This window comes from Gossypium arboreum, chromosome 4 (assembly GCF_025698485.1).
Source record: "Gossypium arboreum isolate Shixiya-1 chromosome 4, ASM2569848v2, whole genome shotgun sequence".
In the NCBI taxonomy this organism is placed as follows: domain Eukaryota; kingdom Viridiplantae; phylum Streptophyta; class Magnoliopsida; order Malvales; family Malvaceae; genus Gossypium; species Gossypium arboreum.
The window spans coordinates 81,037,604-81,109,692 of record NC_069073.1 but is presented as its reverse complement, the minus strand read 5'-3'; the positions used below and the strand labels follow the sequence as shown (position 1 = coordinate 81,109,692).

The 72,089-nt window shown below is 34.2% G+C and overlaps 3 protein-coding genes and 1 long non-coding RNA gene across 6 annotated transcripts; 1 reads left to right on the top strand and 3 right to left on the bottom strand.

Moving 5' to 3' along the window:
* Positions 1 to 27,110: 27,110 nt before the first annotated feature.
* On the bottom strand, positions 27,111 to 27,924 carry LOC128291890 (uncharacterized). Its single transcript, XR_008281867.1, has 2 exons — positions 27,801 to 27,924; positions 27,111 to 27,393 (listed from the first exon to the last, which is right to left on the bottom strand). It is a non-coding gene; the product is annotated as an uncharacterized LOC128291890 (long non-coding RNA).
* Positions 27,925 to 34,533: 6,609 nt separating this feature from the next.
* LOC108461010 (uncharacterized protein At5g03900, chloroplastic) lies at positions 34,534 to 41,254 on the top strand. Its single transcript, XM_017760761.2, has 14 exons — positions 34,534 to 35,081; positions 35,676 to 35,783; positions 35,892 to 35,992; positions 36,093 to 36,176; positions 36,571 to 36,646; positions 36,740 to 36,805; positions 36,940 to 37,029; positions 37,912 to 37,977; positions 38,562 to 38,704; positions 38,823 to 38,909; positions 38,995 to 39,058; positions 39,744 to 39,887; positions 40,452 to 40,624; positions 40,793 to 41,254. Exons 1-13 carry the CDS (start codon positions 34,695 to 34,697, stop codon positions 40,593 to 40,595), a joined length of 1,560 nt encoding a protein of 519 aa, XP_017616250.1. The 5' UTR covers positions 34,534 to 34,694; the 3' UTR covers positions 40,596 to 40,624; positions 40,793 to 41,254.
* A 1,023-nt stretch (positions 41,255 to 42,277) lies between these two features.
* Positions 42,278 to 50,158, bottom strand: LOC108460077 (uncharacterized). 3 transcript variants are annotated; one of them, XM_017759454.2, is made up of 3 exons: positions 49,404 to 50,158; positions 48,905 to 49,103; positions 42,278 to 42,739 (listed from the first exon to the last, which is right to left on the bottom strand). In XM_017759454.2, the coding sequence occupies exons 1-3, from the start codon at positions 49,755 to 49,757 to the stop codon at positions 42,714 to 42,716; spliced, it is 579 nt and encodes a 192-aa protein (XP_017614943.2). In that variant the 5' UTR covers positions 49,758 to 50,158; the 3' UTR covers positions 42,278 to 42,713. The 3 variants fall into 3 exon arrangements, with proteins under 3 accessions (XP_017614943.2, XP_052883098.1, XP_052883099.1); XM_053027138.1 differs by having other exon boundaries at positions 42,278 to 42,689; XM_053027139.1 differs by lacking the exon at positions 42,278 to 42,739 and having other exon boundaries at positions 48,132 to 49,103.
* LOC128279232 (uncharacterized) lies at positions 49,760 to 50,591 on the bottom strand. The gene is made up of 3 exons (XM_053026772.1): positions 50,515 to 50,591; positions 50,201 to 50,342; positions 49,760 to 50,116 (listed from the first exon to the last, which is right to left on the bottom strand). The coding sequence occupies exons 1-3, from the start codon at positions 50,589 to 50,591 to the stop codon at positions 49,760 to 49,762; spliced, it is 576 nt and encodes a 191-aa protein (XP_052882732.1).
* Positions 50,592 to 72,089: the final 21,498 nt, after the last annotated feature.

Sequence of the window (72,089 nt, the reverse complement as noted above, 5' to 3'; positions counted from 1 at the left end):
TTGATGAATCGGATCTTCGCACCATATTTGGATCGGTTCAGTAGTTGTGTTCATTGACGACATCCTGGTCTATTCAAGAGATGAGACCGAACATGCGAGCACCGAGATTAGTGTTGCAAATATTACGGATAAGCGGTTATATGCTAAGTTCAAGCAAGTGTGAGTTCGGTTAAGAGAGGTTAGCTTCTTGGGTCATGTGGTATCTCAGATCGGTATTCGAGTCGACCGAGCAAAATTTCAGCCATACTTAATCGAAAGCCTCCGAGAAACATTACCGAGGTTCGAGCTTTTTGGGACTTGTGTTTACTACCGACGGTTTGTAAAAGGATTCTCGATGATAGCCACACCCATGACGAAACTACTTCGTAAAGATGTCAAGTTTGAATGGACGGAAAAGTGTCGAAAAGTTTCGATCAATTGAAAACTCAATTGACTAAGCTCCAAGACTAGTACAAACCCGAATCTCGCAAAGAGTTTGTCATCTATAGTGATGCCTCCCTACTTGGGTTAGGTTGCGATTGATGCAAGAAGGTCGAGTTGTGGCCTATGCGCCGAGACAATTAAAGCCACATGAGAAAAATTATCCCACCCATGATCTCGAATTGGTCGCCATCGATTCGCTTTAAAGATATGGCGACATTACTTATTTGGTGAGAAGTGCCATGTATTCGGATCACAAAAGTCTCAAATATTTGATGACTCAAAGAGACTTAAATCTGCGACAAAGACGTTGGCTCGAGTGTTAAAAGATTATGAGCTTGTCATTGATTATCACCCGAAAGGCTAATGTGGTTGCAGACGCCTTAAGTCGAAAATCACTATTTTCTTTACGAGCTATGAATGTACACTTGTCTATCCTACCCGACAATGTGTTAATAGCCAAATTAAAGGCCAAACCATTATTGACTCATCAAATTCGCGAAACTCGTAAAGTTGACGATGAGTTGGTTGCAAACGAAGTGAGTGTGTTCCAACAAGGAATCGGAGTTTCAAATTGATGATGACGATTGTTTGAGGTTCGAAATCGCTTGTGTGTTCCAAGAAATTCGAACTCATTTCGATGATTCTCGAACGAAGCTCATTGTAGCCGAATGTCAATTCACCCGGAGTACGAAGATGTACAACGATTTGAAATGTTGGTTTTGGTGGCATGGTATGAAACGAGACATCTCCGACTTTGTTTCGAGATGTTTAATATGTCAACAAGTGAAAGCGGAACATCAAGTGCCTTCAGGGTTACTTCAACCGATCATGATACCCGAGTGGAAATGGGATCGAGTCACAATGGACTTTGTGTCCGGACTGCCATTGTCAGCGAGCAAGAAGGATGCGATTTGGGTTGTTGTTGATAGACTGACTAAGTCGGCTCACTTTATCCCCGTATGCATACAGATTTTTCATTGGATAAACTAGCTGAATTGTACGCTTCTCGATTGTGAGATTACACGGGTACCGATTGCCATTGTGTCGGATAGAGATCCGAGATTCACCTCGCGATTTTGGAAGAAATTGCAAGAAGCTTTGGGTACCAAGCTGCATTTTAGCACCGCTTTTCATCCACAAACCGATGGTCAATCCGGCGGATAATTCAGATACTTGAGGATATGTTGAGATGTTGCGCCCTCGAGTTCGGTGGTTCATGGGAACAGTATTTACCTTTGATTGAATTCGCCACAACAATAGTTTTCAATCAAGTATTAAGATGGCACCTTACGAGGCCTTGTACGGGCGTAAATGCCGTACACCATTGTTTTGGACCGAGCTCGCGAAAGCAAAATTTTCGACCGGATTTGATTAAAGATGCTGAATGTAAAGTAAAGGTAATCCGTGAAAGTCCAAGGCGCCACGATCGTCGTAAATCGACGCGGATTTGAAGCGAAAAGACATTGAGTATCGTGGGAGATAAAGTGTTTCTTAAAGTTTTGCCTTGGAAAAGATACTCGATTTGGTCAGAAGGCAAATTGAGTCCGAGGTTCATCGGGCCATATGAGATATTCGAACGAGTCATCCGGTTGTGTATCGCTTGATTTTGCCCCGAACTTGAAAAGATTCACGACGCCTTTCATGTTTCGATGCTTCGACGCTATAGATCCGATCCATCGCATGTAATTAGTCCATCGAGGTTGAAATTCAAGCCAATATGAGCTATGAAGAAGAACCGATTCGTATCCTAGCTCGTGAAGTGAAGGAGTTGCGAAACAAAAGGGTTCCACCGGTGAAAGTGTTATGGCTCAAACACGGATAGAAGAAGCTACTTGGGAACCCGAGAACTCTATGAAAGAGCGATACCCAAATCTATTTACGGTAAGATTTTCGGGACGAAAATTTCTTAAGTGGGGAGAGTTGTGACAGCCCAAAATTGACCCTAGTCTGAATGTGGTTTCGGGATCAGAAAACCGAGGCATAAAAATAATTTAATGCTCATTTTGATGCTTATGATATGTGTTAATTCAAAAGGGCATTTTGATGTTTGATTTAGAGTTATAAATGTGAATTTCACTAGAAAGGACCTAGTAGAAAACTTTGAAAGTATGATGGGGAAATGTGTGATGACTAATTAAAGCATGCATGCAAAACAATGGCCTTGCATGTCAAATATCCTCTTTTTATAGGAGGTGGCCGCCATGACAAGGAGTATGGGCTAAACATGTCATGAAACATGTTTTGTTGGTGCATTAAGGAGAAACAATAAACAAATAAGTATGGGTAATAAAGAAAGAAAAAAAATGTGTGAGTGAACCCCCCCCCCGCAGTGCATTGAAGAAAAGAAAAGAAAAAATTTTGCTCATCCATTTCATTCTCTCTTGACCGAAAATACCAAAGAGGAAGGAAGGAATTTTTGCTTCATGTTTGGTTTGGAAGGGATTAGGAAGAGATTTGGCTATACTTGCATCAAGATTAAGGTATGTTTGAGGTTGTGCCATGAGATTCATGCATGTTTTAGTTGCTAGCTTGATGTTCTTATTAGCCCATGGTTCAAATCTTTGTTATATCATGGGGATGGTATTTGGCCAAGGTGGATTTTGTGTTAATGCCATTGCATGTTAAATATGAAGCTTGCTAATGGTATATGTGATGGTGGATTGATGGCTCTTGGACTTTCTTTTAGTATTTTGAGTAAGACATTAAGTTCTTTGCTTAATCATGACCAAAATTATGGTGTTGTGATGTATTCGGTCATGGTATATCCATAAGTATGGTTCATGCATGTTGCATGGTAGGTAAGATTTGAGCTTTGGATATGTGTTTATATTTGGATATAAACAACTTGAGATTCGGCCCTTGCACCTACATGAATATATGTTTGCACATGATGTATTGGTATGACATATATACTATTTTAAGGTGTATATTTGCTTGTGATGTTGTTTCGGTTATGAAGTAAACGAGAGATGTGTATTGAGCTACAATATGTAATGCGTTAGTTAGTAAAATGTATGCTGTTTTTTTGTGTAGTATTAGTGTAAAATTGGCCTCAACATAGACATGCATATTCGCCAAATGAAGTAGATTGGTGTGCATATATTCGGTTAGAGGCAACCATATTGAAGCCTTATCTTGGCTTAGATTATTGACTAAATGGGTAATAAGTGAGGATGGTTGCCGAATATACAAACATACATATGCATGTGTAATTGAATTATGAATGTTTAGCAAGATGGTTAAACTAGTTGATTTATTGATTAAGCTCAAGGAGTTAAAGAAGGAGAATCAAGCAAGGGAAAGACGAAGGTCATCGAGTAGCCGACTTGGACTATTTTACCCAACACAAGGTAAGTCACTAAGCATATATTTTGTATTGATTTGAATAGACATAATGTCTATATAATTATGCCGAAAGGAATGATGAATTTATATACATGTATGTATGTGGTGATGGAAGTATTGAATGAAAGGAAAAGAGGTGAGATGTATTGAATTGTTGATTTCAAGCACTAAGTGTACGGGTATAAACATTTGTGATCATGAGAATGGCACTAAGTGTGCGGGTTTAAAACTTGTACAGCACTAAGTGTGCGTAGTTTGATCATATAGCACTAAGTGTGCGAGTTGATTATATAGCACTAAGTGTGCGGACTCACTATATGCTTTTGAATCACTATTGACACCGAGTGTGCGACACTATTGAGTTGATCACGACAGCGGATCGGGTAAGTACCTTGAGTTCATGGCTAATAGGCGCTATGTTTATATTTGGGGTTGAGCTTGGTAAGTTTGAACCTATGTGACAATGTAAATTGAAGTCACGTACATAAGAATTATCGTGGAATGAGTGAAAGGTCATGTAGATGTATGATTGTGACGAAAACAAAATGGTGTATAGAAATGCTTCTAATATCCTATTGATTAGTATATGGAATGTGAATGTGTAACTTGGTATGTGGTTGAATCGAATGGTCTAAGGAACTATGGTATAGTTCGGTTTGAATGGAGTAATTAGCCTCGCTCCATTTTGTTTCCTTTTGCGATAATGTTATTAATGGTTGGTAGTGCATTGCTTATGACTTCATCGAGTTATATACTCATTTGGTGTTTGCTTGTCACCTATTTTAGGTTTCTTGGACTCGACTTTTTATGTATTCGGGACCGTCATCGAAGTCATCACACCGACTAGCGACTTTTTGGTATCTTCTTCTTAGATGGTCTAAGAGAACATTTCGGCATGTATAGGCTTTTATGTTTTGTTTGAACTTGGTATGTAAAATTTTGAATAGCCATGCGAAAATGGCTTATAAATGTTTTGAGCATAATGTTATAATCATTTGGTATGTATATGCTCATTAAGAGGCACGGAAATGTTTGGCAATGACCAGCAATTAGAATGGGTCATCATGATTATATTTTGGACTATATATGAAAAAGGGGTGGTTGAATCATAGAAACTATGTGTTAGAGAAAGTCTACCCTAGAAATAGATGCTGGCAGCAACAGTGATGTGGATGTGAAAAATCACTAAAAATAGTAGGAATGAAATTAAATAGTGAATAAATTATGTAAATGAACCTTGATGAATCTATATTCATATGGAAGAAACGAAACGGCCATATGAGTTGTATGTTAAGAGATATTTGGGTTTTCGTGAAACAGGGCCAGAACGGTTTCTGGATTCCCTGTTCCGACTTTGAAAATTCATTATAAATTAACCCGAGACATTTAGAAATCATGCCATATATGTATAGATTCCTTTTTGAGTCTATTTTCTATAGAAACAAACGGCATCAGTATTGAAGCCCTGCACAGGGATTTATTCGAGTTGCAACACACGAAAGTCAGTGTAGTCGACCCCTGTAACATGGGAGACTTTAACTAATAAACTGTACTAATTGGCTTGACCAAAAATTCTAGAAACAAATCTGTAGATGGACATATGAGTCTAGTTTCAGGGAAAAATTACGAAACTGATTTTCGAGTTGTAGAACTCAAGTTATGATTTTTGAAGCGACTAGTACACAGATTGGCAGCTTGTCTGGGAAATTATCAATAAGTGGTTTGAAGTTTGTTAACACCTCGTGTTCGACTCCGGCGACGGTCTCGGGTTAGGGGTGTTACAACATACCTCATTGCTAGGATTTTATGAGCATATTAATTGAAACTATTACAGCAAGGTCGCTCATTCCCAAGCCAAGTACCTTCGGGATTTAACCGGATATAGCTACTCGCTCAATGCCTTCGGGACATAGCCCGGATATAGTAACTCGCACCAATGCCTTCGGGACTTAGCCCGGATATAGTAACTCACACCAATGCCTTCGGGACTTATCCCGGATATAGTAACTCGCACAAATGCCTTTGGGACTTAGCCCGGATGTAATAACTCGCACAAATGCCTTCGGGACTTAGCCCGTAACTAGTCACTAAGCGCAAATGCCTTCGGGACTTAGCCCGGTTATCATCCAAATATTCATGCACATATCAATAAATCATGACACATCTATATTTCATTTTCATAATTAGAGTTCAAACACAAGTCACGATATAATCCCATTTTCGCTCACTAGCCACATACAAACAAGATGGGTTAGTTTGCTTTATGACACGATCTCTATGCACATACGGCTACCGTCATACGATAGACTAATTAACTCAACATATAATTCAAGTAGAATCATCATATTACCGTATATTTGTTATGCTCATACGTCATGACTTAATCAAATCGTAAACTAAGTCTCGTTACTCGAAAACTTACCTCGGATGTTGTCGAACGATTTCGACGGCTATTCGATCACTTTTTCCTTTCCCTTATCCAACTTTGGTCCTCTAAGCTCTTGAGCTGATTCAAACAAATTTAACTTATTAAAGTCTCATTATGCTAGCTTATGGCCGAATATGACAATGAATTTGATAGGTCATATGGCCACCTTTAGCTCAAATACAAAATGGTCATACGCATTTTTAATCACATTAAGCAATTTAATACCATTAATCTAACATTTCCTCATGTGCAACTTTATGACCGAATACACATATCATTAACTCAATATCAATTAACTAAGCACTTAAACAAATTCTCTTTAACTATACACACATTCGCAATGACAAAGACAATTTAGCAAACCTTAAATTCAACTTATAACAATATATATATATTCAATATTCAAAGCATTTAACATCACTCCACCATAATTTTTACATCATGGCGAATGTTCCTTTGAACCATTTACCCTTACAAGGCATAAATTTCACCATCAAAACTAACAAGCTTATAATCCCATGACCAAACCTCTAACAACACCAATTGAGAATACTTCATGGGTTTGAGGTAAAACCAAGAAAGAAACTCATAAATATCGAGATATAAGCACTAATATTGTTCATCTAGATTTAGCATGAAACAACATCCATCACCCTTATAATTACCATAGCCGAAAACCTTACTCATTCCAAAATCCTAATCTCAACTTGGGTCACAAAAATAACTTGATATCTCATCAACACAACATCGACACCAAGCAAGAATGATGCATCCATGGTCGAGTGTCATCTCCATCATATAGCAAGATTTAGACCATGGGCTAGGTAGAACTCAAGCTAACAACTAAAACATGCATGCATCTCATGGAACATCATCAAACATACCTTAGTCTAGCAAACCACCATAGCCGATTTCCTCAAAGCTCTTTTTCCTTCTTTTTCTTTCTTCTATTCGGCCAAGAACAACATGAGAGCTTTTTTTTTCTTCTTTTTCTTTCTTCTATTCGACCAAGAACAACATGAGAGCTTTTTTTTTCTTTCTTTTTCTTTTTTCATCATCATTTACCTTCCCATTATTATTTTATTGCCCATACTCCTTATTTTATTTTTCCTAACATAAATCATTAACCCAACATGTTCATGACATGTTTTTTTAGCCATAACATTTTGTCCACCCTCATGCTCATGGCCGGCCACTACTAATTAGGGGGGAAAATTGACATGCAAGTCCACCCTTTTGATTACATGCACTAATAGATCCTTATAGATTAACCTATCACATTTCAAAAGTGTCACACATAAGTCCTATTGACTAAATTCACATGCAATTTACTAAATCGAAGCTTAAAACTTTCACACATTCATATTCACATATTTTAGACAATAAATATCATATTCAAATAATTTGGTGACTCGGTTTAGCGGTCCCGAAACCGCTTTCCGACTAGGGTCACTTTAGAGCTGTCACAAAGAAAATTTCTAAGTTAATGCCTCACACGCCCGTGTAGAGGCAATGCACACGCCCATGTGATTTGGGACACACCCGTGTCCCTAACCCATGTGAAATTAATTGAATTTTATTTTCTATTTTGAACCTACAAGGGTTTTCACACGGCCAAGCACATGCCCATGTCCCTGGCCCATATCCTTCACACTGCCTAGACATGCCCGTGTGGTCGCCCGTGTCCAAAAACTCAAGCATTCTGTTTATGACGTCGGCATGTATTTAGGGGCACACGGCTAAGACAAACGCCCTTGTGTTAAGTTGTGCCCTCCACACGGTTGAGACACACGGCCGTGTCTCTACCCATGTGTTTACTACCATGCATTCTGACTTCAAAATTTTAGGTGCAGGGGACACATGGCAAAACCACACGCCTATGGGACGATCCGTGTGTCACACACGGCCTAGACACACACCCGTTTGTCTACCAGTGTCGACCCTGTTAGGCTATTTTCCAAGCCTTTGGTCACCCTCTATCATCCACTGGCACTTATATGTTCCATAATACCTAAGAAGACCTGATTGTACACTTGCAAATGACCTCAATAAACCTCATTGCATGTAAACCTCATTTCATCACTTTTACACATGCTAGGTTATTTCCCTTGTAATAAGGATTTATATGCCATATGATACTTTTAAGATTGGCTTATTATTATAACTCATTGCCTATTATGACCAAACCATCCCATGTAGTTTGGTCACATTCCATGGGTTTAAATGTGATATACCACATTTCATCCTCACTAGCACAACTAAACATAAGCATGCATAAACTTGTAGGTTTTAACCTACATCAAAATGAGCCAATTTCCATGGCCATATATAAATGAATGTGTATACCTTCACATGCTTTCATTTTAGCGGATCAATGACACATGTAACAAAATAAGCAAAAGCCTTATACATGCCATTGAACAAAATGAAAGTGTCTATATACCAAAGCTGGACTAGTTGATAGTGTGTTGATTCTCTGATCGTCTTCCAATATTTACGAGTCCTCGAGCTCTGTAAGATAGGAAAAAGAGAGGAGTAAGCATTTACATGCTTAGTAAGCCCGAATAACTGGAAAGTAAACTTACCGATTAATTAGCATACAACCATATTAGGCAATAAAACCAACAAGCATGGAATGGTTTCCCTATCACATGCACTCAATCAAAAAGTTAGTCACATAACAATGCACTGTGACAGCCCAAAATTGACCCTAGTCGGAAGGTGGTCTCGGGACCACAAAACCGAGGCATAAAAATAATTAAAAATTTATTTTGATGCCTATAATATGTGTGTGCTCATGTATGACATTTTATGATGATTGATTTAGTGTTATAAGGGTGAATTCCACAAGAAAGGACTTAGTAATGAACTTTGAAAGTATGATAGGAAATGTGTGATGACTAATTAAAGCATGCATGCAAAATAATGGACTTGCATGTCAAATTCCCCCTTTGTAGGTGGTGGCGGCCATGACAAGGAGGATGGGCTAAACATGTCATGAAACATGTTTTGTTGGTGCATTAGGGTGAAATAATAAACAAAGGTGTATGGGTGATAAAAAATGAAAAAAAAATGTGTGTGAGTGTGGTAATCCCCCCATTGCCGTGAGTTGTAGAGAAGGAAAGAAAAAATTTTGTTCATCCTTTCTTTGAGCCAAAACTAAGGAAGAAGGAGGATTTTGCTTCATGCTTGGTTTGGAAGAGATCTAGAAGGAGATTTGGCCAAGTTTGCATCAAGATTAAGGTATGTATGAGGTTGTGTTAGGAGTTTCATGCATGTTTTGGTTGCTAACTTGATGTGCATGTTAGCCATGGCTCAAATCTTTGTTAAGCCATGGAAATGGTATTTGGCCAAAGTTGTTATGGTGATAAAGCCATTGCATGCTAAGTGTGAAGCTTGATGATGATGCATGCAATGATGGATTGTCTACTCTTGAGCAAGATTTGAGCCTTCTTTTTGATTTATCATGATTGAAGTTGAAAAGGAGCATGATTGTCATATTCGGCCATTCATGAGCATGGTTCATGCTTCTTGCATGTTAGTTAAAATTTGTATTTTTGGATGGCTATGGACACCTTGAAAATTCGGCCATGCTCATATTGTATATATATGTTTGCACATGATGTTTTGGCTATGAAATAAGTGATGAATAAGTTGGTTTAAAGAAGAAGATGTTGAAGAATAATTGTGAAATTTCAAGCACAATTCGGCCTAGCACACATATAAGTGCTTGATGCTATATTATAAGTTTTGAGCCACAATATGCAAAGCATTAACTAGTAAAATGCATGCTGTTTTTGTGAGGTATTAAGTGCATAATTGGCCTCAACATGTACATGAATATTCGGCCTTGGGTAGCCTATTGAAGGCCTTAGCATTTCCTTGATGCTCAAATAAATTGTATTGAATTGCTTGATGTAGTATAAAATGTGCATGACCATTGTGTATTCAAGCTAAAGAGTGGCCATATGACCATTTAAAATCCTTGTCATATTCGCCATAAGCAAGCACAATGAGGTTTTAATAAATTGAATTTGTTTGAATTAGCTCAAGAGCTAAGAGGGCCACAATTGGACAAGGGGAAGGAAAAGGTGATCGAATAGCCGAAAAAGCCGTTCGACAACATCCGAGGTAAGTCCTCAAGAAGTGATCTTACTTGAATTATGTAAGATGAAACATGGATGTGTATGATTATTGATCATGTGTGTATGAGTATTTGAATTCCACCGGGCTAAGTCCCGAAGGCGAATATGCTAATGATTATAATTGTGTTTGAGCCTTAGTAACGAAAATGAAATATGTATGTCCAATGATTATTGATGTATGTGTGCATGAGAAATTGAATGATATCCTGCTAAGCCCCAAGACAATTATGCTGAAATTTATATCCGGTTAAGACCAAGGCAATTGTGCTAGTAGCTATATCCGGGCTAAGACCAAGGCATTCGTGCAAGTTGTTAAATCCGGGCTAAGACCAAGGCATTTGTGCAAATCGTGATATCCGGGTAAAGTCCGTTGGCCTTGGTGCGGGTTACCATAACGGGCTATGTCCCGGCGATTGAACGAGTACCGACATCCGGATAAACTCCGAAGGTATGTGATTTGAAAATTATGAGCTTGCTGGAAAATTTCAGCTAATGCACTTGTGAAATTTCCCAATGATAAGGTAAGTGCGGTGTGTGCTGCGCTAGGAGTAAGAGCGATGAATATCCGCTCCTATGATGGAGCGAGTTATCGGCCTTAATGAAGCCGTTATTTGTGTATGAACATAAGAGTTGGGATGGTAAAGTAAGTATGATTATGTGAATGCGCATTAATGAAATGATGCATTTAACTATGTGAATGTATTGCTGTAATTAGAGTTGATTATATTCCTTGAGACTTACTAAGCATAAAATGCTTACTCCGCCGCTTTGGCTCTCGGTTTTCTAGATTTCGCCGATAGCAATCGGATTCGGGATCGTTGAAGTCGAAGTCATCCACACTATCAAGCCCCCATTTTGGTATAAATTCTTGGTTGAACTTGAAATGGCATGTATAGGACTACCCTTGTTTGTTAAATATGTGGTGATGTAAGTATGTACGGCCATGCGAAAATGGCTCTCAAAAGGAACATGAACTTAGAATAATTGTGGTTTGTATGTATATATCTGGTGTCATGATGTGGCTATGGCTTGGAAATGGGAATGTTGGTCATATGATCAGCCATTGGCATGGTTAAAATGATCATATATGAACCTATGTATGGCAAAGACTAGTTGGTTCATGGAGACTACCAAATAGGTAAGACCTACCTTAAAAACAGATGCTGCCAGCTGCAGTGACGTGAATGTGAAAAATCACCAAAATTTGTAGGAATGGTATTAAATAGTGAATCAGCTATGTAAATGAACATTGATGAGTCTATTTTCATATGGAAGAAACGAAATGGTCATAGGAGTTACATGTTAAGAGATATTAAAGCTATTGTAAGACAGGGCCAGAACGGTTTCTGGGTTCCCTGTCGCAACTTTAAAAATTTACTATAAATTATCCAGAAATAATTAGGAGACATACCTTATATGTACAGATTCCATTTTGAGTCTAGTTTCATTAGAAACAAACGGCACCAGCATTAAAGCCCTGTACAGAGAGATATTCAAGTTATACCGCGCGAAGGTCAGAGCAGTCGATCCCTGTAACATGGGTGACTTTAACTAATAAACTGTACCAATTGGCCTGACCAAAATTCTAGAAATAAATCCATGGATGGATATATGAGTCTAAATTCAGGAAAATTTACGAAACCAGTTTCCGAGTTTTGAAACTCGAGATATGATTTTTAAGGCGACGGTGATGCAGTCTTCCAGCCTGACTGGAAATGTCAAATTGGTGGGCAAACCATGTGAACTTGGCTTGTTAACCCTCGTGTCCGACAACCGCAATGGTCTCGGGTTCGGGTGTTACAATTTTATGGTATCGAGCCACGGTTTAGTCGATTCTAGGACTACCGTGAGGTGTTTGGGGTCTAGCTATACATGCCATTAAATGATGAATCGATAGTGTGGTGATTTTCGACAATTTGACTTTGAGTTTGTTTATAGCAATGGGTCCCGATCCCAACCGAGCAATAGCTGATGATGTGGAGAGTGTGGCGCTGCTCAAGACAAGGGACAGCGCGGCGGACTCTCAACCTATGGCCAGCAATCCGAATGATGAGGCTAGGCAAGCCTTTTATAGTGTGATGAGCGAATGGTTTAATCAATACATTCGAACTAACACTACTGTCCCACGACCTCCATTCCCGACAAATGCAACCCCGCACCTACAATACCTCCCATGGCCCGACCAAATAAGGTCAAGTAAGCCCCCATCGATAGGATTCAAAACATGGGGCCACTGAATTTAAAGCTACGGATGATGATGATGCGAACGAGCTGAATTTCGGTTGGACAACACTATCCGGTGCTCGATGAGCTATCTTGTACACCGATGAATGCTTAAAGTGTACCATCTCCTGCTCGTGATTCCACCTACTATTGGTGGAGTACTCGACTGTGGTACCTAGAGAGCAAGTGACTTGGGAATTTCTTGATCTTAAGCAAGGTTCTATGTCGGTTACCGACTATGAACGAAAATTTGTGAGGCTTAGCCGATACACGCGAGAATGCATTTCGTCCAAGCTATTATGTGTAAATGCTTCGAGGATGGGCTGAATGATGATATAAGGATGTTCGTTGGCATTCTCGAAATACGAGAGATCGTAGTACTTGTTGAGCAAGCTTGTAAAGTCGAAGAGCTTAGAAAGGAGAAACAAAAAGTCGATGTGGGAACCGGAGAATTTCGAAAGAGGTCCTCGGAAAGTCTCTTCAACAGCAATCAAGAGATTTCGAGATGATGTGAACCGGTCTAGAGGCGCTTTGGGCTTTTAGACGAGGACGCGATCGACCCCTGTGACCACACGAGTCACTTGATCGCCATGGTGGAAATGATCGCCGAGAGAGGGCGAGTGTCAACATTGTGGCAAATGGCATTCGGGAGCTGTTGGTTTCGTGATCACTCCTCGCTATAAGTGTGGATCGGCCGACCACTTTAGGAAGGATTGCCCGAGGAAGCTTGAAGAATGTGAGTCGAGTGGAAACTCGGGTGCTACCATCGCCGAGGTAGGCCACCTAGAAATATGGGCAATGTCGGTGGCGGTCGAGAGGATCTAGAGATGCTACCATCGATCCGAGGCTCGTGCTCTGCGAGGACTTATGCCATACGCGCACGCCGAGGATGCCGCCTCTCCGGATGTCATTACGGTGCTTTCACCCTTTTCAATACTAAAGTGATTGCGTTGATTGACCCCGGTTCTACTCAATCTTATATATGTGAAACCTTAGCATCCAAAGAAGACTTTGCCTATTGAGTCTCATCGAGTTTGTAATTCGGTGTCAAACCCTTGGGTCATTACGTGCTTGTCAACAAAGTGTGCAAGAAAAGTCTCCTAGTGTTCCGAGGTTCTTGTTTCCGGCGGACTTGATGCTTTTGCCGTTCGATGAATTCGACGTTATTCTTGGTTTGGATGGGTTGACCATGCACGATGCGGTCGTAAATTGCAAAAGCAAGACTATCGATTTGAGGTGCGCGAATAACGAGATAATTCGGGTTAAGTCTACGGACTTAAAGGGTTGCCACCGTAATATCGCAATGTTGGCCCGAAAATATGTAAGAAAAGAGTGCGAAGCGTACACTGGCGTCGTGCTCGATGACAAGGAATCGAAAAGAAACCCGAATCTGTGCCGTGGTTTGTGAATACCGGATGTTTTCCCGAAGAATTGCGGGTTTACCACTGTTCGGAAATAGAATTTGGCATCGAATTGGTACCGGTACCACTCCAATTTCGATAGCTCCGTATCGTATGGCACCAACGGAATTAAAGGAGTTGGAAGCTCGATTGCAAGAATTGGTGGATAGAGGTTTTGCTCGCCCGAGTTTTTCGCCTTAGGGTGCGCCGGTGTTGTTCGTGAAAAGAAGGATGGAACCATGCGGTACGTGCAGATCGACTATCGTCGACTTAATAAAGCGACGATAAAGAACAAATATCCGTTGCCACGTATTGACGACTTGTTCGATCAAGCTGAAGGGAGCCTCGGTGTTCTCGAAAATAGATTTGAGATCGGGCTACTATCAATTGCGAATCCGAGATTCGGACGTGCCCAAGACCGCCTTGAGCGAGATATGGTCACTATGAGTTCCTAGTGATGCCGCTTGGGCTCACTAATGCCCTGCGGTATTTATGGATTTGATGAATCGGATCTTTAGACCATATTTGGATCGATTAGTAGTCGTGTTCATTGATGACATCTTGGTCTATTCAAGAAATGAGACCGAACATCTTTGAACACCTACGGTTAGTGCTTTGCAAATTTTACGGACAAGCAATTATATGCTAAGTTCAACAAGTGTGAGTTACGGTTAAGAGAGGTTAGCTTCTTGGGTCATGTGGTATTCGATCGGGTATTCGAGTCGACCGAATAAAATTTCAGCCATACTTAATTGGAAGCCTCAGAAATATTACCGAGGTTCGAGTTTTTGGGGGGCTTGGTTATTACCGACGATTTGTAAAGGCTTCTCAACGATAGCCACGCCGATGACGGTTACTCCAAAAGGACGTTAAGTTCGAATGGATGAGAAATGCCAAAAGGTTTCGATCAACTGAAAACTTATTTGGTGAAGCCCCAATTCTAGTGCAACCCGAGTCCAAGCAAGGAGTTTGTCATCTATAGCGACGCCTCTCTACTTGGGTTAGGTTGCGTATTAATGCAAGAAGGTCGAGTTGTGGCCTATCGTCGAGGCAATTAAAGCCACATGAGAAAAATTATCCGACTCATGATCTCGAGTGGCCGCCATCGTATTCGCCTTAAAGATTTGGCGACATTACTTATTTGGTGAAAGGTGCCATGTATACTCGGATCACAAAAGTCTCAAATATTTGATGACCCAAAGAGACTTAAATCTGCGACAAAGACGTTGGCTCGGTGTTAAAGGATTATGAGTGATCATTGACTATCACCGGGAAAGGCGAATATGGTTGCGGATGCCTTGAGTCGTAAATCGTTATTCACTTTACGAGCGATGAATGTGCACTTGTCCGTCCGATCCGACAAAGTGTGTTAGTGGCTGAATTGAAAGCCAAACCATTATTGACACACCAAATTCGAGAAGCTCGAAAGTCGACGACGAGTTGGTTGCAAAACGGGTGCGTGTGTTCGAACAAGGACTCGGAGTTTCAAATCGACGATGACGATTGTTTGAGGTTCAAAAGTCGTCGGTGTGTCCCAAAGAATTGAACTCATTTCGATAATTCGAATGAAGCCCATTGTAGCCGAATGGCAATCCACCCGGGAGTACGAAGATGTACAATGATTTGAAACGCGTCGGTTTTGGTGGCATGGTATGAAGCGAGACATCTCCGACTTTGTTTCAAGATGTTTAATATGTCAACAAGTGAAAGCGGAACATCGGTGCCTTCAGATTACTTCACCAATCACAATACCCGAGTGGAAATGGGATCGAGTCACAATGGACTTTGTATCCGACCGCCATTGTCGCAAGTAAGAAGGATGCGGTTTGGGTCGTGGTAGATCGATTGACTAAGTCGGCCCACTTTGTCCCCGTCGCACGGATTTTTCAATGGACAAATTAGCGGAATTGTACGTTTCTCAGATTGTGGGATTACATGGGGTGCCTATTTCCATCGTGTCGATAGAGATCCGAGATTTACCTCGCGATTTTGGAAAAAGTTGCAAGAAGCTTTGGGTACCAAGTTGCATTTCAAGACCGCCTTTCACCCTCAAACCGATGGTTAATCCGAGCGGATAATTCGAGATACTTGAGGATATGTTAAGATGTTGCGTCCTCGAGTTTAGTGGTTCATGGGAGCGGTATTTGCCGTTGATTGAATTCGCCACAACAATGACTTTCAATCAAGTATTAAAATGGCACCTACGAGGCCTTGTACGATTCGTAAATGCCGTACACCATTGTTTTGGACCGAGCTCGGTGAAAGCAAGATTTTCGGTGGATTTGATTAGGGATGCTGAGCAGAAGTGAAAGTAATCCGTGAAAGTCTGAAGATAACCTCCGATCGTCGAAGTCGACGCGGATCAAGCGTAAGAATATCGAGTATCGTGGGTGATAAAGTGTTCCTCAAGGTATCGCCTTGGAAAAGATACTCGATTCTACCGTAAGGGCAAGTTGAGCCCGAGGTTTGTTGGGCCATATGAGATATCCGGCGAGTCGATCCGGTGGCATATCGTTTGACTTTGCCCCCGAACTCGAAAAGGTTCACGATGTCTTTCACGTTCGATGCTTCGACGCTATAGATCCGATCCATCGCACGTGATTAGTCCATCGAAATTGAAATTCAAGCTAATATGAGTTATGAGGAAGAACCGATTCGTATCCTATCACGAGAAGTGAAAGAGTTGTGAAACAAGCGGGTTCCGCTAGTAAAAGTGTTATGGCTCAAGCACGGGATAGAATAAGCTACTTGGGAGACCGAGAACTCTATGAAAGAGCGATATCCAAACCTATTTATCGGTAAGATTTTCGGGACGAAAATTTCTTAAGTGGGGAGAGTTGTGACAGCCCAAAATTGACCCTAGTCGGAAGGTGGTCTCGGGACCACAAAACCGAGGCATAAAAATAATTAAAATTTATTTTGATGCCTATAATATGTGTGTGCTCATGTATGACATTTTATGATGATTGATTTAGTGTTATAAGGGTGAATTCCACAAGAAAGGACTTAGTAATGAACTTTGAAAGTATGATAGGAAATGTGTGATGACTAATTAAAGCATGCATGCAAAATAATGGACTTGCATGTCAAATTCCCCTTTTGTAGGTGGTGGCGGCCATGACAAGGAGGATGGGCTAAACATGTCATGAAACATGTTTTGTTGGTGCATTAGGGTGAAATAATAAACAAAGGTGTATGGGTGATAAAAAATGAAAAAAAAATGTGTGTGAGTGTGGTAATCCCCCATTGCCGTGAGTTGTAGAGAAGGAAAGAAAAAATTTTGTTCATCCTTTCTTTGAGCCAAAACTAAGGAAGAAGGAGGATTTTTGCTTCATGCTTGGTTTGGAAGAGATCTAGAAGGAGATTTGGCCAAGTTTGCATCAAGATTAAGGTATGTATGAGGTTGTGTTAGGAGTTTCATGCATGTTTTGGTTGCTAACTTGATGTGCATGTTAGCCATGGCTCAAATCTTTGTTAAGCCATGGAAATGGTATTTGGCCAAAGTTGTTATGGTGATAAAGCCATTGCATGCTAAGTGTGAAGCTTGATGATGATGCATGCAATGATGGATTGTCTACTCTTGAGCAAGATTTGAGCCTTCTTTTGATTTATCATGATTGAAGTTGAAAAGGAGCATGATTGTCATATTCGGCCATTCATGAGCATGGTTCATGCTTCTTGCATGTTAGTTAAAATTTGTATTTTGGATGGCTATGGACACCTTGAAAATTCGCCATGCTCATATTGTATATATATGTTTGCACATGATGTTTTGGCTATGAAATAAGTGATGAATAAGTTGGTTTAAAGAAGAAGATGTTGAAGAATAATTGTGAAATTTCAAGCACAATTCGCCTAGCACACATATAAGTGCTTGATGCTATATTATAAGTTTTGAGCCACAATATGCAAAGCATTAACTAGTAAAATGCATGCTGTTTTTGTGAGGTATTAAGTGCATAATTGGCCTCAACATGTACATGAATATTCGGCCTTGGGTAGCCTATTGAAGGCCTTAGCATTTCCTTGATGCTCAAATAAATTGTATTGAATTGCTTGATGTAGTATAAAATGTGCATGACCATTGTGTATTCAAGCTAAAGAGTGGCCATATGACCATTTAAAATCCTTGTCATATTCGCCATAAGCAAGCACAATGAGGTTTTAATAAATTGAATTTGTTTGAATTAGCTCAAGAGCTAAGAGGGCCACAATTGGACAAGGGAAGGAAAAGGTGATCGAATAGCGAAAAAGCCGTTCGACAACATCCGAGGTAAGTCCTCAAGAAGTGATCTTACTTGAATTATGTAAGATGAAACATGGATGTGTATGATTATTGATCATGTGTGTATGAGTATTTGAATTCCACCGGGCTAAGTCCGAAGGCGAATATGCTAATGATTATAATTGTGTTTGAGCCTTTAATGTGAAAATGAAATATGTATGTCCAATGATTATTGATGTATGTGTGCATGAGAAATTGAATGATATCCGGGCTAAGCCCAAGACAATTATGCTGAAATTTATATCCGGGTTAAGACCCGAAGGCAATTGTGCTAGTAGCTATATCCGGGCTAAGACCCGAAGGCATTCGTGCAAGTTGTTAAATCCGGGCTAAGACCCGAAGGCATTTGTGCAAATCGTGATATCCGGGTAAAGTCCCGTTGGCCTTGGTGCGGGTTACCATAACCGGGCTATGTCCCGGCGATTGAACGAAAACCGACATCCGGATAAACTCGAAGGTATGTGATTTGAAAATTATGAGCTTGCTGGAAAATTTCAGCTAATGCACTTGTGAAATTTCCCAATGATAAGGTAAGTGCGGTGTGTGCTTTTGCGCTAGGAGTAAGAGCGTATGAATATCCGCTCCTATGATGGAGCGAGTTATCGGCCTTAATGAAGCCGTTATTTGTGTATGAACATAAGAGTTGGGATGGTAAAGTAAGTATGATTATGTGAATGCGCATTAATGAAATGATGCATTTAACTATGTGAATGTATTGCTGTAATTAGAGTTGATTATATTCCTTGAGACTTACTAAGCATAAAATGCTTACTCATTGCTTTGGCTCTCAGTTTTCTAGATTTCGCTCGATAGCAATCGGATTCGGGATCGTTGAAGTCGAAGTCATCCACACTATCAAGCCCCCCATTTTGGTATAAATTCTTGGTTGAACTTGAAATGGCATGTATAGGACTACCCCTTGTTTGTTAAATATGTGGTGATGTAAGTATGTACGGCCATGCGAAAATGGCTCGAAAAGGGAACATGAACTTAGAATAATTGTGGTTTGTATGTATATATCTGGTGTCATGATGTGGCTATGGCTTGGAAATGGGAATGTTGGTCATATGATCAGCCATTGGCATGGTTAAAATGATCATATATGAACCTATGTATGGCAAAGACTAGTTGGTTCATGGAGACTACCAAATAGGTAAGACCTACCTTAAAAACAGATGCTGCCAGCTGCAGTGACGTGAATGTGAAAAATCACCAAAATTTGTAGGAATGGTATTAAATAGTGAATCAGCTATGTAAATGAACATTGATGAGTCTATTTTCATATGGAAGAAACGAAATGGTCATAGGAGTTACATGTTAAGAGATATTAAAGCTATTGTAAGACAGGGCCAGAACGGTTTCTGGGTTCCCTGTCGCAACTTTAAAAATTTACTATAAATTATCCAGAAATAATTAGGAGACATACCTTATATGTACAGATTCCATTTTGAGTCTAGTTTCATTAGAAACAAACGGCACCAACATTAAAGCCCTGTACAGAGAGATATTCAAGTTATACCGCGCGAAGGTCAGAGCAGTCGATCCCTGTAACATGGGTGACTTTAACTAATAAACTGTACCAATTGGCCTGACCAAAAATTCTAGAAATAAATCCATGGATGGATATATGAGTCTAAATTCAGGGAAAATTTACGAAACCAGTTTCCGAGTTTTGAAACTCGAGATATGATTTTTAAGGCGACGGTGATGCAGTCTTCCAGCCTGACTGGAAATGTCAAATTGGTGGGCAAACCATGTGAACTTGGCTTGTTAACCCCTCGTGTCCGACACCGGCAATGGTCTCGGGTTCGGGGTGTTACATGCACCATGTAATTTATCTTAGATGAGCTCATCATTCAACATTTCCATTTATATATCTCATAATAATCCCGTTGAGTTTCTCAAAAATTTCGATGGATTATCCATTTACCGTCAAGTTATAAGAGCAATCATTTCATGTATGCACTCCCGCAAACCTCACATCTTACGACGGGGTTACCATTCAAAGCTAAATCCCTCGTATCTAAACTCATGAGGTGATGTCGATTACTAGTCCAGGCTAAATCCCTTATAGCGACAAACATCCTTAATGAGCTCGGATCTGAATTACCGGTCCAGGCTTAATTCAGACTCTAATCGGATTACCCGTCCGGGCTAAATCCACAATGTACACATATTCTTTGGGAGGCTCGATCACTCAAGGAACATTCGTCCGAGCTAGATCTTTTCTATATTGAGATCAACGGATTACCCGTCTGGGCTAAATCCTTTCTGCAACATATGCAGGATCTCAAGTCACATGTAAAACATGGTTCATCCATCGAACTTCCTTTTTAACCTCAACCAAGACATTTATCAACATGTCATTATTAAGGATACATTTCATGAATTTTCATGCCATTATCAAATACAATTATCATGCATTCACAAAACATGCAATTAGGCATATTATGAGTTTACTTTAAGTTATTCGAACTTACTTGATACTCGTTCCAGTATCATGTTTCGGTTATTCCGAAACCTTTCATTTTCCTCGATCGACCTCCAAAATTTTTTCCTTGGGGTATATAACAATAAAAATGAATCATTAACACCTCACATTATACTTTTCAAGTCTAAATTTCACTCCCGGTCCAAATGACCGTTTTGCCCCTAACCTTTCACATTTTTACGATTTAGTCTCTAGGCTCGTATAATGAAATACATGCAATTTCTACATTACCCAAGCCTAGCCAAATGTTTTTCCCTCTTATGGTAGCCCACATTTTTCCATTATCTCTCATCTTTCTACCCATTTTTACACTTTTTGCAAAAAGGTCCTTTTAAGGGTTTTTCATGAAAATCAACTAGGAAAAGATGTTTAATACACATCCAACTTTCATATTCCTCCATAAACCATCAAAATATAAGTGACTCATACATGGGTAAATTTCTAAACATGAACCCTTGCATGAAATATGGGTAGAAATAGAGAGAGTGAGTTACCGGGATTTCAAAAATACGAAAAACATTAAAGACGGGGCTTAGGAGCATTTACTATTGAGCTTGAAAATGTTGAAAACCTTAGCTATGGAGACTCTTCAAACTTCGGCAGCCATGGAGAAGAAATGGCTGATTTTCGCCTTCATTTTCCCATTTTATTTCATTAATTAGCCAAATAACCAAAATGCCCTTAAGCATTTTCTTTCAAATTTCATCCATACATGCCCATTTTTGTCCAACTTAGAAATTGGGAAAATTGCTCTTAAAGACCTTCTAATTAATAATCTAAACCAATTTCATACAAATTTCTTCTAGAATCCAAGTTTTGCAATTTATTCAATTTGGTCCTTATTTTCCAATTGGACACCTTACTTATAGAATTTCTTCATGAAACTTTAACACATGCATATTCTCATATCCTAGACCTCATAATAATCATAAGATAAATATTTCAATGTCGGATTTGTGGTCCCAAAACCACTGTTCTGACTAGGCCCTATTTCAAAATGTTACACTCCTTAAGACTTACTCTTTTAGAATTTAACATGCAAAGTTGTAATACTTAACTAAAGGTGGAATAATGACTAGTTAAACAAAGAATCTAAGTTTCCAGTATAAGGAAGAAGAAATGAAATCGGTTCTAGAAAAGAATCAGAGAGTAACATTTAGATTCCAAAAGAAACTCTTCTCAGAACCCTTATCTCATATATAAATAATCCAATCTCCCTTACAGACATTCAACAAGTGTCACTTGAATTCAGAGCTTATCTCTCTTATTGGCCTACAAACTTCAAAAGAAACATAATTAAAAATCCCACATAATAAATATTATAATTGAAAACCCTACATAATAAATATTAAGACAGTCAATTCAGTTGGTTCCTAACCAAGCACTTCACAACCTAACGAGAACAGTACTAAAATAAACTGGGCCAATTATACATTTGGCGATAAATCATACTATAATTTGCCTTTTTGTCCAGCTAAAACCTTTACTCTTTGGCTAATCAGAATAATCTAAAATATAATTTCCACTTAATTACTCAGCGTCTATTATGCACTCATAAGTATACGCCAAAAGAAACAAATGGGAAAATTACAACTCACTAAACACAATTCTTTCACTACTATACGCCTTATCCTTGAACCCGCCTAAACTGAGGTGTAACAATAATGAAATAAGTAAGGATTAAGTTACAAATTTTGAAAGTTGAAGGACTAAAGTGCAATTTCACATTTTAAGGAGAAGGACCTAAATGCAATGTAACACCCTAATACCTGACCCAATTTCTAGGTTCGAGCTACAAGGTACCACATTCATTGCTAGAGCAACTACAAATAATTACCTTCAATTTAGAACCATTAAACACCAAAATATGAATAATACAGATGTATGATAAGATATGTAATCATTTTCAGGTCTTATATAAGCTTATGAAAACTCTTTTGCTAACCCAAGTTTGAATCAAGACTAAATTTTAAAGAATTCAAAATGTCAGGTTGACTTTGCGACTTCGGGGGTTCTTCGTTGCAACACAACTCTCTAACTAGGTCTTATCCTAACATTGAGAGTATATCATTGTGACGTGACTGTTTGTTTTGAAAATGGCCAAAATGGCACCAACCTGTATCACCTAGTAATTCATTTCTATTAACACCATTTTCAATTTCAACCAAAATGCTATTTCTAATGTAAAAACCATTTTTTTTAAATCGAGTTTTGGAAAATGGGAATCGACTTTAAGAAAAACGAAAACGGGAGTCGCCACCAATCTTTTTAGGTGTGATTGGATCACCTTATAAAATGTTTTGTTTTAAAACATTAATTTTGCTCTCTGAAAGTCGAGAAAAGCGGATTCGGGAGTCGGTTATGTACGAGGAAGGGTTAGCACCCTCGTAACGCCCAAAAATTGGTACCTAATTGATTATCAAGTGTCTTTAATGTCGTAAATTTTAAAGTTTTAAGATGCAATCCCCTTTAAAATATTTTGATTAAAGTTCACTTGTATCAAATGAATCAAAACATCACATCCAATAAGTTAGGATGCAATATTTTTAAGACATTCGAAACTCAGCTAGCCTTTTTGAAAATTCCTATCTTGAAACAATAAAATGCCATATCCAGTAAGTTAGGGCACAAAGCTTTGAAATTCCAAGACAGTTGCTCGTATTTTGAAAACCTTAAAAACTTAGACGGGTGCTTGACTATTCGAACTCAACGAGAAAAGTTGCAACCCAGTAAGTTAGGGCACCACCTTTCTCGAAGCTTTCAAATATCAAGCATTGCCTTTTTTATTTGAAAACTTTGGAATCTCCTTTTTTAATTAATGCATGAGGAATCATATTAACATTATAGAATATAACATACAAGATAGCATATTACAATAATAGGTAGCTAAAACATGTATTTAAATAATATGATAGCAATAATATAAAGGTCCTATACTAGATACATACATAAATATAACAAATCTTAGTTACATAACAACATACATATTAAGTTATACATAACATATATTAAAGATGAATAAGCAAGATATATGAACATACAAAGTAATAGTTAATTTAAAAATGATGCATGCTATACAATTAGACATATAAATACATATACAAAACAAATGTGATAATATATATAAATAATAATAATGTAGTAACATATCTATATATCAAACAAACAACACTTAATAACATTATGAAACTAGCATTTAATAAAATATAACAATATATAAAAGATTTAATACGTATTAAAATATAAAATAAAGTGAGTAATTATTTAAAAATATATACAAAGTAAGTTAAGAAGTAAAATGTTTAAATAACAAATAAATACAATATTTTAAAAAATAGATATTAAAATAATATAGATATAAAGAAATGATTTAAAAATAATTAATGCTTTGTAAATAGATAAAGAAAAAGTAATTTATGAAATATAATAAAATAATATATATATATATATATATATATATATATAAAAGTAATGAAACAAAACTTTATATAAAAATATTTTGAAATATCATACAATATGTATATATAAATGTAAAATAATACATAATTTTTAAAATAATATATGATAATAGTATACAAGTTTTAAAATAATACTTATAATATATAAAATAATATATGAAAAGTAATAATATAGAAAAATAAAACAATTTTATATTTATAAAAGATATAGAATAAAATAAATAATATATATGAAAAATAATGAATGAAACAATATTATTAAAATAATTTAATATATAAAAAAGTTTAAGATAAATATATATATACAAAATATTGAAATAAATAATAATAATCTAAAAAGAAATAAAGTTAGAATAAAAAATAAAATTTAGAAAGGATTAAATTAGAATAGAAATAAAAATACAGATGAAAATTTGAAATTTAAAAAATAAAAAAGGTCAAATTAAAATGTGCGCACAAGGAGGGGGATTAAAACGAAAAATATCCCCTTTTTAGAACGACATCATTTATGTGCTTTCTTTTTTTAAAGAGCTCAAGGACCAAATTAAAATAAAAACAAAACATTTGAGCGAAGTTAAAAGATAAAATAAACCTAATTTTAAAGGATAAAAATGCGGAAGAACCAATTGGGTAATTAGCCCAATAACAGAAAACACGCGGATCCTTTGACCGAGTCGGGTCGACACGCGGGTCCTTTTGTTTAAACGACACCATTTTCATGCTTATTGAATTAAGCAAAACGACGTTGTTTTAATAAAGCTATATAAACTAAAAAAACACTAAAAATTTCATTTCTAAATCATTTTTAAAAAAAAAAACAAAAGAGACGAGCCTAGAATGCTCTCCCCCTCTTCGGCCTGAACTCCGGTGACAATTGTCGGCCACCACTGCACGCGCCTCACGCGCCACCGTACACGGTGGTCGGAGGTTCAAAATTCCTCCCCTTTCCAAGCGAATCACAGGTAAAATCTTTTATTTTTATTTTTTATATATTCGCATATAAAAGAAAAAAAAGGGTGGACTGCTTTTCTCTTGATTTTCAAATCTGTTTTTTTTGTCTACTATGCTTTGCATGTATAAAAGAGAAGGAAACAAAATGAGAGAAAAAAAAAATAAAGAACGTTTGAATAACAAAATAAATCACCTCTGTTCTGACTTAAAATGTTGCATTTTATTGTATGATTCTCTTCCCCCATTTTACAGATTCAAAAGGGCTTTTATAGCCTCTGTTTTAGTGTACAATTTGGTATAACAAATTATCCCCCGATTCTTTGCCATGTCTGTCATTCCTTTCCCTTCTTGCAGGTAAACCCCGAGAGATTCGGCGGTGAGCACGCGCGTGATGCACGGAGATAGCGACGGTGAAGGCTGAGGCTTCATGAGAGCTGCGGCGCAAAAAAGTGGTTGAAAACCCTAGGGTTCCCAAATCTGAAAATAGATTTGGACCATCGGGCCATATAGTTTATTGGGTCTGATTTGTTTGGACCGACTTAATTTATGTATTGGGTTTAGGTTCTTTGGGTCACGGGTGTGATAAGGTTTGGGTCGCAACTATTCGGGCTTTGTACACAGACTATGGGGTTAAGTGTTTTTGGGCTTTGTACACGGACTTTTTTAATGGACTTTTAAAATAAATATTTATTCATTTATTATTTTATTTTGCCCTTTTAAAGCCAGGTCAAATTTGGGCTATTACATCTAATATACATTTCTAACATATTTCATCATTCACATATTCATTTGTAATTCATATTTATACATACCATGTTTGACACTTATGCAACTTCAAAAAATTATCAAATGGACATATACATTTGAGTATGATCACAATAGTTCATATTATCATATAAAGTATTTAATTGTCAAATTCATCCACACAATCCAACCATTTGACCTTTTCTAATTCACTAATCTAAGTTACAATAAGACATAATCATATAATAGCCTTTTCTAATTCACTAATCTAAGTTACAATATGACATAATCATATAATATGCAAAAATCGACTCGACCTAGGTACATGCTATATAACGAATAAAAAGAGACTATACAAACATTGTTGAGTTAGGTATTGCCTCTTAGATGTTAACATCACTTCTTGAGACCTCGAGATGAACCTAAACATGCGTAAGGAAAAACAAACATACACTGAGTGATTTCTCAGTGTTATTTCCATGATTCAAGTCAATATAATACGAATTTAATCAATTGCATACATTCAATCAAAAATTCTAATATCAATAAATTCATATACAATTCATGCTAATCCTCAACCACATATCAACATATATATATGCCATAAAGTGTACCAACTACGTCAAATGGATACATTACGTTAATTAAGAAACTATATGGACATATCATACCAATGTCATTAGTGTTTATATTTCCTTACAATATAACATATCCTGAATCAAATCAATTCATTTGCTAACTTTCCAAATCAGCCTCAGGCTCATTTAACCAGTTTGCATGGTCTTTCACATGCTATTTATAATCATATATTGTATATATGTACATGTAGTACAATTTCATAACATGGAATCATTTCGAGTATCATTTAACCAATTCACAATTTATATTCCCCATTAACATGACTCGGACTCCAACGTATACACAGATCCCAACCAACACAAATGTCTGAAGTAAATAGATTGCATACAACGCTTATCGACATAACCAAAATAAAGGTTGTGCCCAGTAATCATCAGAACATCTGAAGGAAAATGCGTCGAACACTCATCGACATATAGTTGAAGTAACTCATATTAAATCTATCCTATTATATGCCAACTATATCCGACTCTAACTGAATAGTTAATAGGGTAATCAATTTTCCAATTTCAACATATAATTTAATTCACATTACATTATTCTCAATTCATCATCAATTCATCATATAACATAGCATATTTCAACTTAATTCCACACCAAATATTATATATGCATTAATTCATACAATTATCTATTTTATTTAATTAGTCCACTACCTCGATATTCAATCTCAAACATGGAAATTTCATTCAAATAATCATTATCAACTCACCTCACCTCAATATTATATTGTGCAAAATATCACAAATATGCAACAATTCAAATTGATCCTAAATTATAGAAATACAAACTGAAAGCTCGTGCCACTCGTCATCGACTCTTGCTTTTCCTTTCCCTCTCGACGGACCAACATTGTCTTAGCTATTTATAATGATTCAAAAATAACACAATATCAAATTCCATCCAAATCACATTCCAATACAAAGTTAAACATATTTTTTAATTTATTCAATTTAGTCCCTAAACTCGAGACAAACATAACTTTCAATCTAGAGCTTTTACTTTCTATTTCTATCAAAATTTCATAATAGTTTTTCATTTTATTCAATTTAGCCCCTAATGTACGAAACAAACAATTAAGCTTTACAATTTAATCCTTTCCATAAACTAAGCTTAATTTATATCAATTTCACACCTATTTCATCCGATTCTCACAAATGGAAACTTATAAGAACTTTAACAATTGAACAAATTGATACATGGACTAGCTAAATCAAGCTCCCATAATCATAAATCTATAAAAATTACATGAAAAATGGCTTGGTTACCTTGGGATTTTAGCTTGGCTGAATCTTTAGTCTTCAACTATGGTGTTTTCCTTTCTGTTTTTCTTTCTCAAATGGATAGTATGGACCAAGGAGGAAGATGATGTTATCATCTACCACTAACTTAATATTATACTAATGTTTATGGTTAATTAACATTTATTAATTACAACTAATTCTTTAATTAATCCATTATTGATTATTAACTTAGTTTAAATGTATTTAATCATCACACTCCACTATCATCTACTTATAATTAGTTAAATATCCATTTTGGTCCTTTGGATAATTACCATTTAAGTTCTCAAGCCTTTTCCTAATTAAAAATTTATAACGATTAAACTTTTACAATTTAGTCCTTTGGCCTTAATTAACAGTTTTTTGACTAAATTACTTAATCAAATTTCAGTTCATTTATTTAATAACTCCAAAATATTCTTATTTAATGTTTACAAACTCAGTTTACGTAAATGGGGTTCCGAAACCGTATTTTTTAACATTACTGAAAGTCAAGTCATTACATATAAAATTTATATTTTTAATTCATATTTGGAGACTGGTGACATTCAAATCCCATAGCTTGTGAGGTGTAAATTTTAACGGAAATTTATGGAAATTAAACTTGGAAATATGGTGGAATTGGATTAGTTGGTGAAATAATGATGAAATTGAATAAAAAGAAAAGGTGTAAAATTTTCTACCCATTTGGAGTTTAATGACAACAACATGAGGTAGCAAAAAAATAAAACAATAAAATAAAAGGAAAGGAAAAAAAAGGAAAAGATGATGATTATAGGTGGGAAATGTGTTATAAAATGATTGGTACTTAAAAATTAAAAAATAAAAAAATGAAAGAAGAATGTAGAGAATATATACATGTTTTCAGCCAGGAGGGAAGACAAGGAAAGCTAAGGAAAAAAAAAGAGAGTGAGTAAAGAAAAAAAAAAGAAAGGAGAAAAAAATTAGTTTCTATTCAATTAGTCCTTTTCTATTATTTTAACCATTTTTCTCCTAAAATAATGAGAATTTCCATGTCCTCCAAGAAGGAAAATTGTAGCACAGATCTTAAAGAGTATATTCAACAATCTAAAAGCAAGAAATTAGTAAATGGAAAAGAAGAAGACTAGAAGAAAATAGAAGGATAGTGATGAAGTTGAGAAAGAAATGAAAGTGAAGAAAAAGAGAAGAAAATATCATAAAAAGAGGTAAGTTTTCACATTAACTTTTCTTGTATTTCAATGAGTTGGGTTAAATATGTTATGAATGAAATGTATGACATTTGTATTTTAATTGGAAATAGTAGAGATAAAAAGTATTTGATGAAGTATGATATGTAGAAACACCAAGTTTTCTAGTGAAAGAGAGAAATATGATTTGTTTTATGAGAAGCTTTAAGGTAAAGAAATTAATATGTTGTCAAAATATAAATATAAATGACTAAATTGAATAGTAATCAAAAGTATAGTGGTTATGTATGTTTAAAAGAAAGTTAGTGCAAAGGACCATGGAAAAGCAAATATTTTCATTAAAATAGTTTTTCGATAGTAGTAATAACTTAACTTTCAAAATTCACCTAACATTGTATAAATTGAGTTAGTGGTTGAGCAGAATATGAAATTAAAGTCTATCAAGTCTAATTTTGTATAGAATAAATGATGTAAGTAATGGAATTGTAGATTATAAGATATATTAATTTTAGTGAGACAAGATTAGAATGATTTAAGTTTCTCCAATTTTGACTTTGAAAAATCATTAAAAATTATAAAAATTAACTAAGAGATGAATTTCATATTTATGAAAATCTTAATGAGTTTATTTTCAAGATAAATAAACAACAACCTTATAAGAAATCTTTACTAAAAAATAAATGTATTTTAGTGGAATTAAGTCAAATTTGCCTAGTAGCAAAATACGGGATAATTTGAAGAAAATATTGTATTAAATTACTTTATTAAAAATTAAATTCTTTTGATAAAAAGTTCATTAAGTCTAGTTTCAAAAACAAGAAGCGATTTTAATTCTAAATTCAGAGGCTAAGATATAAATAATTTAGTAACAACTACTCAAGTAGACAACCCTATTAAAAGTATACGTACAATTAGTGAAAAATAATTAATATTATATATAGGCATACTATACTAAAAGTCAAAGATTCTCATATATATATATATATGTATATATGTACATATAGGATGTGGAATGGAAAGGAGGAGGAGGGAAAATAATAAAAACAGATGTAATGCTAAGAAGTTAATATAAGAGATAGAATTGCTAATATGTAAGAGAAGTTCAAATGAACTTGTGAAGATTAAATTGACTTTTAGTGTAATTTTAAGCTTGGAAGGTGCATAAGAATGTATGGAAATGAAAATGATGTTTAAATATTGTTTCAGAAATGTTTGTAACTTGATTAATGAGTCCACTGTTCCAAGTCTTGAGACCTAAAAGCCAAAAAGTCGATACATGTCAACTTCAAATTAAAATACTACAATTTCAGGACCATGCATCAAGACTAATTCATTTTTGTCTTGAGACAAGCAAAATTTGAACCAAAATAGCTACAATACTAGAGTAATGTCTCGAGACATATAAATTCTTGTCTTGAGACATACAGACTTGTGAGTGAAAATTATATCGTTTTACTTTAAAAAAAAAAGACCTTGAACAATCTCCATTCGAAACTAGGTCTTAAAGAAGTTTAAAAATGGTACAAGAACATTTAAATAAATTTAAATAGTCTAGAATGATGAGTGGAACGTGAATGAATAGTTTAAACTTTGGTGAAGTGATTGGCTAAAAAATGTGGCATTCTTTACTCGGGTTTAGTTGCGAGCTCGGGTAAAGGATGTTACAATGACCTTCTCAAAAGGTTCAAAGCAATTGCTGAGGAAACTAGAAATGGTCTAGCGATGGGAAAAGAGGAAGAACCCCTGGGTAAGCAAGACACCACCTTTCACTGAAAAAGGAAAATTGATAAAAAAAAGAAAGGACGATGACTTGAGTTATTTTTCCAAAATGAAAGACAAAAGGAAAATAGATGAACTATAGTGGTTGAAAATGTAAGCAACGTCGACTACCACTAGGTAGCCGCTCATGGTAAATCCAAGGTAACAAAAATTGAGGGAGAAAAAAAGTCTCTAAAGAGAATAGAGGGAAATGGGGTAAATGTTTGTTTCCTTTCAACAATAATATTGAACCAAAAAAATAAATAAATAATTAGTTTCTACACTTTTTGCTTTGAATTGTAAACCTCCCTGCAATTCGATTTTCTTTCAAACAAATAAGTAAAAGGGTAAACTACCTCGTTAGTCACTCTAAAATGGTGTCATTTCTATTTTAGTCACTTAAAATTTTTTTTATTAATTTAGTCACTACTGCTATAAAAATTTCTCAAAATGGTCACTTAACCGTTATCTCACTAACAGGAAGCTGGTTAGACTTGCCACATGTGTATTAGTTTTTCACATATTTTTCACATATTTAAGGTATTGTAATTAAAAATAATAATGATTTATTAAAGCACCATAAAGGTTTTAAACCCACAAAACTTTCTACACCTTCATCTCTACATTGCCAAATTTAGGGTTTGTTCTTCTTCTTCATCCCATTTCTACCAAATTAGGAGTTTCTTAAAAACCATTAATCTTCAAATTGGTATCATAAGAACTGCAAATGCAACAAAATTTGAAAAACAAAGCTAATTTGAAGCTCAACAGTTTCCCCCATTCTACAACTAAATGGAAAGACAGAGTAAGTTCTAAACTTACAATAGCGTCCTCTATTGCAATTTTGATAAGGTTAGTTTAAAAAACTATGAGCAAATTTTGCAGAAATTAGTGATACTCCATTTACATTTTAAACATCTTAATTCTTTTTTTTTAATTTATGATTGAATTATCATACAAACAAAAGCAGAAATAAATTATTTTTTATAATTTGATTCTCATTTATTGATTTTAATTTTTTAGTTAATTCTATCTCTGTCCTTCAAAATAAAAGTTAGGGGATAAAGATAGGACGATTTTTATTTTTTAATTCCCTTTTTTTTCTTTTTTAAATTTGATAGGTAAATTTCAATTTTAGATATTTGTTGAACACAAAGAAGCTGTTGAAGATAGTTCGAAGACACTTTTGATGAGTTTAATTTCATCAGTTCATTTATGGGGATGAAAAATAAGAAACTCCTAATATAGTAGAAACAAGATAAAGAAAAATAAGAAACCTTAAAATTGACAATGAATAGATGACATGAAGAAATTTCTATAGGGTTAAAATTGCTTAAATAACATTAATAAATCATTAATATTTTATTTATAATACCTTAATTATGTGAAAGATACATGAAAAATAATACACGATAAGTCTAGTCACTTCCCATTAGTGAGATAATGACTAAATTGACCGAAAAATTAGAGTGATCAAATTAAAACAATTCTATTTTAGAGTGATTAATGGAATAGTTTATCGTAAATAACATCGCGTGCAAATAAAAGTTTAAAATTTTAACTATTATTAAAATATATAAATATCATAGTATAATTTTATTGAGGTGTATAAAATATATTATATTCTCCACCTCCATTTTAAATTTTTTTTGTTTTGTTAATTGTTTCTTTAATATAAATATAACTTATAAATTATGAAATTTTTAGACTTCACAAATAGATTGGAGGTGAGACAAATATCACAATTATTTATATAATTTTATTTTATTTTTACTTCACTTTATAATACATTTATTAAACCCTAAATTCATTTGTGGGGTTTAAAAGCTTCACTAACAATATGTCAAATAATTTTTCATATTTTGTTATATTAATATGAATATAATTTTGATATTTGAGTTAAAAATTTACATTTAACCTTAATTTTTTACTAATTATTATTTTATATATATAAACATTTTGATTTAAATATCCTTAATAATGATTTTCTGTTTTAATCTTATTCCTAATATTATCTTTAAATCCAAACATATATTTTATTATTATAATATCTTTACTATAATAATTAGGTTTAAATATAAATTAGTGTCCAGACTTGTTCACTTCTCCTAGATTGGTACCTATGGTTTTTTTATTTATTCTAGATTGGTATTTGAACTTTTTTTTGTCCAATAGTTTGGTACCTGAAACTAACGGTGTTAATTTTTTTCCTGATGTGGCACGCTGGCCAATCGCACGCCACCACGTGGCATTCTAGTTGGCCTTTTTTTAATTTTTTTTCCCTCCTTTTATTTTCTTATTTTTCTTTTTCTTTTTTTTACCCACCACTTCATTATCGTTTTCTTTCACTTTCCTCCTATCCAAACACCTACCACTTCATTCCCAGCAACAACGAAGATGGCTTATTGACCAGTTCCAAACCCAAGTAAAGTACAACAAGATCTAAATGCAAAGACACCACTTTACACTAAAAGTCCATTAAATAATTTAAAATACAAAAAGAAAAATTTCCTCCAGATCCAAACAGTCTTTCATAGAAAACTGCAATGAAATCCTAAATTGTAGTAGTTGCGAATCTCTATAGAAAGAGACCACGAAAGTAAAAACACAAAAAACCCTAAAATAACATGTGCAAATCGAGCATTTGAAAACGGCTCTAATAGATTTCAGGAGCATTGTGTGAAGGTTGTTTCTAGTGTGAATTTGATGCTGGTTTTGAATGAGATTTATGGCCATTTCTCAAAATGCTCAGAGATTGCTCAAGAGTTTTCTAAGATGCTGGAGGTTACCAGATTGCTCAAGACGATGAAGATGAATCCAACACATTATCTTTGTCTACATGTTTGAATTTATAAAACCTCCTATTCATCAATTCTTTTACAAAATTTCTGGATATTGTGATAACATAAACAAGGTTAAACGAGAGTGCATAAATCCTTATCAAGGGATTAAAAGTTTTTCCTATAATGAATTGACAAATTCGTATTTCAAATATTTGAACCTTTTTCCAATTTTTGGGCTAAATATCAATACTTTTACTGGTAAATTAATAAAGCGGGAGAAATCAAACAAAGGATTTTCAATTTATGCTTAAAGCTTTCCAAACTATTCATTTATAAAGACATTTATGGAAGAATTGAAACTAACAGAGTGTATAAATTTTCTAAAAGTCAAAATGAATGGGAAAGCTCACATTGAGATGGAGACGACCTCATGCAGAAATTAGATTAGAGAGCGTTGCAAGGTTTTAGGTTGTATTTTTCGTTTAAAATTGTTTCTTCTACTTCAGCTCTAGGTTAAAAGAAAGAAAGTCGGACGATGGTCGTCGTTGGTTAGAGAGCTCATTGGAGGAGGCTAGATGGTGGCTAACAGTGTAAAAGTATGACAGTTTGTAGGAAAAAAAAAGAAAAAAAAGAAGGAAAATGAGAAAGAAAATAAAAAGTAAAAGAGGCTAAAGAACACATGTTACGTGGCGACGCATGAGTAGGCAACGTTGTCACCTCAAAAAAAACTAACAACCTTAGTCTCAAATACTTAACTAGTGGACAAAAAAATTTAAATACTAATCTAAAACAAAAAAGCCATAAGTATTAATTTAAACTAAACAAACAGATTTTAATATTAATTTTATATTTAACCCAAATAATTAAACTCACTACAACCATTAATTTTTTTTAATTTCACTCAAAATAATCTCCAAATAAATAGCGAGCAAAAGAACATGCTAAAATGAAAAGCCGAACTTAAAGGAGATAATGGTCAATCTAAAAATATCGAGAAGGGCAAAAAGGTAAATCCAGAAACATAATCCTCCCGCTTTTTCTCTCTCTTCTTCTCCGCCAAGTTTACCACTTTTCCTCTAGACAACTAAATTCTCTTCCATTGCCGAAGCTAAAAGAAACTAGTAATTTCTTCTTTTTTCAAAAATTAATAATATTTGGAATTGCGTAAGATGGCCTCAATCTCTACTTGCCTTACTCTATCACCTAAGTTTCGTCTCCTAACTTCAAAACCCCAAGTTTCTCTCAATTTTCCGGGAATCCAACCACTAACTTCTTCTTCTACGTTCTCGAGAAAATCCGGGAACTTTTTGAGACCTAGGGTTTCATTTCCCGTCATTAAGGCAAGTCTTGATGTTGGAAGCGACGCGATTAGGCCTGGAGGTACGGTCGAGACTGATAAGTTACCCTCTGACGTCAGAAAACGAGCAATGGAGGCCGTTGACTCGTTTGGCGGGAGGGTTACTGTTGGAGATGTTTCGAGTAAAGCTGGGCTTAACTTGAATCAAGCTCAAAAGGCTCTTCAAGCACTTGCTTCCGATACTAACGGTTTCTTGGAGGTACTTTGAATTTTTATAACTTCCATAAATTTGATCTGTGTTAGGGTTCTCGTTGAGTGGAATTACTATTTGAAACGAAATGCCAAAGTAGATTGTGAAATGCGCAACTTCATATCGGTTTTTCTCTACTTGTTCACCCCCCCCCAAAAAAAAAAAAAAAAAAAAGAGATTTGGTGTATGGTTGAAGCTAAAATAGATGTAGATATGGTCTGGAAGTGATCTCGAACAGTGTAACTCCGTTGATGTATCTGCTGTACTAAAATGCTGCTCACTGTTGGTTATTGGACTTAAAGGAGTTTCGATAGAGCGGTTTGAACATACAAACGAAAATACATGGTTTAGTTGGACCTACAAAAGTTAATTTCTAGAAGCTAAGCTATCTTTTTTAGTTGTATGTTTTTGGATAACTAGCTGAAGTAATCTAGAGCCTGCCTGTGTTATTGACTTACTCTGTAGGAAAGCCTTTTCTGATTTTTGTATGGGGATTATCATGTTGCTTCTTGGGACTTGTTCTAGTATTATAATATCTATTTCTGGGATCTTTGAAGTTCTTGATTTGTGAGTTCCACTTTTTTGTCAAGATGGTTTTAACAGGTTTCAGATGAAGGTGATGTCCTTTATGTCTTTCCAAAAGATTATCGTTCAAAACTTGCTGCCAAGTCATTTAGGATAAAATTTGAACCTTGGGTTGATAAAGCAAAGGTGAACTTTCATAACTTATTTTTCTTTTCATTTTTGTCGAGGCTAAGGAGAAAAATCCTGGATGTCAAACATTATGGCCAATAATTTAGTCTTTTACTTTTTTGGCAGGCTGCACTTGAATATTTAATTAGAGTTTCTTTCGGGACAGCACTTATAGCTTCAATTGTTCTTGTTTATACAACAATTATTGCCCTAATTACAAGTAGAAGGTACCTACTAACCTTGACACTTAGGAATTATTATATAACTACATAATTCTACACCAGTGGTTATTGAAAGCAAGATGCTGACTATGTGATCTGATGGCAGCGATGAAGACAATCGTGGAAGACGAGGAGGCAGATCATATGACACAGGGTTCACCTTCTACTTGAGTCCAACTGACTTGTTTTGGTAATACTTTTTATATTATGAAGAACTCTAGCAGTTTTAGACTGTAATAGGCTGTTAATCACGGTTGAGAATTCTCACTGATCAGGCCAATTAGGGGATGCTTATAGACAACATTAAGTAGATAGGTTAGGTTTTAAAGTAACTTTGTTTGCTTAATTGCTCTAGAATTGACAAATCAGTTTGTATTGTGGTAAAAGTTTTGTCATCCACGTTTGGGTACATCTGATAGTTTCACATTAATTTTATTTCATTGGATAAATGAGATTGGGCCATCAATTTACCTTATTTTATGCTATAATCTAATGTTAAAACATATTGTCTCTGTAATCTGTATTCCTTTCATAAGTTCAAACTCTTACATAACCTCCTCCTCTGTTTTAATTTTTTTTTTAAGGTACTGGGATCCATATTATTATAGGAGGCGACGGCTACGAACTGATGATGATGAGAGGATGAACTTTATTGAATCTGTAAGATGTGAATATAAACAAATGGATCATGTATGATTTTGCTCAGTTGTTTTACATTCAGAGAAAATTAGTTCATTTGTGACATCTTCTTAGGTTTTCTCTTTTGTTTTCGGGGATGGTGATCCAAATCAAGGAATTGAAGAAGAAAGGTGGAAGTTGGTAATACTTCAGCACTAACTTCTTTGGTCAATGCTCGAAACATATTATTTCAGCTTTCTGATAGTAGTTATTCTGATTATTAAGTGTTCTATTACCCCTACTAACTTTTACCATTTTCCACCCAAAATTTGCAGATTGGACAATACATAACTTCTAATGGAGGTGTTGTCACAGCTGAAGAACTTGCTCCATATCTTGATTTACCTACCACAAAGGGAGCATTGGTATGATTATAAATTAAAAGCTAATCTTAGTCTAGCTTGTAATTAGCATGTAAATTTTTTCTTACAAGTTGCTCTGAATTCTAGTTAGTGTTCTTTTGACTTGAATTTGAAATATTTTCTCTCATGATCACATTTGTTTTATTCACACTTTGACCATATGCAACTATTCCTGTTCTGTCATTGCATCACCTAAACAAAAATTTTATTACTATCGACTCGATTATTTCTTTATTTGCATTGTAGTCCCTGCACACTGTCTGTCAACCTTATTTCTGCATTTGTACGTCATAGATCATTTAATCAAATAGTGTTTGGCACATAATCATATATTTGATGGTTACTTGCTTGCTTTGATATTATAAGTAGTTCATGGTCAAGTAATCCAGAAGTGATAAGCAGGGATTCAAATGTGGTAGGGTTCACTAACGTTTATTGCAGTTGTAGATGCTACTTACGTAATAGCATAGATAACGGTTCATTATGGTTGTGAAATTTCTCTATTTTGCACAAGTTTCCCTTAAATAATTAATCATAATTAACAACTCTCTTATAAAATATTTTAATTATTTATTACATTACTTTTAGAAGTCATAAAATATTAAAAACTAAATATATAATATTGCCTAATAAGTGTTTCAAAAAAGTTCTGTGTAAAAAGCTTCACAATCAGTATTACTCTGGTTTCTCCCTTAACAAAATGCTCAAAACTAATATTCCAAATTCTCTTTGTTGAAAACTGTTTGAAGTTGGGGCTGTTCTTATTTCAAATTATTTGTCAATTAATTATTTACTAATTAGTCCTTGCCTGCATCAAAGGCTCCAAGGTGTTTGTATTTGTTTCCTTGTTAGTTATTTGACTTTTTTTTTTCTGCTCAATTCTAGAGTGATGAGTCGTATGTGTTACCTGTTCTTCTGCGGTTTGATGGCCAGCCAGAAATAGATGAAGAGGTATGTAGAAACAATTTATATGCATTACATATAATGCACACATGTCCATGAACCATGACAAATTCCATTTATTGTCAATTTAAGATGTAAATATTTGAAATTTTTTATTTTCAAAGGAGCCAATATCTGATCTCTCTGTTAGACCAAGACGTGTGTGTCTGTGTACTATGACTAATTGCATTTATTGTTACTTTAAAATGTAAATATTTGAATTTCATGATTTTTGACATAAGGTACCAGGGTTCGATCTGTCTCTGAGACAAAGACAGATTCGCTTGTGTGTTCTATGGCAAATTGCATTTATTGTTGCTGTAAAATGTAAATATTTGAATTTTATCATTTTGACATAAGGTACCAATGTTTGGTCCATGTCTGTGAGACCAAGGACATATATGTGTCTGTACAATGATAAATTCCTTTTATTGTTACTTCAAAGTGTAAAGATTTGAAATTTATGATTTTGAGATAAGGTAGCATTGTTTGAGATGTCTCTGGGACCAAGAATTATGTCATTCACATGTTACATTTCTGGAAAAAGAGTTCCTGCCTTTATGCCCTTATGAACTACAAAACTATCTGTGTAGGGAAATATTCTGTATAGATTTCAGTCTCTGCAGCGGACAGCTTCTTCTCAGAGGAGTGGAAGGAAGGAATATGTAGGAAGAAGATGGAGTGATTGGGTTGGGGGAATTGAGAAATTTTTTAAGGAGAAGAAGTGGCAATTTAGGTTCTTCCTCTCCTTTCCCTATATGTGTGTTTTTGTGTGTTTTTTACGTAGTGCATTTAGTTGACAGGGTTTGTTCTGTTATGGAGTTTTTCTGTATTGATAAGCATTTGTTATGCAGTAAAACAAGCTCATCAGAGAGAGCAATGGTCATTGGTTTGGGTGCCATTAACCTCTTTGGAGTCATAATTCTTGGAACAATGTTAAAGTACAGTCCTCTTTCAGTGTTTCTTTCAATCTGTGCTTCTTATGTTCTGAATCTCTAATGGTGCTGCTTTTACTTTTGTTTGAAGAGATGCTGCGATTAGACTGAGTGGATTTATTAATTTTGTCATGGACATTTTCCCTCTACTTCAGGTACGATTTGTTGCTTATCTTTTTCTATAAGATTGTTTTATGGAACAGAAAAACTTAACTGTAGGGAAAAGTAGGAGGTCATTATGCGTTTACATTTTGTTCTTGGATGAAATATGCAATATGATGCATAAAAAGTTTACTCCCTCTCTGTGTCCATGTCATATTCTCTTAGTATCTCAGTTTGAATCTCTATCACCTCTGTCACTACAATTTATTTATTCTTACATGATAACAAACACCCCGAATCTCTATAACGTTAAGATATCTCTTCACTATATTTATGTCCATGCATGCATTTTGCTTTCTGCCTTTAGATAAAGTTTCATGTTCTGAGGCCCTGATGCCTGTCCAATATATAAGCATGCTTGTTTATTATTATGGATTAGCAATGTCAGATATGTAGGTTGAAGAGTTGTCTGTTGCTACTCAGTACTAGATACAGCATGTTGAAGTAAATAGAAGTTCAGAATTGCTCTTTTTTGCTTCTCTGGTCTGTGACATTGGATGTACTTTTCATTTCTTCTCCCTTGCTTTTGAGGAGATGAGGTATCGTGAAACTGGATACAGTATTACTCATACATTAAAACTATAGAAGATTCAGAAACTCTAGTTTCTTTCCATTTCTAGAATGAAATTTGCTTCTGCTTTGCTTTTTCAAGATTTCTATAAAACAATTTTTTTGCAGATCTATGCTGGTTCTTTCTTTGCAATTCCTTTGGTTCGTTGGTTCTTCATTCGTAAAAGGAATGCTGATATAGAGAAGAGAAACCAAATAAGAAAACGGTTTGCTCAAGCACTTGAATTGCCTGATCTTTCACTAAGGCGGAAGGTATCCTTCTTACACCTGCATTTTGATTTCTTCATCAAGGTGGTGTTTATAATTTTCCATTAAGTAGCTTTATGCCACTACTCTCTTCTATTCCATAATAGGCAATTACACATTTCTAAAACAGTTTAACATTATATGTGAGTTTGAATTAATTTATAGCTGTTAAGATTCGAATGTTGATCAGTGCAGTGATTTCTAATTTATTTGCATTTCTTTCCTGATTTATCTTCCTATACTAAAAGATCCCTGTGGACCACTAGTATGCAATCTCTGCATGCTAAATCACATCTCTATGTGATCTTGCCTTCTTGGTTATGAGAAGATAAATAGGATTGGGGTCCCTGAGAGTTCACTGTGATGCAATGTGGGATATTGCCCATTATAGTTTCGCCCTTGTATGTTTGAAATAATTTTTCCTATTATATTGATTTTAGTTATCGATGTATACTTGTATGATAATGACATTTTATTTTTGTGTCGAATTTCCAAGTTTCATTGTATACGATCAGCATAGGTAAACCTATTCCCGTGGAATAATCTTTATTTATTCTTTATATATGCCAGCTATTGAGTGCTCGAGATATGGCACAAAAAACAGTCATAGGACCAGACCGCATTGTGTATAGTACTGACAGAGACTTGGTTCAGCAAGACTATGAAGCACGAGAGTGGGATCGAAGACTCCGAGAAATTGAGAAGTCAGACTAAAAAGAGCCTATATGGAGTATGGCTGCTTGGTAATTTTTCCAAGATCTCTTTGCTAAACCCTAAATGTTTACGACTTATAGCAGGCATCTCTCTATTTCTCTCTCTCATTGTACATGTGTGTGTGTATATACATTTACATATAGGTCTCAAACCTCGGAGCTGCTATTCTGACACGGTTTCATATCTATTTATTATAGCTTCAGGCTGCTCAAGTTGGTGCCCTCACTTAGCAGAGAGCATCATTACATGAAGTGATTGACAGTAGATTATGGAAGCTGTCACTCTGAAACTGTTGACATACCATTGATGGAAGAGGCAATTCTACAAAAGAGCAATAGGCGATCTCACTTTAGTGCTGGCTGGAATAGCTGAAGGGGGGAGGGGGTAATAATAGTATAGCTTTTTCATTAAATTGCCTCGCACTTCCTTTTTTTTATCATTTGCGTATCATTATAGAATTGCGGAAGGTCAAGGTTATGATATCAAATCCACTTCATTTGTTTTCACCATCTTCTGTTTACACTTGAAAGTAAAAGTATGTTGTGTACTGTGAACTGTAAATGATTCATATTGTAAACCATTACATTTTACAGCGTTGAGACTCAGAGATCAATCGCTACTATATTTTGGTTGAAAAGACGAGCGTTTTTGGACTTAAATGGTACACTGGTATATTATGTAAAAAGTAATGTTATTTGAACTGAATCAGACCGACTGATCCGACTGGGAATCAGTCTCGAAGTTCTTTTGAACCAGTTAGGTTGGAAATCGGTACGTAGCAGCAAAAAGTCTGGTTGAATTGCTTATTGAATTGGCTAAAAATTGGTTGAATCAGTGTCTGAACTGGTTGAATTGGAATTTTTTAATTTTTTTAGTAAATTTTTCGAGTCGGTGGCTTAATTGGTTTGAATGCCGGTTTAGAAAACATTGGTAAAAAGTAAAAACTGGTTAAATTTCTTAAATCTTGCCAACTCAAAATTTCATATTTGTTTTGAAAAATTGAATACCATTCATATGGCATTAGAATGGAAGGCCCGGCCATAATATTGGGAACACATCAACACAGAACTGGCATAATCATAAAAGAAGAAAAAGCCAAAAATTAAGTCTCGTGGCCTTATTTAGAAAGAGGCCTTATTTAGAAAGATTAATTGATTCAATTGATTCGTGCAATTGGATTAAATAAATTATTAAAAATTTATTAAAAAAATTAAAATTCGATTCAATTGATTTTTTGCCCAGTTTAATTTTTCTATACCAATTTTCACCTTGAGTTAATTAATTCAATGCCTCTCTTTAGACTGGTATTTCGGTCGATTTGATCCAACCGATCCAGTTCAAACAAGCTTGTCTGCAACACAGAATGATGGGAAAACAATGCTTCGGTGATCTGAATAATGCAAATAGATGACGGCAGCAGCGTAGGTTCGGGTCTAGATCCCCAAGACTTCCAATCTCTATAACGGCGAATGTTTATATCGACATCCCCAACCATAGCACTATTAAATGTCCATCTTCAGCTACAATCTCAGTTAGATCTTGGATTTGAACTCAGATTAGTTGATAGAGGACCAACTCCATGGGTCAGAACCGTATCTCCCTTCGACAAGAAGTCAAAAAAGGATCTCAACGAGTAGCAGCTTAGATCAGGAAAGGGGAAAAAAATTCATCTCAGATTGGGATTTTAATGTACAAAACAAAATTTAAAGAACTGTGATTTTATAACCCTATTAAGATGTCAAACTTAACCCAAGTGAACTGTAGAACACACCATGGATCAGCAGTTACTCTAACTGGAATTCGAGATGGCTTGGATATCATCATATACAGGTTATATAAGTTTTGACTAACAAAGTAGATCTGTGAAATGGCATGCCATTCATATGTACAAATTTCTTAGATGAATTGCTGGAGTACATACATTTGTATTAGCTACTTCTGTATTGTAGTTAGCAGCAAAATCTAAAGGCTGCTTGCCTACCAATCTCAGAATGTAGTTACTGATGGTTGGCTCCTCAACTTGCTATGGGAGCCGAGCAAGTAATCTGCGCCGCAACTCCACTCAAAACCCACTTTGCAGATGCAACGATATTCCTATTAAACAGCAAATGACCACTTTCAAGCAATATGGAAGATCAATATACCTGCATGAATAAAATTATGGGATAATGATTAATTTTATATCCAAGGCCCCAAATAAACAATTTGATTCCCTGAAATTTATCCATGGAACTTATATATTAACGCCTAAAAGTTTTTATGGGAGAGTAAGATGAATTTGTAAAGTCTTGCTGCTTGGCAGGATTATTTTCCTTAGGTTAACTCCTTTGAGAGTGAATTTAACAACAAGAACCGTGTGTAAGCAAGAAACATGCAACTGTTTAACAAAAAGTCCATAAGCTAAGTACAACCAAAAGGAACCCTTCTCCTACATCCCTTTTTTTTTTTTTTTTTACCTCAAATTCTGAATTAAATGTTTAAATTAAAAGGAGATATCATTTTTCCATCTATTGCATGAAAATTAAGCTCTTAAAGATAACATCATTGGAAAACACACTTATGGTTTTCCACATTGGTCTCTCGGTTCATGTAATTTCCAATTCACACAAGCATAGCATCTCAAAAGTGATTGTACAAACAAGCATGAAAAGGGTTTTACAGAGTGCCTGACAAGCTAAAAATGATTTATTATTAAAATCTCTATATAAAATAGATTTTAATAATAAATCATGAGCTTCATTTTCTTTAGTTGTTTTTTTAACTAAATATTATGAAAACTTTGTAAGAGTTCTTTATTCAGAAATTAGCTCTTTGTTCAGAAATATGGGTTTTCCATATTTCATTTATAAAATTATATAATTCTGGATTATAAAAATATTTTATTTTTAGAATTTGCTGTTGTTTCAACAAATTTCCGCTCCTTTTATAATTTCAGAATAACTGGCTTGAAATGTCGAATTTGAATCTTGAGACCAAAGGTATTGGCTTACCGTTCTTGGTGTAAAGGATAGTTGAGATCTAACTAGTTGTCTTACTAGTGGATAAAGAACATAATATCCCTGATTAGGATGAAATGATGCTTGTGGATATATTGTAACAAATCCTTAGATTAGGATTTATTGTCTTCCCTTTGTTGGGTTTTTTATGGACAGTAATTCATTCTCCTACTTGTTCTAGAAGTTTTTTACCTCTATTCATATGGCCTGCTAAGATAATCAGCAAGAGTATTATTAGTGCCTTTCACATATAAAACTTCAAAATTAAAAGTACATATTTCATTATACCATCTAATTCTCCTAGGTACAGTTTCTAAATTTTGATTAGTAAAAAATTGTTTAACTGCCTAATTATTAGTTTTTATAATAAAATTTTCAGATGCCAAATATATAAAAACAGTCTTTCTTCCTTTTTTAATAGCTAATAATTCTTTTTCATATATAGCATAATTAATTTCATTTGGTTTAAATTTACGAATTATATCCACATATTAATTCTTCATTTTAATTGTTTTAGCTTTTAAAATACATCACCAATAATTTTGTGATGCATCTGTTTCTAAAATTAATTTATCACTTTGTTTAGCTAAATAAACCTTTAGAGTGATTTTATATTTTTATAATCTCGAATCTTTTTAGACCAGTTAAAAGGTTTATCCTTATTTAATTTTTATATAACTCACCTCCTTTTTAGATAAGTTAGGAAAGAAGTTTCTTCCATAATTAACTATTCCTAAAAATTGTTGAAGTTATTTTTGATCTTTAATATTTTCGGAAATTCTTTTATTTTTATAATAATATGATCTTGTAGTTTAAGACCATTCACCGATAAATTTAATCCTAAAATTCTATTTCTTTTTTCTAATTCTATTTTCATAGGACTCAAGATTATTCCATGTTTTATGAATTCTTGAGAAATCATATTTAAATCATCAATCCTATGTAGTATAGGTTGATTAGGTTGACTAGATGACTTCCTAGATTTTCTGTTTTTATTTCATTAGTAGCTATATTTTCGGTTTGATTACCAAAAATTCTAGTTGTATTTTCAACTTTTCAAAGTCTTTATTTAAAGCTCTCATATAATCATCGTTTTGAATATCTGACTCTATTTTTCTTTTTCCATAAGAATCTGTTTGTTCAGTATCCAATGGTTCTGGTTCTTCTTCATCTGTTGAAGCGTTTTTTTCATCAGATTTATAACTAATAACCTTTAAATCTTCTTGATAATCGAATTACTAGAACTACTACATCTATAGTATCATAATTTAACATATAATGATAATTAAATAAAGTAAATAAGTCTTTATTTTTCATAAAATTGTTCTATTAATTTTAAATATTCAACACTTTCATTTTTATCTATATTTTTAGTAAATTTAAATTTCCAATGTTCTATAAGTTCTTTATAAGATTGGAAATCATATTTTTGTTGACAAGTATATTTTCTTTTACTTTTTAAGGATTTTACTTCTTTTATTAGTAGAAGATGATTCTTTTGAAGAAGTTTTTCTTCCTCGATAAAGTTAATATTATGTTACTATTACCGTAATATAAAGGACCTAAATCCATTTCTTGTTAATAAGAACCTGATATAATTTATTATTTATAGTAGATAATACTTCTTTAGATTCGTTGTTCGAATCTAATTCGATTACCTCTCCTAAATTATTAACTTGTTGTTCAATTTTATTAACTTTACTATATAATTTATTAAAATATATAGAGGTTATATCCATTAAACTATTAAATCCTTAGAGTTTATATGCATAGTATGATTGCATGTTTTATCTTTATATAAACAATATGTTTTTTCCATGTTATTTATCTATGGTACATAAGACCATCTGTTATGTTATTATGTCTTAGCACTCAAAGGCCTAACGTCTCTCTCTGAGACTTAAACAGGCAAAAGTAAGACAAAATAACAAATGTATGAATTTTAAAATAAATAACCACAGAATTAACTGAATTGTAAATTAAAGATAAAAACTTACAATGAATACTACGATATTTATTCTTCAAGTATCGCTACTCTGAAGGCCTCTGATACTAATTACGGGGAATGAGGAATGAGGAAGAAGAACGATTATATTATTACAAAAGGAAAGTTTACAAAAGAAAGATTACAAGAAGAAGATATTTCAAAAGTAAAAGTTTCTAAGACTATTTTGGATTCTGATATCAATCTTCAGAATAAATACTTTTCTTATATATTTGGCATCTGAATATTTTATTATAAAAATTGATAATCAAGCAGTTAAAAAAATTCTTACTAATAAAAGTTTAGAAGCTGTACCTAGGAGAATTAGATGGTATAATGAAATATGTACTTTTAATTTTGAAGTTTTATGTGTGAAAGGCACTAATAACACTCTTATTGATTATCTTAGCAAGCCCTATGAATAGAGGTAAAAAACCTCTAGAACAAGTAGGAGAATGGACTACTGTATAAAAAACCCAACAAAGGGAAGACAATAAATCGTAATCAAGGATTTGTTACAATATCTCCACAAGCATCATTTTATCCTAATCAGAGATATTATGTTCCTTATCCACTGGTAAGACAACCAGTTAGACCTCAACTATCCTTTACACCAAGAACAGTAAGTCAATACCATTGGTCTCAAGATCCAAATTCGGCATTTCAAGCCAGTTATTCTGAAATTATAAAAGGAGCAGAAAATTTGTTGAAATAACAACAAATTCCAAAAATAAAATATTTTTATAATCAGGATTATCACCAAAATTATATAATTTTATAAATGAAATATGAAAAACCTATATTTCTGAGCAAAGAGCTAATTTCAGAAGAGCTCTTACAAAGTTTTCACAATTTTTAATTGAAAAAACAACTAAGAAAATCAAGCTCATGATTTATTATTAGAATCTATTTTATATAGAGATTTTAATGAGCTTGAATTGAATATATAAATATTAAGGAGATAAACAATCTTCATAATATATTTCAATATTGTATTAATAAAGGGACAAATAGTCATATTATAAATAAAATGTTTAAATTGTCTATATAATAAAGCTAGAAAAATATTACCGTGAGATATTTTTCAAAATAAATAGAGTTATCTGCAACTAAAGGTGTGCATGGCCCAGGCCGAGCCCAGACAAAATTTTAAACCCATTTTCTAAGCCCGAGCCCGGCCCGTCCTGGCTCGAAAGACTTAAAAATTTGTCAAAGCCTGGCCTGAAATAAAATTGTTAAGCCCAACCTAGCCCGACCAATATTAAATTTTTTTAGCTTATTTCATTAAATAAAAAAATTAAAATATAATAAATCAAATACATTTAAAACAAATATTAAAACAAAAACAAATAAAAAATGATATTAAAACAATTCTTAAAACAATACACAAATTGAAAATATAATAAAAAGTGATTATATTAAAACTGAAAATAAAATGTAAATATGATTAAAAATAAAATATATATATATATTTAGTATATAATTAGTAGGACGGTAGGGCTCAGCCAAAAAGTTTACATGAGCCTGGCCCATTTTCTAAACAGGCCTTGTTTTTTGCCCAAACCCATATTTCGGGCCTATATTTTTACCCGAACCCTCTCATTTTTCGGGCAGACTTTTAGGCCGGGCCGGGTAGCTCGGCCCATGCACACCTCTATCTGCAACCAGCAAACTCAATTTAAAATATTTTTTTAGAATACTTTTTACAAGCATATATTTTTACAAATGATATAAATGAAAATTTTCCTACTATTAAATTTAAACTTGATCATGAATCATTTGATATAAAAAGTATTGAATGGGGTTTTGTAAAAGAAATAATAATTCAAAATTTTCTTTTCATTTATTAAAAATTTTCCTACAATTATTAAGTCTATATTATCACAAATAGTAAAACACAATGATTTTTCTACTATTTTTATATTTAAATAAATAGTTTTATTGGTATTGCTGAAAAATAAAGATTTTATCAGCCATATCAAATTTGGATTATTCAAAGAATGGTAGGAAGCCTTCATTTATCAGCTGTCAAAGAAGATAAAGAACATTTGACAAAAAATATTGACAAGTGTTATAATAATTTTAATTATTATCAGACCCAAGCAGTGATTGATTTAATGTCAACTGTTCTTCGACATCAGACTTGTAGACTGATGAGAGAAGAATTGTAGCAGATGAAACTGGAAATATCCAGAATAATAGAGACGAAGAATCCATACAATTATTAAAAAAGATAGCTGATATGGAAATTGATGATTTCCCACCAGAAAAAATAGAGGAAATCAGAAATACATGGGAGAATTGAAACTCGTCAAAACTTTCACCAGATTTATTACATCTAGATGAAATAGAATTGATGAATCTAGATAACATCCAAGAAGGATAAGCCAAAATAGGCCAAGACACGTGGAGAAACAATGTCGAAGAAACACTAATGGACAAAAAGAAGATAACTTGAAAAAAAAGGCATCAGAAAATGTTGCAACATGGAAGAAAAACGATGTGACAAGACTATGCAACAGACAAATGATGTACGCAACGTGGAAGCAACTATATTAATGATGAGACAGGATCCTTATCAGAAACACTATGCGGGATTAAAGAAAAATTAAATAGAATTAAGAAATTTTACTATAAATAGAGATGTATGTAGCCTAAACAAGGCATCGAAGATCGATATCAAAATCCAAAATAGTCTTAGAAACTTTTACTTTTGAAATATCCTCTCCTTGTAATCTTTCTTTTGTAAACTTTCCTTTTGTAATAATATAATCTTTCTTCTTCTGCATCCCTCATTCCCCGTAATTGGTATAAGAGCTAATAACAAACTAAACATTATAATATTTTTGTTAATAAAAGAAATGTGGCCCATACATATATTATTTTGTCTTAGTTTTGCCTGTTTTAGTCTGAGAAAGACGTTAGGCCTTTGAGTGCTAAGACATAATAACATAACAGACTGTCTTAGGTACCATAGATAAATAATATGGAAGAAACAAATTGCTTATATAAAGATAAAACATGCAATCATACTATGCATATAGACTCTAAGAATGAAAATAATATTTAGACCTTTAGTAAAGGATTTAATAGTTTAATGGATATAACCTCTATATATTTTAATAAATTATATAGTAAAATTAATAAAATTGAACAACAAGTTAATAATTTAGGAGAGGTAACTGAATTAGATTTGAACAGCGAATCTAAAGAAGTATTATCTACTATAAATAATATAAAATTAAATATCAGGAATATTAGATTTGAATTTAGCAGGGACAAGTAGAGTAAATCAAATAGAAGATGGTATGTACAAATAGTGCACTTACCTAAAAGTGTGAAGACAAATACTATTGCCAATATCATTTTTATGGACCGCTGATTAACTTTAACGAGATATGAAAATCTATCAAATCTGGCATTGCATGCCCCAAGCCTCCTCCTCAAGTGCATGACCTTTGTCAGAAACCCATGTAATCCCTGTAGGCCATGGTCTTTAAGTGTTGAACATAGTCCAATATGCTGGCCCTGATAAAGAGATGCAGACTGTAAGTTGAGGACATTGATCAATGCACCAAGGCTAGAGGAATTGATGAGTTTATTGCAAAACTAAGCAATAAGAAAGGTAAGCAATTAAAGGTATGTATTGCTTAAAAATTAAATGCATGTAAAAAAAAAAAAAAAAACCAAACTCATAGTACAAATTGTTCAGAAGTTCTGTAAAATGCTAGTATCAAAATTCAGAGCTAACTACTTCACCATATCTTGACTACTGATCACATGCATGCCTTCCGAAGAAAAATATTGTTAAGATGGATTGAAACGTACCTGTGCAGCATGAGAAGCATCAATGTGCAAAGGAGAATGCTCTTCTTCCCCATCTTTTAATCGCTTTGTATAACTGCTAGGAACCCTTCCTCCCCATAGATTATTGAAGAAACCAATGAGATTCATACTGCTGGAAGAGCATCTCAGCTTATTCTCATGGAAGAAACACTTAGGTTTGCTATCACCAGCTTCTATATACCAACTTCCATCGTCAGCATTCCTATTACAAGAACTCTCTTGGAAAGAATTCATTGCATTTAGACCCAATTTCATAGAAATTTGAGAATCCACTTTCCTTAGGTTACTCTCCTCCAAAGAATCATAATAATGGCTACCATAAGCATTACCATTCATATTCACTTCTTCAATTTCTCCACATTCATTTCCAACAATTCCAGCATCTGTTGAGCATGATGCCGTGGTTGGATCAAGAAATCTTTTAAATATGTCACTATCACCGAACTCATAACAGTGATTGTTAATCCCCTAGAAAGGAATAATGCCAAATTATCTTTATCTTGTTCATTCAAGTTTTTCCATTCAGAGTTTTTAGCGTGATTTCCCATTGCCATTTCCTCCAAGCTTTTCTCAACATTGTTGATCTGTTCTCTAATAGCACTAACAAACTCCTTTTGTCTAAAAATCACAGCCTCCCTAGAGTGAGGCCGGTCCATCCTAGCTGATGAGTTAACTGCTCGTTCAAAATCTTCCAACTAATAAAATCAAAGGAAGCATTAGAATAAGCAAATGTAACACTATTAACAGGAAATAATTAAACTCAAGAATAAACAAGGAACCAATGCCTGCCATTTTGCTGTTTCAAGTATGGTAGCAAGATCGCGCCTGTGGTACCCAATCAAAGTAAGCAGCTTCGGGTCATAATTATTAGCTTCAACAAGATTTTGTTCATGCAAAAGAACGCGAAAAATCGATTCCATCCTGGAAATATCAAATTAACAAAGAAAAATCTTTAGTTTTGAACTTGCATAACAACATAACTCAGCAGTCTGCAGTGTGATACGCCACATTAAACACGAGAACAGCAACCGAAAGGAAAATAATTAAAAATTGAAAAAGTTTCGAAATGGGTATTTCTAGGGAAAGATAAAACCTGTCAGCTGAATCTTGAACGACTTCGGCGGCTGGAAATAGAGGGTCGGATTCCCATTGAAGCAAGCTTGATCCCATTTTCTTTATATAATCATAAATAAACGTGATAGAAATTTGAAAAATAGAAACTTTTGCTATCCAAACAAGTAGGAAGCAGTAAGAAACGAACTCTGAAACAACGATTGACGAAATAAATGAAAAGGGTATATATAATCTTTGAATTAAAAATAAATGAACTTAAAAATCGAATTTGAGAGTAAACGAGATTTTTCCTTCTCTCTTTTTGCTGTAAATTGGGAATTTATTAGGGTTTTAGGATTGCAAAAAAGAAATGACAATTGCTATTATCAACAGCTTTTTGGTTTAGATTTTAGAGGAGAAGTTGGTTCAAATGATCAATGATATTGATTTTAATGTGTTTTTTGTCTTTGATTTGAACTTATTTGCAACTTCCGCCTTGAAAATAGTTTTATGAAAAAGTTAATAAAGTTAATATTTTCTTTTGATATTTTCAACTACTGATAAATAAATATTTTATCTTATTTCACATATTTCTTAAAAATATTAAATAAATGTTATTTTTATTGAAATAAATATTAATTCGAGATTTTATTGTTTAATTGAATTTATTATATATATATATAAATTTATATTTTATTTTGTTAGATTTAGTTTTATTATATTATTTTTCAATTGCATAATTAATAAATGAGTATTTTTATTTAAAAATATGACATCAATAAAATAATAATTGGAGTTGATTTTAAATCGAAAAGTAAAGTGATTAAATTTTGAAAATAAAAGTATAAAAATTAAATTGTAAATTTGTGAAGAGTATATAGACTTATGACGTATTTTAACTTTTATACTATAATATATTTATAATTATAATAAATATTTATTATTAAAATAAAATGAAAAATAAAAAATTTATATTAATTATATTAATAATTTATTACACGACTAAATATAAATAACTAAATATGTATGTTTAATAATATTGAAAATATAATATTTTATATTAATATTTTAATTATTTTTAAAAACAAAAATAAAAATTATTATCAATATGATAATATTAAGTTTAGTTTAAGTTAATTTTTATATAAAAATAAAATTAGTTATAAATGAGCTCTTTTCCAGAAAATGGCTTGCGCTATTCAAAAGAATAAGTCATTTTACAAGAAAAATGACTTATTTTACATTGACCTGTAAATCATTTTCTGTTGACTAAATTATTTTTTGGGAAACAAACACAGGAAAATGCAGAAAATATTTTCCGTAAAACCTTTTACATATAAACAAACGAACCAATTCATCGTCAATAATCAATTTTTTATTTTGTTTGGTTTTATGAATATATATATATATATATATATAAGTAGATTTATTGGCAGAATTATCCAAACTGGAACTCGCATTGTGAACAGATGCTTGTAAGTTCGTATGACCTTAGAAATTTTTAACCACATTGAACATTTCTAGTTGAATCTTGAAAAGTACTGAATTTCTTTCTGATATTGGCTGATACTTTTCCTTTCTCTCATTGGATTCATATAGGCTCATTTCTACACTTGTCTATCATACAATTATTCCATACGTATGGCAGACTACAACATTCACTTCTCATTGCGGAACTATTTCACAATCTTTTCAAAGATAGAGACTGATGCATTCCACAAAGTATATTCATATTGACATCAATTTTCGGCAGTTTCCCTCATAGACAGAAGTTGAATACCTTTTTCAGATGTTGCGCATAAATGTCATTCTTGGCAGATTCTTTCAATAACTGATCTTTTAGATTGATCTACATACTGATCTTACCTTTGTTGGATTTTTGTATTGGCTAATCTTAGAACAATTCCTAAGTGGGTCCTACCGTTGACAGATTCTGATACTGAATCTGGTGGCTGATAGAATATTAGTCAGATAGTAACCTTCTCAACTCGAATAATTAATTTATCTTGATGAATGCGACATTTACGTCATTTATTAGAAATCTAGATAATTGTGTTACAAATTGTGAGAGTTCCCACGTTTGGCACATACCATAGAATTAAATAACCTCTTTACAAAATGTGGATTTACTTAGACTTGTTGGAGACTTACATCGCCCATACTTTTTGAGTTCGCTGTATTCTTTCTCTGGTAGATTACCATAGCGAGGTCATATATCAGGACACCGTAAGGAAAACTCCTTCAGGAACTACTTTAATGAGCAACCAGACTTCGCCATGAAGGCGACTAACCATTACTAGCCATTTAGGCGTTACAGAGTAAGCCACAAAGGCTTTACAAAATATGCCACAAAGGCTTCACAGAATACGTCACAAAGGCTTCACAAATAATTTGCCTAACAAGGCTCTATTTGATTGCCACCAAGGCACCACATGAAATGTCGTGTTTGCAATAAGGATTTACCTGAACTCATCATCGCGTGAGGTTTGCCCATCATTACCCTAGGACACGCAGAACCCAAGTAGATAAATGCAGCTCATCCGCCCTTTCTAGAATGTGTCATGGCCATGGTCTTTCCTTAGATTTTCCGTACCAAAATTCGTGTTTACTATCCTGATAAACTTTGTCAAATACCAGAGTGGTGTCAATCTCATATCATACAATTTCTCAACATTCTGATAAACCCCCATTTCTCAAACATTTTCAATCATGCATCATACATATAACATAAATACACATTCATAAAGACTTTACTCATACCCATAACTGGATCATACTTCTTGACATGCTCACCGCACATTGACACAATCATGAAACATAAAATACGCTTCATGCACAAACATATAGTTGCTTCATGGGACTACATGCACTCATGCATACAACACATCACACATTTAAACCCTATGCAGATACTATACGAGGATTAGACATATGTTTAATAGTCACTCAAGGACTCATGCATCATTATTGGGACGTCAAACATAAGAAGAAACTTTTAAGAATGACTTGTAGGAGTTAAGACTACGGACTCACCTAAAAGCTCACCTTTACTTTAACTCAAAGTTCCTGTTCCCATGATCCTACCTGAACCAGCAACAACAACTGCTTAAAAGATTATGGAACTTCTATTAAAATCCCATTTACAGACAGTTTATTAACATCTCAATTACAGATGACCCCCACGCAAGGCCTTTTATTCACAACCTACTATTTATATCATAACTTGCAGATATATCAGACTTACCAGGAGGATGGAATATCCATTGACTAATCCAAAGACTTTAGCTATCTATTTAACGAAGAAGAAAATATTTAGTCTTAAGGAGAATCAAAGCGTAGAACGGGAGGAAGAATAACTATCTGAGTGTTCCCTTCTTACCATATATATATACTTAGTTCCTCTTAGTGGATCTTGAAAACTGTTGAATGCCTACAAAACTTGTTCCTTAAATGCCCTACAAAACCCAGGAAAAATATAAAAGAGAATCCAATGCAGATGCAGTTTGACTAGTCAATCTATTCAATTGATTCCCAACCAATCACGTTATAGAACCCACCTAACATAGTGTTCGAGCAAACCGAACGTGCCATACTTTTGGTGGTAACCCTTATAAGACGTACTCTTTGGTTGGCGTACTCTTCTTCAATTGGGAAACATCTCGAGATGAAAACCTTAGATTCTGGCTATTTTATCAAAATGACCCAAAAAAATTAAATATTTACAAGAACAACCCAAATTTAAAAACATTAACAAAAATAACCTGGAAGGAACAGTGCACGGTAGCACCGGCAATCCCATGGCCGACATCCATGTTAGAAAGGATTAAAAAATATTTTTTTGGTGCTGGCAATGCAATGGCCGGCACCCATATATATTTTTTCACCCATATTTTGTACAATACGTTTTGTACTTGGTTTAAAAAAATAAATTTTTTGGGTGCTGTGTAGCAAGTGGTCGACACCCATTTTCAATAACCAATATTTTTTTTCTTGATCCTGTGAACCCATTGGCCGACATCAGTACATATGGGTATTCGATGATAAAAAACAAAAAGAAAAAATATGCAAACTCATCTTCTACAACTGGTTTTCAATATTTCTTCCCAAACTTCATTTCTTTTCATCATCTTTTGTTTCTAAAAACTAATAAAAGAAAAAAAGATTTATAATAGTTTATCTGTTTCAGAAATTGAAAAGCCACAAACATTTTAGAAAATAAAAAAAAATTGAGAAGAAGGGAGGAAGAGAAAATAAATAAATTGAGATATGGAAAATGAAAGTGAATGGAACGTTGGGTTTTCAACAAGGTATACAACTCATTTTTTTCCTTTTTGGTTTTAGTTTTATTTATTTACTTATTTATTTACTTCTTTGTTGGTTTTCAATGTTCTGTTGGTGTTGATTTCGATTTCCATTTTAAATATAAAGCAAAACATTTATTAGGGCCCACATGTTAAGAAATTTATCATTTTTTACATAATAACTTTAATTAATTTGGAATTAAATCTTTTTGTAAGGGAATTAAATCTTTCTAAAAGGAAACCTAAATTTCTCATGATTCTAATTTTTTTCTCATTCACATCTTCTACTCTCCAATCAAATCCATCTCTTTCCTTTCAACTTTTTTTTTCTTGTTTTTCTAATTTCAAGCATGTATATCATTTTTAATTTTTATTTTTCACTCTTTACTCTTCCCTAATCAAACAAACCGTTCCCTTCACTTTCATTTTTCATATCCCAATTTATTTCTTTTATCTTCTTCCCTTATTCTCATTTTTTTTATTTTCTCAAGTGTTTTTGGCTTTTCATTTTCTGAAATAGATAGACTATCATAAGTTTTTTTTTCTTTTTAGTTTTCTGAAACATGAGATGGTGAAAAAGAATGAAGGAGTTTAGGAAGAAATAGTGAAGGAGAACCAGTAATAAAAGATGAGTTTGTATATTTTTACTTTTGGCTTTTTGATCATGGAATACCTATATGTATTGTTGTCGGCCAATAGGTTCACAGGATCAAGAAATTTTTTTATTACTAAAAATGCGTGTCAGCCATCTTAATACCAACAGCAAAAAAATTTAAAAATTTGAAAGTGGTTGACAACCAATTGCTACACGGCACCAAGAAAAATTAAAATTTTTTAAAACCAAGTACAAAATGTATTGTACAAAATACAAGCAAAAAAATACACATGGGTTCTGACCATTAGATTGCCGACACCAAAAAAAATAATTTTTTAATCCTTTCTAACATGGGTGTCAGCCATGGGGTTGCTGGCACCACCCTGCACTATTCCTTCCAGGTTGTTTTCATTAATGTTTTTGAATTTGGGTTATTCTTATAAATATTTAATTTTTTGGGGTCATTTTAGTAAAATAGCCTCAAACTCTACATGGGCAGATACATTATATGCCAGAATTTAACTTATCAAAATTCTAAAAAAGTGGCGGACTATATTACAATAGTGCACCGAAACATATAATCTTCACACCTATTCATTTTTCTTTTGAATCCGCCAATTTTGGGGTGTTACACATGGCTCGCATGCTCGGGGGGACTAAATTGGATTCCCCACTTATCAGTGCTTTGGTCAAAAGATGGAGACTGAAGACACATCTTCCCTACAATGAGTGTACAATTACACTTGAGGAAGTTAGTTTACAACTTGGTCTACTAGTCGATAGTAAAGTCATTACAGGGCCAGTGATTAGTACTGATTGAAGTGCAACATGCGAGCAACTACTAGGGAAGGTGTCAAACAAGTTTAGAGGTAGCTGAGTCGAGATGAGATGGTTAGAGGACAACTTCCAAACTATCAAGGCATCTGCGAGTGATGTTGAAAAAGAAAAATTCACGCGCACATTCTTCTTGAGGTTGATCGAGGGTCTGCTAATACAGATATATTTCACAATCTGGTACATTTAAAGTGGTTATGTAACATCCCGAATTAGGGTCTAATCAGAATAGTGGTTTTGAGACCACAAATCTGGAATAGAAATGATTATTTTATGATTTTTTGATGGTCCATGATATGATTACATGCTTGTGTAAAATTTTCATGAATAAATTCTATGCCTAAGATGTCCAATTTGACTTTAGGGACTAAATTGAATAAGCTGCAAAACTTGTGTTCTAGAAACTTTAAGCATGAAATTGCATTGGATTATTAATTAGAGGTCCTTAAATAGCAATTAGACCAAGTTCTAAAAATTTAGACAAAAATGGGCATGAATAGGAAAAATTTGAAAGAAAGGCCTTAAGGGCATTTTTGTCATTTGGTAAATGAAAGAACAAAAAAAGGAAAATGAAGTGAAAATCTTGTCCATCTTCTTCAAACCATAGCTGAATTTTATAAGGGTTCCATAGCTAGGGTTTTGTTCATCTTTCAAGCTGAATTGTAAGTGCTCTCTAGCCCCATTTTTAATGTTCTTTACATTTTTGAATTTGTCATCAACCGATCTATCCATTTCTACCATTATTTTGAGCTAGGTTCATGTATGAAATTTGACCCATGTGTGACATGGTTGTATTTTGATATTTAATGGAGGAATATGAATGTTTGATATGTGATAAACACCTTTTGCTAAGTGATTTTTAGTGAAAACACCTAAAAAGGACTTGTTTGTAAAAGGTCTAAAAATGAGTAGTAGAAATGTGAAATAAAGAAAAATATGGGATGATATGAGATAGAATATGAATGGGCTAGGTTTGGACAACTAAGAAATTGCATGCATTTCATTTTACGAGCCTAGAGACTAAAGTGTAATTAAGTGAAAAGTTAGGGGTAAAAAGGTAATTTTATCTAAGCTTGTGTTATGAGTCGATATGAGAAATGTGTGTATTGAACGAGTTAAATTTGGCATTATAGATAAAAAAAGGTGGTTCGGGTCTTGATCGAGGGAAAAACAAAGTTTACGAGGATTAGGCTCGTTTCTATCATTTTGTTCCGAGGTAAGTTCATTTGCAAATAATGCAACATATACCATACTTTAAATGCTTTAATATTGCATGTATGGTAAGTACATACATATTCAATGTGATGTTGTATCATGTGTTTATTGCCTAAATTGTATCATAAATTATGCTTTGATTTCTTCATGAATATGTGATTTGGTATGAGCATTGAAATTGACGTTACGAGCAAGTCCTATAGAAATGTGGTATCGAAGAATCTTGTTTGAACCTTAGGAATAGTTAGGATACAAGTGACATGTCACTAGAAATTATGTAATGTGAACTCATTGAGTTGTGTCTGAGTTTATAATATATGTGACATCCAAACTCATTGAGCTGTGGTCTGAGTTCGTGATATGTATGACACATGTTTTGGCATCCGGATACTGGTCTCGTATATGCTATTAATGGAGAGGTAGTCCGACATGTGTTGCGGATACCTGACGGCCTGTATGAGAAGTCCCGTGACTAGCTCGTAAGTGAGCAACATGTGGTCTGAGATATAGAGTAGCATTGGCTACATACGAGACACTTAGGTGCAAGTTTCCGATGTGTCCGACAGTATTCAGAGTGTTCAACGGGTAATTCAAGAGAAGTTCAATGGGCAATCTTAATGACTGCATTAAGACAAGAAAGTAAGTTATTATGTACAAGTGGCACAGGTATGTACATCGAACTCATGTGAATGACATGAAATATGATGAGCTTGTGGTAAGAACATGTATATATATATGTGAGAAATAAGTTCATGAGATTTGATAAAATGCAAGGTTATGTTTGTTGTGTTAAATGCATGATTTATGCTTGTTAAGTTGCATTTTATTTGCATGTGAACTTACTAAGCTTTATGCTTACCCCCTTTCCTTTTTCTTTCTTATAGTTCTGCCAAGCTAACTCGGGGACCAGAGAACATCGAAAACTCGATCACACTATCAATCGAACATTTGGGTATAGCTAGCCTTATCATTTTGAGTATGGCATGTATAGAGACTTGGTATTTTTGTTATGTGTCATATTGATTAGCCAAATGTGTTAGCTTATGATGGTATTATGATCATTTTTTATATGGCCATGAGAGGTGGCTCATATTGATTATTTTGGGTTGTAACCCTATTTATCGATGCATGCATGCAAATGTGTTGATGCTTTAATATTGTTATGGTTGATTGTGGTTGATGAGTGTGATGGATGGCATGTATGTTTGGTGAATGAGATATGGTTAATAAGTATGCAATAAATGTGGTGAAAATGTGTAAATAAACATGAAATTAGGAATGCCATATGAAAGCATGATAATTTGAATGGGTGACATGTTGAATTTACTAAGTCATAGTTTAATCATGAATGTGAATGTTTGAGTAATCATGTAACAGCTCGTTTTTAGGGTTAATCGGAGCAGTGGTTTCGGAGCCACCAAATCCGACGAGTAGGTTTGTAAATATTATATTTAATATTTACGAGCTAATTGTGATTTTAAAAAAATATATTTTTGATATTGTGATTTTTGTTTTATAAGCGATTTATTAAGTTCAAGTGGTATGACCCTAAGGTCAAGTGGGTTTAGAAAATGAGGTATCGGGACCTTGTTTCTATAAACTAAGTCGTAAATATTTTTATAAATATTTACGTAGTGGCAATAAGATGGTATTAAAGTTTCGTTGAAAAATGTTATCGTTTCAATAGTTAATTAAGCAAAAAGGACTAAATTGCGTAAAGTACAAAAGTTGTGTTCTATAAGCTAAAGGTATTAAATAGATATAGAACTTAAAAGTGAAAGTCCTTGTTTGGTAATTAGCCCATTAAAGAGATAGTGGGATATGATGGCTTGGCATTTGGTGTAATAAATAAAGTGTATAAAGGTTAATATTGTAAATTGGTTAAAAATAATAATAAAATGAATAAAATAAAAGAATCAAGGTGTCATCTTTTTCATTCTCTTTTACCAAGCCGAATATGAAGCTTAAGAAGCCATGGAAGAAGCTTCCAACTTTCGACTAATGCATGGTAGGCATTTCTAGTCCCATTTTTAATTATTTTTATATTTTCGGGATCGTTGTTGCTTAATCTATCTAATGAGGGGGCTATTTTGCAAAACCATTGAATAGTTTGATATTTTCCATTGATGAGTATAATAGGGTTTTGAAGTTTAATGGAAGAATATGAGTCCTTGTTAATAGTTAAACACTTTTTGTTAAGTGAATTTTTGTGAAATTGACAATTAAGGGCTAAATTGATAAATGTGAAAATTTTGTGGTTAAAATGTCAAATAAATGAAATGTGTGGGCTGCTAGAGACACTAGTGATATTCTTCTATAGTAGAATTTTACTCAATTTCATGAATTTACATTTTTATGATATAGGGACTAAATTGTAAAGAAGTTGAAATATTAGGGGCAAAACTATAGTTTTGTCATAAAGTGAATTATGGACTGTTTTGATACCATGAACATTTGGCTAAGCTTAATTATGGTTAAAATGGTTAATTTGCATGTTTTGAGCTCAGGGACTAAAATGAATAAAAGTAAAACTTTAGGGGTAATTTTGTAAAAATGACAAGAATGACCAAATTGTATGAAATGAGGTGTTTTATTGTCTAAATTAATATATTGAATGAAATTATTAATTTAGATCAAGATCGGGTGGAAAATCGAGGAAAATGAGAAAATTACCAAAATACCCCTGAACTTTGGTATCTCTACAATTTAGCTAGGTAAGTTCGTATGCAATAAGCATTGTTAAATTTATGTTTCTAATGCTTTGATATCGTATAAATTGTATATACGTGAATATTTTAATGTCTGAAGACATATCGACAAAATGTGGCACTTAGTGTGCGGGGCAATCAAATATGGTACTCAGTGTACGAAATATTGAGAATGACACTTAATGTGCGAGATATTGAGAATGACACTTAGTGTGCAAAATATTGAATGATTAAATAGAGCAAAGTGAATAGGTATACATGCTATATTATATGAATTGTTTATGAGACGACTTTATAATGGTGTTATATCCAGGCTAAGTCCCGAAGGCATTCGTGCTAGTGTTATATCCGGGCTAAGCCCTGAAGGCATTCGTGCTGGTGTTATATCCGGGCTAAAGTCCCGCAGGCTTTGTGCTGGAATTGTATCCGGACTTAAGGTCCGTAGGCTTCGTGCTGGAATTGTATCTGGACTTAAGGTCCGCAGGCTTCGTGCTGGAATTGTATCCGGACTTAAGGTCCGCAAGCTTCGTGCTGGAATTGTATCCGTGCTTAAAGACCTGCAGGCTATATGCTGGAATTATATCTGGGCTTAAAGACCCGTAGGCTTTGTGTTGGTGATTGAATTCGGGGTTTAAACCTAGCAGGCTTAACGCCGATGATTCGAATAAGATTATGAATTTGAATGTTCGAGGTAAACTACTACTGATTATGTATGTTACATTATGAGGGCCAGGTACGTATTATGTACTCGTATGCGATTTTGATTTGGATTGAATTATAAGGGTATAAAGTGATGCATATGTGAATAAGTGTTACAACTATAAATGTGATCGTGATACATTCGGTAAATCTGTGAAGTTATGTGGAAGTATATGATTGTTATATGTGATTATGATAATGGAAAATTAAATGTGGATATGATATTGTATTTTGTTCATTTTGATTGAATTAAAATTGATAGTGAAGCATTTTAAATGCCTATGTTATATAAGTTCAATCTTGAATGACATGATATACATGTTTAAATAATATGAAAGCAAAGAATGTGTGAAAGAGTAGATTGTAATAAATCTGCTTGGGATAGCAAGATAATATGATTTTTGAAAATCACCATAAATAGTGGGAGTTGAGTTATAGGCTGAATAAATTATGTAATGAAAGCTTAATGAGTCTAGTTTCTTATAAAAGAAACTGTGTAAGCAAAAGAATTTCCGATAATGAGATATTTGAAGTGGCGTGGGACAGAGTCAAAATGACTTCGAGGTCCCCTGTTTTGTTTTTAGAAAATCATTGTAAATTGTAAAATTATGGTTATAAAAGAGAACATGTTTTGAATTTTGTACAATGAGAAATCTGATTCAAAGTGAAGAATGGTCAGAATAGTAAAATAGTGAAACAGGAGAAACTTTAAGAAAAATCTGGTATTGATTGGCCAATCCAAAAATTCTGAAAATTTTATGAATAGAAGATATATGAGTCTATTTTTATGGAAAATTAACGGAAATTGATTTGGAGTTTCGTAGCTCTAGTTATAAATAATTTATTGATTGTTGCTCAGGAAGACAGCTTGTAGTGAATTTGTGATTTTATTGCAAACATGGTTAAATCTTGTTAATGAGATGCTTTTCGAGTTCTTATGATCTTATTTGTGATTTCAATATTTGGTTTTAATTGAGTTCAGATTCAAGTGAGGTGAATTTGCTACATTTGCATTATGTTCATGGATACTTGGCCAAAATGGCAATTATCTAGGAAGGAATTCTTGAAAATTTGAATAATTGATCTATAAGTAAATTAATTGTTTGCATTGCTTAAAACTTACTAAGCATTGAAGCTTACTCCGTGTTCTCTTTTCCATTTCTTATAGGTTTATACTTTAGCTCGAGTTGGAAGGGCCAGAGATATCATCACACTATCGAGTCATTATGTGAGTTGAGAAGATTGTATATCATCATGGTTTAAGACATGTATAGGATAGACTATAGGTAGAATGATATTTCGACTTGTATACATTATAGCCATGCGAAGATGGCTTGCTCATTTTGTTTAGAGAAGCCTTATAATTGAACTAATGTGGTGAAATGTTTTAGTTATAACTTGATAGTATTTAAATTGTTATTAGATAATCGGTTATGTTTTGATAGTGAGTCATTTTGGAAATTTATAAGAGCTCCTATGGAAAATCAATGAGACATGTTTACATTGTTGATAATTTATGTCTGGTAAGTATCTTTGACCTTATAGAAGTTTTGTTTAGTCAAGTAATACCTCATAACCTTATTCCGGTGACGGATACGGGTTAGGATTGTTACAAATCAAATGTGCATGTTGCATGCCATGAAGTGAGTGTAAATGTGCGAGTGTTAGGGGTGGCAAATGGCTTGGAAATTAGCCTAGAAATTGTCCACACGGTTAGACACACGGGCATATGTCTTGGCCGTGTGTGACACATGGTCTGCCCCATGGGCGTGTGATCCAGTCGTGTGTCCCCTGCACCCTAATTATGCAAAATAGAATGCCCAGTAGTAAACACATGGACAGAGACACGGCTGTGTGTCTCAGCCGTGTGAAGGATATGGCCTTAGGACATGGGCGTGTGCCCAGGCCGTATGAAATCTACACTTAATTTTTAGAATTTAATTCGCCACACAGTCTAAGCACCTGGGCATGTGACTTGGCCATGTGACCTTATTTTGTTGATGATGTAATAGTCAGAGAGTTACATGGGCTGAGGACACGAGCGTGTCCCGAGCCACACGGGCGTGTCCCGAGCCACATGGCTTACCCATATGGATGTGTGACTCTACAAAACAAGAAAATTTTCTAAGTGTTTAAAAGGTTCTGAGAGTTCTCAGTTTAGTCCTAAACCACTTCCGATGTATGTTTTGGGTCTTGTAGACCCTTATAAGGAACAATATGCATGCGATTGAAAAGTTTTAAATTGGGATGAAATTTTATGACCCAGTGTAACACCCCGAACCCGAGACCATCTCCGGTGTCGGACACGAGGGGTTAACAAGCCAAATCCACATATTTCACCCACCAATTTGACATTTCCAGACAGGCTGGAAATCTGCGTCACTGTCACCTTAAAAATCATATCTCGAGTTTCAAAACTCAGAAACTGATTCCGTAAATTTTCCCTGAATTTAGACTCATATATCCATCCTTGGATTTATTTCTAGAATTTTTGGTCGGGCCAATTGGTACAGTTTATTAGTTAAAGTCACCCATGTTACAGGGATCTACTGCTCTGACCTTCACGCATTACAACTTGAATATCTCTCTGTACAGGGCTTTAATACTGGTGCCGTTTGTTTCTAATGAAACTAGACTCAAAATGGAATCTGTAAATATAAGGCATGACTCCTAATTCTTTCTGGATAATATATAATAAATTTTTAAAGTTGCGACAGGGGACCCAGAAACCGTTCTGGCCCTATCTCACAATAGCTTTACTATCTCTTAACATGTAACTCCTATGACCGTTTCGTTTATTCCTCATGAAAGTAGACTCATTAACGTTCATTTACATAATTTATTCACTATTTAATACCATTCCTACAAATTTTGGTGATTTTTCAAAACCACACCACTGCTGCTGCCAGCATCTATTTTCAAAGTAACCATTACCTATTTCATGATTTCCACGATTCAAATGGCCCTTTTTGCACACATAGCACAAAGTGTGATTATGATTAACCATTCCAATGGCTAATCCTTTCAAACAATTTCATACCCCATAATGATTATCATACAAACTATTATAGAATCATACTAAAACGATATAAGCCATTTTCGCATGGCTATCCAAGCTTACACAAAACCGAAGGGTACATGACCTTCAACATTAGGGTAGTCCTATACATGCCATTTCAAAATTCAACCAAAATTATACCAAAATGGAGGCTTTGATAGTGTAGATGACTTCGACTTTAATGATCCCAAATCCGATTGCTACCGAGCAAAATCTATAAAACAGAGAGCCAAAGCAAGCGGAGTAAGCATTTTTATGCTTAGTAAGTCTCAAGCAATAAAATCAGCTTTAACCAACGCATTACATTCACATAGCCAAATGAATCATTTCATTAATACACATTCACATAATCATACTTACTTCACCATCCCAACTCTTATGTTCATACACAAATAACGGCTTCGTTAAGGCCGATAACTCGTTCCATCATAGGAGCGAATATTCATACGCTCTTACTCCTAGCGCATAAGCACACACAACACATACCTTGTTATTGGGAAGTTTCACAAGTGCATTAGCTGAAAATTTTCCAGCAAGCTTATAATTTTCAAATCACATACCTTCGGAGTTTAACCGGATATAGCTACTGTTCAAACGCCTTCGGACATAGCCCGTTATGGTAACCCGCACAAAGGCCTTGGGACTTAACCCGGATTTCACAATTTGCACAAATGCCTTGGTCTTAGCCGGATGTAGTCACTAGCACAATTGCCTTCGGTCTTAACCGGATGTAATTACCAGCATAAATGTCTTCGGACTTAGCCCGGATATCATTCAATTGCTCATGCACACATATACATCAATAATCATTTCCCATTCAGTATTTCATTTTCGTTATTAAGGCTCAAACACAAACATATCACTAGCATAATCGCCTTGAACTTAGCCCGGTATCATTCAAATACTCATACACACATAAATCAATAGTCATTACACATCAATTTTTCATTTCACATAATTCGAGTAGGGTCATTTCTTGAGGACTTACCTCGGATGTTGTCGAACGGCTTTGACGGCTATTCGATCACTTTTTCCTTCCCTTATCCAATTGTGGCCCTCTAAGCTCTTGAGCTAATTCAAACAAATTCAGTTTATTAAAGTCTCGCTTGCTAGCCTTGGCGAATACACATATCATTGATTCAACATCACATAACTAAGCACTTTAGTCAATTTTCTTTAATTACGCACACATTCGCCTTAGCTCACAACAAGGTAGCCGATTACCTAAGTCAAGAATAGGCATCATGAAGCTTGCCTCTAACCGAATGCATGCACAATAATTCCCCTCATGTGGCCGATTATGCTTAGTCATTCTTGCATAAAATCAAAATAAATTGCAAGATTTTCACATCATATGTGTACTAGGCCGAATGTACATGCAAATTTCACAACATTCTTCAACAAACTTCTTCTTTAAATAACATATTCATCACTTTCTTCATAATCAAAATATCATGTGCAATCATATATACACATATAAGTGCAAGGTCAATTTCAAGGTGTCCATAGCCATCCAAAACACAAATTTTAACTAACATGCAAGAAGCATGAACCATGCTCATGAATGCATCATGGCCGAATACATCACAATCATGCCCTTTCAACTTCAATCATGGTTAAACAAAAAAACTCAATGTCTTACTTAAAATTGGTACATAGAAGTTTCAAGAGTAGTCAATCCATCATTGCATGCATCATTAGCAAGCTTCACATTTAGCATGCAATGGCTTTAACACAATAACAACTTTGGCCAAATGCCATTTCCATGGCATAACAAGGATTTGAACCATGGCTAACATGCACATCAAGTTAGCAACCAAAACATGCATGAAACTCCTAACACAACCTCATACATACCTTAATCTTGATGCAAATTTAGCCAAATCTCCTTCTAGATCTCTTCTAAACCAAGCATGAAGCAAAAATCCTATCTCCTCCCTTAGTATTTTCGGCCAAAAAGGAAAGAACAAGGATGAACAATTTTTTTCTTGTTTTTCTTTCACTTGCACGGCAATGGGGAAAGGATGAGCTATTTTTTAATTTTTTTTGTTTCTCATCCAACATCATTAATTATTTTATCATTTAATTCATCATGCATTAACAAAACATGTTTCAACATGTTTTCTTTGCCCATAAACCATGTCATGGCCGGCCACTAGCTTGTTTTGGGGAAATTTGACATGCAAGTCCATAGTTTTGCATGCATGCTTTAATTAGTCATCACACATTTCCCTATCGTACTTTCAAAGTTCACTACTAAGTCCCTTCTAGTGAAATTCACCTTTATAACACTAAATCAATCATCAAAAATGTCACACATGAGCACACACATATTATAGGCATCAAAATAAATTTTAAATTATTTTTGTGCCTCGGTTTTGTGGTCCCGAAACCACATCCCGACTAGGGTCAATTTTGGGCTGTCACACCCAGTTTTATATGAATGGTTATGTTTAAGTCCAGTAACACTTCAAACCCTGTTCCGGCATCGGATATGGGTAAAAGGTGTTACAGGCTACTATTACTAGCTGACTTGAAAGAAATGGGATGAGTTAGTTGGGGATCAGTGGTGCTGATGACATTGTACCCAGAAATGTGTTGAATGACGATACCAGAAAAAGTTAAAATTGACGGTTGCATGCTTTTTTTTCAATCGTGGGTATGGTATCGACTACCATTTTTACGCCATTGAGTGGAACTCTCTTATGAATTCCCACTCGTAATATGGTAAAATTCATTTGACAATATCATTATCATTTTTATTTTTAATTGTTGTAATTTTGAAATAACATATTATTTGGATAGGTGGAACAACTCTGTGAGATACAACGGTATATTGACCAAGCTCGAAGATATCCGACTAGCTGTAAATCAACAAATCCAAGAGGAGGTTAGTTTATGAATTTCAAAGTTTTTGATTTTTTATTCCAACATTTGAAATTAAATATTACGCATGTGCTAAAATTTATAATTTCATACTATAGTTTGTATGGATGCCATAGGTGGATCCAAGGATTCAAGAATGAGTCCGGCCGAATTTTTGGCCAATCACAACATCTGGCATGTCAAGATGCAATTGATCATTTTTGCAAGAATCGAGATGCACAAATTCGACCGATTGATGCGACAGTTCAAGTGCAACGTAGTTTTCCCTCATACTAGGAGCTCGATGACCTGCACAAGGTCAACATGCCGGGGAGACTCGAGGAAAATTGGCCAACATTCCACAAGAAGTATATTAAGATTCGTTAATGTAGGTACGATTTTTTGCCAACACGTGAACCATTTCTCACATTAGAGTTGGTGACATCTCTGAGATTGCATGGATTGGTTTAACTATAACAACAAGCTATATCTATTGCAGAGTTTAGAAAGGAGTAGGTAACATCACCGTAGGAGGTCAAGGCGAAGGTCCATCAATCCTAGGTTGGGAGAAGATACTGCAGGGGGATCAATATTTGCTCCATCTTCATAGGAGGACTTGATTGCAGTGCAACCTCTCGGTCAGTATGGTTCATTTAGTTTTGGTTCTAGCCCAATTTATTTGACACAAGCATCACAACATGCACAATCATTCCTTAGATCAAAACCTTCAGCTCCAATTTATTTTACACTAGCACTACAGCATGCACAATCATTCCTTGCATTAACACATTCAGCACCAGTTTATTTTACACAAGCACCATAACATACACAATCATTCCTTGCATCACACCTTTTCCAAGGGTATATTTTGCACGACTGTTACCCACCATATCATATTACATGCCAATCCCACCATCAACACTAACTCATCCGGTATCGCCAGTAATTCCCACCTTTTATCCTCAACCGACCCATGCTACACCATATAGTCATCCATCGATAGTGTCACAAACACACCCAGCATTGTTGTTCTATCGATGTGGGTCATTCTCACAATTGTTCATTCAAACAGGGGGGATGTACGATGGGCACCTAGGACATGGTTGTAGTCAACCACAGAGGAAGAAGATGATTGTGGCAATCAACCCCGACGTGTATGTTAAGATGACGAAGTCAATGAGGAGTTGCCAACCCAAATAGTACGACAAAACCCTAGGCATACACAACGCCCACTTTCGGGATGCCGATGATTATGTTATTTGTAATTTTCCCAAATTGTATACTTTGTTTTACATCCCAAATGTACACCTATTTACAATATATGAAACAAATTTATTAAATTGGTTTGCTTTGTACCATATCATATTATGAGTTTAAAATTTATAATTATTTCTATTACTTTTTCATTTAATTTTTTCTTTATCCATTTGTTAAGCACAATATTTTGAAAAAGCAAATAATTGCTCAGAAGGTTCCAAAAAAGATTAAAACTTTGGCTTGCATATTGTAATAGATATTACTTGAATAATTAATATTAACTTACAATTTGTAGAAAAAAATTAATAAATAAATGAATAAGTAAGTATTTTAATTAGCTCTTCTCCCTTAACACACATGAAATTTGTGGGGAAGAAAAGGCTCCTCCGTAGCGACATTTTTCGGGAATCCTAGGTTGGAAGGGTTCAGAAGTAATCAAGTTTGGTGGTTGAAACACCTTAAGAGAAAATTCCCCTAATAGGGGTTTTCATCTGACATGATAGTGAAAACACTTCCTGTAGGACGTGTTTTCTAGCCACATGTCTGATATGTCAATGGAAAATGCGTCCTGCAGGAAGCGTTTTCACCGCCATGCCAAATGAAAATGAACTTTGTAGGGAGTATTTTCTCTCTTTCCATTTCAACACCAAGGCTAACTTTATTACTTATGAGCACCTGCAACTTAGGAATCTTGGGATAAAAAGAAAAAAAATTCCCTTTTTACCCCGCCCTCATCCCATACTTACCCATATCTCAATCTCCTTTAAATTGTTTTTTTTCTTTTCCTTGCCTGTTAAAATTTTTGGGTTTAAAGATTTATTTCTCTCTCACTTTAAGTGAGACATAGTCATAGTTTTAAGTTGTGTTTGGGTTCATGGTGATGTTGTGGAGTTCGGTCACCTACAAATTTCACCTATCGTGTAAGTATGGAGTCATCACTTGAGAAATTGAGATTGTTTGTAACTCGAGGTCCAAGTTGACGATGATTATACCCTCTCAGGTTGAAGTGTAAATAAGGCTTCAAGCTTACAAATGTTATGCTATCAAAGGATGGAGCATAACCGGGGTTGTAGTTGACGGTGCTAATGCAGGCATGGCAACGCAACGAGTTTCTCCTCGTTAGAGAAGCATGCTTCATAAAACCCATACACAAGTGCGAGGAAGGAAATGTGAGGGGCTTTGTAGTATAATCAAGTAATTTGTGTTGTCCATCTCTACTAAAGGTGATGACCTTGTTAATATAACCTATTATACCCTAATTCTATCATAGGTTTTAATAATGGGGTCATTACTTTCGGTGGTGATGAATAAGACGCATTACTTAATTATATTGAAAGGCCACTATGTTTTTCTTCCCCGGACTTGTGTATGAGTTTTATAAAACATCATCTTCTGATAAGAAGAACTCGTTTTCATGCACGCATAACCACTGTCAACTATGACCCCATTTCTGCTCCATCCTTTGATAGTATAGCCTTTTAAATTTGAAGCCCTAGTTACAATTCAATCCGATACTGTATACTAGGACGTTGAGTTGCAACGCGATTTGGCTTTTAGGGTGATGGCTCCATACTCACATGGTAGATGAAATTTTTAGGTCACCCAGCTCTGTGCACCACTGTAAATTCAAATATTCCTTAAAACTATAACCGTATCTATCTCAAATACGGATAAAAATAAATCTACAAACTTTTAATTTCCAACCATAAGGAAAAAAAAAGAAAAAATAATAAATTTTAGCAAAGTGAAAACGCGTCCTGCAGGACACATTTTTATTCTCTCTCCTGAAAACCCAACCTACAAGGTGCTTTTTCCTTTCTCTTTTCAAAAAGAGTGTGGGTTGGTAATTTTAAAAAAAAAAACAGCTTAGTTTCTCAAATTTTTTTCAGCATATTGTTATAATTCTGCTCAGATTTATTATGAAATAGATTTTTAAGGAAATTGCTTTATGTTTTGTATTATTCATTTATTTGTTTAAAACTTTGTTAACCCTTTAAAAAGAAAATTCTTGTTTAGGAACAAAAATTAAACTATTTTACCAAGATGGGAATTAGTTTACAATTTAACTATAATTTACTCTAAAGATATTTGTTGAAAATTGCTTTGGTTAGCTTTAAAAAATGGTTTCATTTATTTATTAGTTTTTGTTATGCAAATTGCTAGTATTTCATAAGTAGCGAATCTGTGATTTTATTACTTTTTACTATTTGATTAAATTAATAATAAAAAATAATTGTAAAGGTTATCTCCATGTTAAGGAAGAAAAAAAGCCTAAAAGGAAAAATGAGCATAGTGGTGATTAGTGGGTCATTTTTTATCTTATGTTCATTAATTAGAGGTTTTGATTAGTTATGTGGTGCTCCACATCTAATTTGGTCATCGGATCCAAAGACGTGATGTAAAATTACGTTGCCAGAGCAACTCAAATTAACTTGATATAATTTTACTAAGTAGCATGCATCCAAACAAATAAATCATGTATAATTCCAATTAATTCACATAAACTTGTTCAATGAATGTCAATTGATCTAATTTAAAGTATTTAGGAGTTGTACGGGGTCAAATATGAAGTTGGGATTTGAATCCAAACTCATTTATACAAATTCTACTGTGGCCATCATGTCTCAAAACATGATGAATTTAATTTTTTTTTATTTGGTGTTAAAGTGTCTTGAGACTTAAGAATACATGTACTGAAACTTGGGTGACACAATTCCTTTGATTCAAATCTCTAGTTTCAATGTTTATGTGTCTCGAGACAAAAAGGTTCTTGCCTCGAGACTTAAAACAGGACAAAATTAATATGGTTTTGATGTTGTGTTGCCTTGAGATGTAAGCCACAGTGTCTCAAGACTTGGACCATGATGTTTGGACACTTGCTTGGTAAGTTTGAGACCTGTACCCAGAAATGCACAATTTGATCATTTTTGTTCTTGGGGTCTCAAGACATTAATGTAATATGGTCTAAAATGAACATTTAAATGTATTCAAACACCAACCAATTCATACCTGTCTTAAGCAAACTTAATACCAATTTCATATGCCTTAACTTAACAAACAAATATTTAACCAAACATCCAAACAACTTAGCAATCAATTTATCTCAACCTAACGTAGTTAAATAAATGACTTAATACTTATAGCTACACATACTCATTCATTACCCAAGAATTAAAACTTAACAAAAGAAACCTTATAGATCCATAGCTAACCAAACCATATTGTCATATTTGAAATCATTTTAACCCAAAAATTTTAAACAATTATGGGTTAAGTTGAAAGGAACTGTAAGTTAGCGGTCATTACTGAAAAACCAGGAAAAGTTGGAAACGGAATGAAGTATGGTTGAATCAAGTCTGGTCCAGTTGGATTAGAACCAACCGGTCTTTTAATGGGAGACAAAATGGTTACGAATGAATGATTGATATGTGGTTGGAGACCGTGTATGAAGGGTTATAAATAGTTGAGAAATGAATCCTCAGACAGTTTTCTCTCAGTTTGTTTCATTTTTCCTCTTCTTCAACCTTCATGGTTGCTTTGAGGAAGCAATGGTCATGGAAAGCTTTGTATGGAGCGAAAATTGGGAGGTTTGATTTGGAAAAGTAGGGAAACCAGTAAACTACTGTAGGAAGATGGAAGCTCTAGCGGCTGAAGAAGCTAAGTGGACAAGGCGACAAGGTATTAGGTGAGTTTCTATAGTCAAACCTAAAACTGCAAAAGTATGATACATGTTTCATAAGTTTATGAGTGTTCACCATTTTAGTTTAATATGTATGGCTAGGGGAAATCTTGAAAAGGAATAGAAGAAGTTAGGAATGGGAACATGGGATGACTCTATTAGATGCATATATATAGTCTTACAGAGTACAAACTGTGATGAGCAAATCTCTGAGCCTTGCGGAGGGAACATTGCAGTATTCGAGTATCAAGGTATAGGATAGTGAAATGGAGGAGTGGATGGAATGAAATGGGATGAGTGAATAGGAAATATCATGGCTAGGCCACAGAACCGTTGGAGGCTATACATGTAAAGATGAGTAAGACCATGGTTGAAAGATGCCATTGCATCACAACTACTGATGT

Excerpts from the sequence above, each read along its gene's own strand:
- LOC108461010 (XM_017760761.2), top strand. The coding sequence starts at position 34,695 with ATGGCCTCAATCTCTACTTGCCTTACTCTATCACCTAAGTTTCGTCTC. Across the intron at positions 35,784-35,891 it reads CTTGGGTTGATAAAGCAAAG|GCTGCACTTGAATATTTAAT; the intron begins GTGAACTTTCAT and ends CTTTTTTGGCAG. Across the intron at positions 38,705-38,822 it reads GAGAAGAAGTGGCAATTTAG|TAAAACAAGCTCATCAGAGA; the intron begins GTTCTTCCTCTC and ends TTTGTTATGCAG.
- LOC108460077 (XM_053027139.1), bottom strand. The coding sequence starts at position 49,757 with ATGAATGGTAATGCTTATGGTAGCCATTATTATGATTCTTTGGAGGAG. Across the intron at positions 49,104-49,403 it reads ATGCTTCTCATGCTGCACAG|GGCCAGCATATTGGACTATG; the intron begins GTACGTTTCAAT and ends TCTCTTTATCAG.
- LOC128279232 (XM_053026772.1), bottom strand. The coding sequence starts at position 50,591 with ATGGGATCAAGCTTGCTTCAATGGGAATCCGACCCTCTATTTCCAGCC. Across the intron at positions 50,343-50,514 it reads GTTCAAGATTCAGCTGACAG|GATGGAATCGATTTTTCGCG; the intron begins GTTTTATCTTTC and ends TGATATTTCCAG. Across the intron at positions 50,117-50,200 it reads CAGCAAAATGGCAGGCATTG|TTGGAAGATTTTGAACGAGC; the intron begins GTTCCTTGTTTA and ends TGATTTTATTAG.